Source organism: Rhinichthys klamathensis, unplaced genomic scaffold (genome assembly GCF_029890125.1).
Source record: "Rhinichthys klamathensis goyatoka isolate OS25496 unplaced genomic scaffold, OSU_Roscu_1.1 h1tg000476l_1, whole genome shotgun sequence".
Taxonomy (NCBI): domain Eukaryota; kingdom Metazoa; phylum Chordata; class Actinopteri; order Cypriniformes; family Leuciscidae; genus Rhinichthys; species Rhinichthys klamathensis.
In genome coordinates this window covers 53,734-125,822 of record NW_026606964.1, presented here as the reverse complement: position 1 = coordinate 125,822, position 72,089 = coordinate 53,734, and the positions used below count along the sequence as shown (strand labels likewise).

Here is a 72,089-nt window from a genome sequence, read left to right as displayed (position 1 = left end):
CCCCCACGCGTTTTACTGAGGACAGAGCCGTCAGAAAAACGGTTTTGAGCGAGAGGTATTTTAGGTCCACAGACTCGAGCGGTTCGAACGGGGGTGCTTTCATAGCTTCGAGAACTATAGAAAGATCCCAGATAGGAACCGAAGGGGGGCGTGGAGGGTTCATCCTCTTAGCTCCTCTGAGGAAGCGGATGACTAACTCGTCTTTGCCCAGGGACTGAGCGCGTCGGGGTTCAGAGAACGCCGCGACGGCTGCCACGTAAACCTTGAGAGTGGAGGGGGACCTGCCCTTGTCCAGCATCTCTTGAAGGAAAACAAGCAAAGACGGCACCTCGCATGACCGTGGGTCCAGATGTTTGTCGGTGCACCATTTTGAGAACATAGAGCCTTCTCGTGGAAGGTGCTCTAGCCTGTATGATAGTGTTTCTTACTCCTTCTGGCAAATCGACGAATAGTCGTTGATCACCCATGCATGTAGCGCCCAGCGCCGTGGATGGGGGTGCCAGATCGTGCCGCGAGTTTGAGAGAGGAGATCTGCTCTGACTGGGATGGGCCACGGGGCTGTCTGCGACAGCTGAGTGAGCTCCGGAACCCAATTCTGACTCTCCCAACGCGGGGCTATGAGGAGCACCGAGTGGCGTGTGTCCCTGATCCTCTGAATTACCTGTGGTAGCAGAGCGATCGGAGGGAATGCATAGAGCGGGCGGCGAGGCCATTCCTGGGCTAGCGCGTCCTCGCTCCTTGAGAAAAATATTGGGCAGTGAGCGTTCTCTTCTGACGCGAAGAGGTCCACCTCTGCTCTGCCGAATAGCCGCCACAGTATTTGGACCGTTTGTGTGTTCAGGGACCATTCTCCTGAGGAGATGAGGTTCCTGGACAGTATGTCTGGACCGTCGTTCAGATGGCCCGGCACATGCGTCGCTCTGAGCGAGAGCAGGCGGCTCTGAGACCAAACTAAAATGCGGTGTGTCAGTAGGAAGAGATTCCTGGACCTGACACCGCCCTGACGGTTGAGATAGGAGACCACAGCCATGTTGTCCGAACGGATCAGGACGTGGTGTCCCCGAATGAGCGGGAGGAAGCGCGAAAGCGCGTTCTCGACCGCAAGCATCTCCAGACAGTTTATGTGTAGGGGGCTTTCCTGTGTCGACCAATGGCCGAAGGCCGGTGAGCCCTCGCAGACTGCACCCCAACCCGTGTTGGATGCATCTGTCGAGATGACCTTTCGGCGGGAAAAGGTCCCCATCGTGACGCCCTGTCGAAACCATTCTGCTACTGTCCATGGCTGCAGCGCCGTGAGACATGTCTGCGTAACTCTGATCAGCTGGCGGCCCGTGTTCCACGCGCGGTGGGGTACACGGCTGTTTAACCAAAGCTGAAGCGGACGCATGTGCAGAAGGCCCAGCTGAAGCACAGCGGAGGCTGAGGCCATGTAACCCAGCATCCTCTGAAAAGTTTTCAGAGGTGAGCGGGTGCCCATCTGAAACGCGCGCTGTGTAGACAGGCGAGCCGTCATCGTGACCGAGTTCAAATCTATTCCTAGAAAGGAAATCGATTGACTGGGTTGAAGGGAGCTCTTTGTCCAGTTGACAGAGAGGCCCAGCGTTTTCAGATGGTCGAGGAGAACTGCGCGGTGCGACAGAAGCTCCGTCTGTGATTGGGCCAAAATCAGCCAGTCGTCCAGATAATTCAATATGCGCAGCCCCTGGCTCCGCAGGGGGGCGAGCGCCGTATCCATGCACTTCGTAAATGTGCGGGGCGCCAGGGATAAGCCGAACGGGAGAACGGCGTATTGATAAACATGACCCTCGAAGGCGAAACATAAGAATGGCCTGTGACGGGGATTTATCTGGATCTGAAAATAGGCGTCTTTCAGGTCTAGAGAGATGAGCCAGTCCCCCTGGCGCACCTGCGCGAGGAGTTTCCTGGTAGTGAGCATCTTGAACGGTCTCTTCATGAGCACTTTGTTCAAAGACCTGAGATCTAAAATCGGTCTGAGGCCGCCGTCTTTCTTGGGAACCAGAAAATAACGGCCGTAAAACCCCGACTCGGTCATAGATGGTGGGACTCTCTCTATGGCGCCCTTTTGCAACAGCGTCGCAATTTGTGAGCGGAGCGTGCCGGCGGCCAGCGGGCTGACAGTAGATTCGAGCCGCGCGCGCGCGCGCACGAGGCGGGCGGCGGCGAAACTGTAGCAGATAGCCGTTCTTTATAATGCTTAGTACCCACGGGGAAATGCCTGGAATGGCTTCCCACGCTTTGGAGCATGCGGCTAGTGGCCGAATGGCTATATCGCCCTGATTGCTGCACATAGCGGGCTGGACACAGTGTGTGGGCGCGCTTTGAATGTGTGTGGCAACGGGATTTGCACTCAGAGAGGAGTCTATGGGCCGTGAAACAGAGCGAGCAGAGAGGGGACACGCGCACAAGCTCGTGGGCGTGTTTATGTTCTCTGATATTAGAGCGGGCTGTGCCCGTTTCATGTGATGGGGCTCTGATAGAGACACGGGATATGTTATGCTTGTGTGTATGGGTGAGCACATGATTGTGGGCACATTTTCTACACAACTGGCAAATTTTCTCTTTTTGAGATTTCTCTGGGTAGCCGTAAAAACGGCTTTTTGTCGCTCGCAAGCGGGCTGGGACACCGGCTTGTTTGTGGCGGTCAACACTACAGCAGTCGGCGAAATAACGGGGACTGGCAGAGGGCGAAGCTTTGACGGCGGTCCGGCCGCAGCGGGAGAGCACCGTCGTTTTCTTGACTTTGCTAGGCAGACTTCTGATGATCAGGCTTCAGCGTGATCTTAGGTCGCGGGCCTCGTGGGGGCGGCGGTCTGCGGCGGCTGTCAGAGCGAGAGCGAGGGCGGCCGCCCTGTCTGCGCTGGGCTGTTTGAGTCTGCGGAGGGGGGCGCTGTGGTGGAGCTCTGGCAGGAGGCTCGCGAGAGCGGCCCACGGAAGAGCTAGCGCGGCGGGGCAGAAACAAATTCATCGCCTGAGTAGCTTTCTGGACCTCAGAAAAGCGATCGACGATTCCCGTGACAGCAGATCCAAAAAGGCCCGTCGGGGAGAGGGGCGCGTTAAGAAACGCGGCGCGCTCAGAATCTCCCATGTCGGCGAGCGTGAGCCATAAGTGTCTCTCGGCAACACAAAGGCTGGCCATGCATCTCCCCAGAGCTTGTGCGGCGGCTTTAGTGGCGCGAAGGGCGAGGTCCGTAGCACTTCTCAGATCCGTGACAGCAGGGGAGGGGTTTCTACCGCCTTCGGCCCACTCACGGAGAATATCGCTCTGTAATACTTGGAGGACAGACATAGAATGTAGCGTTGCGGCGGCCTGACCGGCGGCGGCGTAGGCGCGAGCATGAAAGCTCGAGGTCGCTCTGCAAGCTTTCGAAGGAAGCGTGGGGGAAGAGCGCCATCTAGCAGAGGGCGGGCAGAGGTGTGCGGCGACCAAGTCCTCGACGGGCGGCATGGCTGAGTAACCTTTTTCGGCGGCTCCGTCCACCGAGCGCAGCGAGGCGGATATATCGGAGCGGTTTCTAGCCGAGAGCGGGGCATTCCAGGACTTCGTCAGCTCTGTGTGAAGTTCAGGCAGGAATGGGGCGGCCCGGTTGCACGCGGGGGTCGAGCGCCGATGAAAAAAGCTGCCGTCCATCCGGTTCGGGGCCTGCTCGGGTGGAGGAGACCACTCGAGACCGAGGCGTTCGACGGCCTGTGAGAGGAGGCGCATTAGTTCCTCCTCTATCCCGGCGCGGATCCCCGCCGACTCTCTCGTGGATCCGAGAGATGACCATTCTTCACTGTCTGATGCGAGCAGTGAACAGGAGTCCTTCTCCTCCGCGGCGTCATCGGAAGCGACAGAGCGGCCACTCGGCGGCAACTGTATGTCCGGCAGGGGCGGGGAGGGAGAGCGGGAAGCGGCGGCGGCGGCCCGCATGGTTCCGCTGGGGGCTCCGGCGGCCTCTGGGAGCGGCGTTTCTTCTTACGCGGCGAAGAGGGAGGCGGCGCGGGAGCGGATTTTGCTGCCAGAAGTCGTGCCCGCAGGGACGACAACGGCAGGCTCTCACAGAAGTCGCATCCTCCATCCGCGAGGGCGAGTTCTGTGTGCTCGAGTCCCAGGCAGAGAGCGCAGATGACATGGCGGTCTCCGTCCTCGAGACGAGCGCGGCAAGAGCCGCAGGAAAAACGAGACATCTTTAAAAAGACGCTCGGCTCTTTTAGATATAAATAGAGAAAAGAGAAGGATACAGTCGTCGGATGGCGCTAGCTTGCAGGGCGGCTGAAGGTGGCGAAGACGGCCGGCTTCTTCAGGGTCCGGGAGCTCGCTAGAGTGATGCCTTCTCGACGGCGACGGCTTTTCTCAGGACAGCAGAAGCGTGCAGCTTGCTGAAGATGAAATAAATCAACATATAAGCCTGGGAGAGACTGTTATATACACCATAGCCACGCCCATTCTGGCGGGCCATGACGCAATGAGCGCGCGGGCGCCTCTCATTGGAAGCGGGTTCAGCCCCGCTCTCCCATAGGCTTAAGCAGTTCTCTCTGAGCGAACCAATGAGCTGCTAGCTAGCCTGCTCTAGGTCTGCCGCAGAGGAACTGCGTTGTCAATGGATACAAATTATGAAATAATTTTTTGGCTTCAATATCTCAGCAAAGATGAATCTTTCCCGCAGCGTAAGCTAGCTTACGCAATACGAGAGAACCTCTCGTAAGAGAACGTACCCTTTCATTTTCCTAAGCAGTACAATATATTAGAGCATGCTCTACAGTTTCTGCTGATCCACGTAAACTACAACTACCAGACTCGTGTTCTTTGTTTTATCTAGGGAATAATTTCGAGCTGTGCTCAGACATGAAGTCTTCAAATGCTCCTCTTTAGGGGAGGCTGCAGACCTGGAGCCGGCAGATATACGCCCCTGGCAGTTTTACGCCCCGGCAGTTTTACGACCCTGTTGTTCCTGATGCGTCCAGTAGAGGGATATATTGCGAAATAACATCATTAAATCGACGCTTAATAACCCGTCCGACTTGACAATTTTGTGTTTTTTTGTTAATTTAAATATAAACGTTATAGTGTAGATCTGCACGGATTAAATTATCTGTTTAACAAAAAAACAAGGGGGTAAACGGACATCAAAAGAGATTGAATTAGGGTACACAAATCAATGCAATATTACAATTTGTCAATATAAAAACTTGTAAGGTTCTTTACAACAGACTCAATGATATTATTTGTTTTATAAACCTTTGACTTTAAACGTTCTGACATTTTCTTAAAGGAAGAAAAAAATGAACTTTATATCAGAGGAGAATATTCTAGAATCAGGATTACTTTGAATGGTTCTGTCTTTAAGAAGATGAAACTTGCCCAGAAGACAAAGTAATAATACCGTATAAGCAAGTTTAACATCGTTAGAATTAAAATCTGACAAAAATAGATTCTGTCACTTGTATGTTAAATAGGCTAATCTGCTAAAGTTATTGTTTTGTAGCAATGATGCAACATTTATTATTTATAAACGATTAGCTCGATAGAGCTAGGGTAGGTAGATATCAATTCATTTATATATCAATGGATGGGTCTATATTTTGACAGGTTTCTGTTCTATCTGGCTTAAACTTAGCTAACCACGTGTAGGTTTAGCTTCCCCTATCTTCTGTACTCAATTTAAAATTAAAATAAATGTTCTTTTGTTGCCTGTCTTTAGCTTGGCCTCTTCTGGTAAGACTCTGTTTACTCATTGCATTAAAACATACTCCACATGGTTTATAGAGCAATATTACAGTAGATAATGGAAATTTGTGATTTTTTTTACAGTCTATGGTGTGAACACACAAAAGACACATTTATAATAGGTAGGCTATGTAAATCTCTCTCTCTCTCTCTCTCTCTCTCTCTCTAAGTAAAGAGTTAAACTGCACACTCACTCAAATGTGTTAAAACACATTAAAAACTTTCCCCATATGGTTTGAATGTAGATTCTGGTTTGAGTTGTTTCTTATAAATGAGATGATCTAATTATCTAATTTATATCTTAATATACATTTTTTCTTAAAATAGCTTACTGATCTGGACTGAAATGTAGGGTATGTGCACTTAATGTGGGTTTTATCATACTCTGTCTTTACCAAGTTCTCTTTAACTTGGATCTCATAAAGGTGTGTTTGCTTTAGCTACTTAAGGAAATACACACACACACACACACACACACACACACACACACACACACACAGGGACAAGGTCAAATTCACCATGGATGTCCTTTTTAACTTTTTTAATGTTTCATTTTTTAATGTTTCATCAGTGAGCAGGAGCAGTTAAAGAAAAAAACAGTTAAAGAAGAGTGGCAAACCATAGGGGAGTCATCATAATTCATAAATGGTGTTAATAAATATTTTTTTGTGAACAACAATATTGTCTATATCTTCTAAATGGCCCATGGAATTTTAGAAAAGGGATAAATTGTGTTTGTCTTCATAAAATGCTGTGTAGGACACTGTTTTGTAGCTGTATGATGACCAATAGAATTACAGCAGATATTTCATCGAGGATCCATATGATTACACGGTACTGCATGTCTAATGGGCTAAATATAGTTAATATCTAAATGTGACTTTATATAAATTCACAAAAACATATTTCACTCAGTCTCCTGTATATAAAAACCTACGGTGAATTGGCCTATAACTGCAATAGGTCATAGCATCACCTGTCATAACACATAGTTCATCCAACTATGTGTATTTTTAATTTTTCAATTCACAAAAACAAATAGTCTTCTGTAGGTTGAGTGAAGAGAGTGAAGCCCAACTGAATATCTACAGAAAATTTAATCCGTGGAGATCTACACTGTAACGTTTATATTTAAATTAACAAAAACACAAAATTGTCAAGTCTATGGACGGGTTATTAATGTGTAAGCGTCGATTTAATTATGTTATTTCGCAGTATATCCCTCTACTGGACGCATCAGAAACAACAGGGTCCTAAAACTGCCGGGGCGTAAAACTGCCAGGGGCGTATATCTGCCGGCTCCAGGTCTGCAGCCTCCCCATATAGCCTCTGGAACTGCGTTTATCAACCCGTGTAGTTCACAGAGATGACCACCAGAGGGCAGTGCTGGACACGCAATGACCATCGATGACCACCAGAGGGCAGTGCTGGACACGCAATGACCATCGATGACCACCAGAGGGCAGTGCTGGACACGCAATGACCATCGATGACCACCAGAGGGCAGTGCTGGACACGCAATCACAATCACTGCAAACTACATGCATCAGCTGAAACTCGGAGAAAGAGCTTTTTTTTAATGATATGAATAAATGTGAATATAATATATACATATATATATATATATATATATATTGTGTGTGTATATATATATATACTGTATTACATTGATCAATGCAATGTGATCTTACTGCTTTTATACAATATAGAAATCAGTCCAAATAATACACTTACAACCAGCAACTTTTTTGCACCGTTTCTAGAGTTACTCCTGAAGTATTGCAGAGTTCAGGAATTCGTTGTGAAAGCTGCATTGCCTCTTTTGGGCGTCTCGTTTTCTTGTGCTTATGTAATCTTAGCAACCAAAGTTTTCTGGGTCTGTTTTTTTTGTACATCTTTTTCCATCATTCCTCTTTGTAAGGAATCCACCCAAAACTTTCAACATAAAGCCTGGTTCCCCTCTTTAAAATATTTTTTTTCTTTTTTTTCTCTTTTTTTTTTAGTAACAGATCTGATTTAAAAAAAAAATGTAATCTCTCTCTCTCTCTCTCTCTGTCTCTCTCTCTCACTCACTCTCTCGCTCGCTCACTCACTCACTCACTCACTCTCTCTCTCTCTCTCTCTCTCACTTCTCTTCTGTGTTCCCATTTCTTTGGAATTTACAGTTTAATTAAAGCTATTTTTTAGATTCCAGCGATCTATATTTACATTTTTCTTCATAACTCCCAGATTACTACAAATATACTGTTGATATTTTTCCTCAAGAAACATTCACATGTGCTCAAATTGTACCAACAATACCATTATAATGAAAAAACAATACATGATCCTACTACTGAATTAAAAGTGGCCTTGGCAAGAGCCACGGTCAGGGGGAAAAGATGTGTAAACTATTGTGCTTATTTTTTATTATAATAATGACCATTTATGAAAGTTAACACCTTTCTGATGAGAGAAACATAATGAAAATTAAATTATTGTTCTTTACCCCTATTAAATTAAAGTTTTATCTCCAATGAAAATAACACGTAAAGATTTACATGGCATGCTGTCTTGTTACTTATAGATTAAAAAAAATATATACCAATCAAAATAAATAAAAAATAATACTAACATCACTTCTAAAATATAGAGAGATTGAGCAACAAAATAAAATGTAAAAAATACAGAAAATAACTTCTAATTCCTAATATAATTGTTTTTACTTTGGCTTACATTTCTTTAATAACTAAAGACAAAATTACTGAGGCAAACCCACTTTTTCTGTTTAGCCTATTTATTGTTTTAATTAGACATTAAGGACATAAGAGCATAACATAAAATATTTACAACTATAAGACATCTAAAAACATAACTCAACTAAAAGGACTGAGTTTACAATACAGGGGGGACATACAGCCATAATAGTCCGTGAGGCAAACCCCCAAATTTCAGAAATTTGTCTCATAAGAGGGCACCAATGCTACTCTTTTTTTATTCAACAGAGGGATGTCCCTGGACCACAAAAATGCATGATAGCAATTCTTAGTGGGTAGCTTAAGGTAAAAAAATTGCCAGTTTTATGTTTGACCCCCCAAACATTTGGCAAATTCCATTTAAGGTCGGTTATTTCTATAATTCATTATTTTTGGTACCAAAACATTCATACTTGGTGATATCTAGGTTGGAATTTTGTCGACATTTTAACTTGTTTAAAAAATATTGTTATTGTGATTATTTTTTTTGCAGAAAACATAGTGGTGTACAGCTTTAACTCGTTGTTTTAAACTTAAGACCAGTCTGTAAATGCCTCCGTTTAACAGGTAAGAATGAATTTTGCAATGAGGGCGTGGCTATCGAACAAACGCTCTCTGGCTATTCAGCGACTCGCAAGCTCGTTTAGAGCGGGGACCAAGAGTCCCCACAGAACCTTTCTGAGGATGCTAGGCCTCATGGCCTCTGCTTAATAAATACGTCCGCAGAGTATGCTACACATACTGCAGTACTGGCTAAAACCACAGGTTTCCCCCCAATCATGGCGCTAAAGCCATCTCTATATCAGGGTAAACCACGGCTGCACCAGAGCCCTGGTCGAAACCCAGTCTCTTGGAGTCAGGGGTGAGCTTGGACCAGCACGGAGAGACGGTTTCATATCAACTGCCTAGAATTGATGGTGGTTTTAAAACCTTTCTACCACATTTGTCAGGTCACCATGTCCTGGTCCACACGGACAACACAACAGTAGTGTCCTATATAAACTGCCAGGGGGGGAGGGGCTCAGGTTGAGACGACTGTACGAACTGGCCAGAAGTCTCCTCTTATGGGCAGAAAACAACCTGCGCTCGCTGAGAGCAACGCATGTTCCACGGAAACTGAACCAGGAAGCAGATATGTTGTCCCGGGGCAATGTGTCCCCAGGGGAATGGACCCTCCATCCCCAAACAGTTCAAATTATCTGGAGTGTTTTCAGGAGGGCAGAGGGCAAATTCTTTGCCTCCAAAGACAACTCTCACTGCCCAATATTTTTCTCGAAAAGCAGGAATGCGCTGGCCCACGAATGGCCCAGCCTTCCCCTGTATGCCTTTCCTCCAGTCTTGCTCCTCCCTCAGGTCATAAAGAGGATCAGGGAGGGCAGACACTCAGTCCTACTAGTGGCCCCTCTCTGGCGGACCCAACCTTGGTTCCCCGAGTTGATTCTGCTGCTCACAGCAGCCCCATGGCCAATACCCATGAGGAAAGACCTAGGCGAACAGGAAGATTTGGCACCCCCCGTCCCAAACTATGGGCCCTCAATGTGTGGCCCCTCGACGGGAGCTAGTGGAGCTCCCAGCAAGTGTCCTGAGCACAATCAATGAGGCTAGAGCTCCGTCCACAAAGACGCCTCTATGCTCTTAAGTAGTCTGTGTTCTCTGGCTGGTGCTCAGCAAGAAACCAGGACCCAAACCTATGTGAGGTGTCACTGATACTTTTCTCCAAACTCATTCAACCCTGTTTAAAGCACAAGTGATCACTCTCTCTGCTCTTCCCACATCGGAAGATGAGCAGCAATTACACCTACTCTGCCCGGTACAGACGCTCCGCTCAGTACAAACAGTCAGAGCAGCTCTTTATCTCTTAAACCAGCAGCCATATCACCCTGTAGCCCAAGACTGGTTGCCCACTGAAGCTAAGCAGGGCTGAGCCTGGTTAGTACCTGGATGGGAGATCTCCTGAGAAAACCAGGTTGCTGCTGGAAGAGGTGTTAGTGAGGCCAGCAGGGGGCGCTCACCCTGTGGTCTGTGTGGGTCCTAACGCCCCAGTATAGTGACGGGGACACTGTACTGTCAAAGAGCACCGTCCTTTGGATCAGACGTTAAACCGAGGTCCTGACTCTCTGTGGTCATTAAAAATCCCAGGATGTCTTTCGAAAGAGTAGGGGTGTAACCCCGGCATCCTGGCCAAATTTGCCCAGTGGCCTCTGTCCATCATGACCCCCTAATCATCCCCATATATATATACACTGATTGGCTTCATCACTCTGTCTCCTCTCCACCAGTAAGCTGGTGTGTGGTGGGCGTTCTGGCGCAATATGGCTGCCGTCGCATCATCCAAGTGGATGCTGCACATTGGTGTTGGTTGAGGAGATTCCCGCTTCCATGTGAAGCGCTTTGAGTGCCTAGAAAAGCGCTATATAAATGTAATGAATTATTATTATTATTATTATTTATGAGCTTCGGTGGTCGCACAGTGCTTGATCATAAAGCAAAGATTATGCCGATGGCTGGTGGATGCTATGGCTTTAGTATATGCCTCTATGGGCCTGCAATGCCCCATAGGCATCACAGCTCCCTCCACTAGAGGCATGCCTCCTCCTGGGCATGGTCCAGTGGAGTATCTATTGGCGATATATGTATAGTGGCCGGCTGGTCCTCGCAGTCCATCTACGCCAGGTTTTATAACTTGGAAGTCCCTGCACTGCAGGCACATATCCTTTCTGTGTGATGAAGTCAGCCTCAGTGAGCCAGGCCCATCATAATTAGGGCTTTTGCCCGTTCAACACGTCATGCCAAAAGGCCCTTGCTTCGGACCCTTATGCAAGCATCCTGACATCAGAAGATGTCGTTGCTCTTATCATAGCACAGCGTGATTGGGTTGGTTCCCCATAGCGTATAGCTACGCAACACATATGACCGTTCGAAGGGAGATATATTGAACCATATTTGCACAAAATATTATTTTGTGTTAATATAATTCCAAAATTGTGTTATATTTTCCGTATTTTGTTGTATATTTTCTGTCCTAAAGAGCATATATATTTTATTTTATTTTTAATTTCACAGTGATATCTCATCATAAAAGAGAAGATCTAAAGCAGTGGTTCTCAACCCTGTCCTGGCGTACCCCCAACACTACACGTTTTCCTTGTCTCCCTAATCAAACACACCTGATTCAACTCATCAGCTCATTATCACATGGGTTAATGAGCTGATGAGTTGAATCAGGTGTGTTTGATTAGGGAGACAAGGAAAACGTGTAGTGTTGGGGGTACGCCAGGACAGGGTTGAGAACCACTGATCTAAAGCAATAGATATGTCAATATAACAGTTTATCAATGTTGAGATTTAGTTTGCATAATTAGAATTTTTCAGCACAATTAAATGTAAAATTGGTATTTTTCATACCTTAAGGCTTAAGCTACCTACATGGCACTGCTATCATGCATTTTTGTGGTCAGGGGGCATGCCTGTTTTGAAAAATAACCATTAGAATTGGTGCCCTTTTTGATACCAATTTTCTCCCCGCCTCACGGACTATAAAGACCTTCAAACAAGGTTAAGCATTATTTATTTTACTTTTATGAATATGAAATGTACCCACCTTATCTATTTAGTGCTGGAGTCAGCGGGCCCGTGACGTCATACGGCAGCTGCGGTGACGTCAGGAGGGGGCGGGGCCTGTCGGAGCCTCTGCTGACCTCATACTTTTTCATCCAGCGTTCATCAGCTCTTCTTCCTCTCCGACGCAAACGCTCACACGGTCATAAACGCGAGTTCGTGGGATACTTCATTTCACAGCGGGCGGACGCGGGATGGATTGTTTTGTGTGATTTGTTTCGCCTGAAGGATTTAAGAGAAGCTCTGTAAGGGTTAAAGAGAAACAGAAGGATACACGTTGACAAAAGACCCCTATATGAGGCTTCGAAAGTGAAGAGAGAAAACTAGTAATAAAAGCCATAAGGTAAAGTTATGCTGACCGCCGAATGAAAGGACGCTGTTTTATTTGGTTTTGTTTATAGTAAATGGTGAAGTGTTTTTTAAATCAGATGTGAGTGTGAAATGTGAGAAAGTCTTGAGTAACGGTCCTTCTCTCGCAGATATGTTGGGTGGTTTATAAAAAGATCTTGTATCTTCTTGAGTTGAGTTAGACGCCTCGCTGGCACTTTACGTGTTTCTGTGTGTGATTTCTCGCACACAACAGGGGAAAGCGATCGACTCTACACTTCTCTGGTGTCTTGTTCATCTGTTTTCTCTATCACATCCAAACTTGTTGCTATAGGGAGAATCTTTTTTCTTAGCATTTTGTCCTCGTATCCTACGTTTGTTTATTCGGCTGAACATTTCGTTTACATTGATTCATTATTATTATCAGTAATCAAAATATCTGTTTATTTATTATGTTACACAGTTGTATTTCAAAATGGAAAAATGGAACGATGACGTATAGAACGTTCGAACGTGTATGATGTCATCATTTGACTTTCAAATGTAGCGATTATTTCAGGCTGCAGGTTTGTGTGGAACTTGATTTGGACTTTAGAATTGTTATATATATATATATATATATATATATACACATATATATATATATATATATATATATATATATACACATATATATATATATATATATATATATATATATATATATATATATATACACATTTATATATATATATATATATATACACATTTATATATATGTATATATATATATATATATATATATATATATATTTCAAGCCGTATACTTGAAATCCTTTACTAATAAGCAATGGAATAAGAAATAAACAATGAAATGTATTAGCCTAACTTTACATTTACATTGCAATAACTTACACTAGGTGACATTGTTACAGTGTAATTATGCATTTATGAACTGAGTAATATGAATTAACAACATGTACTTACTATAGACTCGAGTTAAGGTTGGGACTATTTTGGCTGAGGGTTAGTTGCATGTTATTCATAATTTATTACTATGGTTAGTAGCACATGTAACATGTGTAACAAGGACACTGTAAAATAAAGTGTTACCCACTTTATTTTATCAGTGTCCTTGTTACATGTTACTTGCCATAGTAATAACAGTAAATTACCGGTATGTATAATTACATCCAACTATACCTCAACCAAACCCTAACCCTATAGTAAGTACATATAGTTAATTAATATTACTCAGTTCATAAATGCATAATTACACTGTAACAATGACAGCTTAAAATAAAGTGTAGCTTAACCTAAAGTGCTTTCATAATGAATGTGCTCATCTGTTTTCCTAGGTAAATGCAACTAACCGCTATCCAGTATTTAAACACAGCCATGGTATTGGTCTGGACTAACTATACAGTACAGAATGGCATATTCACAATATTCCTCCTTTTACTGTAGGACTAGTAATAGGATTCAGAACATATTGGACACAAATGGAAAACATGAGTGAGAGCAACATAAAAAAAAACATCTGTCATGGTTTCTGTTTACAATCAATTTCTCAAATACGACCAAAGCAAGTCTGCTTCCTAAAGCTGACATGTTCCTTTGAAATGTCAATACTGCAGGACACACACTGCATTGATGAACGGGACACACACTGCATTGATGAACCGCCGTGACACCCTTGTACCCACTCTAATCTGAAGAGGACGTCCGGCTCCTCTGTCCTCTAGATCAACCTTGCGTCTGACAGCAGAGGAGCTTTTCTAATCTAGTAAATGTACATTGGGTTCCAGTATATCAGGTGTGTGGTCTGTTGCATGTGTTCGCTGACGGCACATGACCTCTGACCTTCACAACAGCTGCTGGACAGAAGAAAACCTTGTTGTTGGACCTTTAATAGTGAATCCTTTTGACAGATAAGTGCTGTGTCACAGTGGATGTGTTTCTGCTTTGTTGTTATATATGAAGGTATCAGTAATGATTATAACTTTAAGTTAGAGGTTAGTTTTTCTTGTGAAGTTTTTTTGTGCGAGTGCAAAGGAAAGTGTTGAAAGAGTTCCCATTTATCTCTGGTCCAACATATTGAATTGCATACATATGCTTATGTTTTTTTACTAAAACTAATTTACTTCACGTGTTTAAGCTTTTAGATCAAAAGCTCTTTAAAGATCATGCAAAACATAAAGTTAGTCAAGTGTGTCCAAACTTTTCATTGGTACTCTACATGTGCATTATGTACAGAATCATATTAGTGTGATTATTTTTCATGCACTCTTGTCAATAGAATCTTGTTTGGCAGTCGTTCAGAACTGGTTTTGATCCTGCATCCAGTGAGAGGACAGTCACTTTGACAATTCAATTCTCTGTACTTCTATGCATGCATATGTTCAGAGAAATGCAAAAATATATCATCCAGACTAAAATGCAAAATCTTTCATCATTTACTGTACCAAACCCATATGATTTTCCTTTCTTTCTTGTTTTTTTGGAAGTGTTTTCATGTTGCTCTGCTCCATCCAGTAGAAGTGAATGGTGTTCTGTCAAACTCCCTAAAACGACAAAAAAGTACCATAAAAGTAGTCCATATGACCCGTGCACTGTACTACAAGGTTTTATACAAAAGCTGTGAGTGAGAAACACACTGAAATGTAAGTATAAGCCACTGTAAATCTCCCCTTCCGTCGTAGATATTATTGAATAAATGTTCATATTAAAATTGGACATTCTACAGCCAGTAATAAGACAGTAATCAATGACATTTGGCATCAGGACATCAAACCTGGTGTTACAATTAGAATATAGAAAAACTTGAATGAGATTTGAGAACAATAGTGGAGGACAGGATCAGTGATACGTTTCTTAAGGTTCACACAATGTCACTTGTGGTCGTTTTTGGACATTTCTGACACTGATGATCACCAGCCTTTAATGTATGAAAGGAAGCGGCTTCGACATTTTGGAGATATTTTTAGCATCTCTACCCACATTTTTTTTTTATGGTTTCATCTTGTGGGCCATATATGCTGTCTTTTTTCCACATACGTTTCATGTTGTTCTGAGTGTCTGTTTATTTATTATAAGGTTGTTGTGAAGGTTTCAGACTTAAAGGGATAGTTCATTCAAAAATAGTTTTGCAAAAATGACTAACAGTCATCATTTACTCTCCCTCATGTCGATCCAAACCCGTTCATCTTCAAAACACAAAATTAGATATTTTAAAGTCCCCCTGTGGTGAAAATCAAGCTTTTAATTGTTTATATGTCTATGTGGTGTTTTTTATTTTGCTTTAATAAGTCTCATAAGTCAACACCATTGCTGAGTATTTTCTTTGAACCAAAGACAGTCTCAAGATTGCTGTAAAAATGATTAACAGATTTAATTTAGGCTTTTATTCACATATAAACATTGATCAATGCACACATGATATATGGTCAACAGAAACTCAAGCATGAGAACCAATCAGTTCATTACCATGTGTCACGTGTGTGGTTTGAACCAATGAGGTTTGTTTCTACGCATCAAGCAAGTATGGTTGAGCTTCTCGCTGATCAATGTTTACGTGAATAAAGGCATAAATGAAGTGTTTTCATCAAATAAAGCGATCGAGTCTCTTCAGAACATTTTTACTAAATCATTTGAACTAGATTCAAATGGATTAATTTTACGATCTCTTTATGACCTTTTTGAAGCAGCAACTTTTGACTTTAGTGTTACGAATATGAACGAACGTCTTACGGGTTTGGAACGGCGTGATGTCAAAATTGAGTAAAATGAAACTTTTCATCTCAAAATCTCTCAAAACATTTGTATTTTAGAGAAGTATACTTAAATATTCCAATTCAGGATTGATTTTTGTTTATGTAATCCTTCCCCCCCAAAGAATTTAAGACTCTAAACCCTTTTATGTTTCCTGTTGCGATTAAGAAGCTCAGAGTGTGTGTAAACCGCTGCTGCACTGGTGATATCTCTTGTTTGAGGCTGGTCTGGAAAACAGACGCCTGTCTAATCTGATCTTCTTTTGTCCCCTCCCTGTTTTCTTCGAGCACTTCTCATTGCTCTTACTGCCAATAAGAAAGAACCTTCGTTTTTTTTGCCGGTGTACAATATAAGCAGTATTCACGTGAGCCAACGGAGGTCACACAGTAAATTAGCTTGAAATTGACCTGGAATGGCATGTGGTCAATGCAGTATTGTGCAGCTGGTCTCTCGTATGTTTTAAACGTTTTCCTTGCCAATCTGTGGTAGAGGAACCTTAATAAAAATGCTGAAACCAAACAGTTGTTATGCATGCTTAAAAAAAACTGAGTGGAAAGAAAGCTGATCTGTTATACCATAAAAATTCACTTAATATCTACTGCTTGCCATAAGTCTAATGCATTAAATGCAGATGCAAATGATTACAGTACTTACGTGTACTTACAGTGTACTTACCTAGAAAGTACTGGCTAATATAAGGTAAGTACATGGGTTAGGGGTAGGTTCAGGGTTAGTACCTAGTTATTACCCAGTAATTATAATTACTATAATAAGTACATAGTAAGTACATGGGTAACAGGACTGTAAAAGGAAGCGTTACCAAGCTATGTTATTCACCTTGTACTTCTTACTTGAGCATTAATTAATGTAAGTTCTTTGAAATAAATAGATGGCCTGATGTTAGTTTGGGAAAGTTTTGAATCAATGCTGCACAGTGAACAGCTGGTGTTTTACAGCTGTACGTAGAAATGCAGAACTGAACCATCTGTCAAAAAAAAAAAAAATAGATTAATAAAAGATTCATATCATTTGTACGTCTGTAAAGTTATTTATACAAACAGTAAATTACCGTATTTACATTTTAGGCCACATCCACACGAAACCAGAGCTTTCCCTATCCAATCTTTTTTTTTCCTCGTTCTAAATTTTTTTTTGTAAACACGGCATCGTCTCAAGAAATATATATGCGTACACACGAAACCACTGAAACCGATGTGGTATACATGCCAGACCAGTATGTGGCGCTGTAATTCTGCCACAGAGATACACTAAACAAGGAGACGAAGACTTGGAGCTTGCGCGCTCTACACGAACCCCACACGACAGCAAGGCGAAGACGAAGATTGCTCACCGTAGGAGCAGAAGATTGTGCTTTAGTAAAGCTAATAGACTCAGTAGCTTCTGCAGCGCGAACACAAGCATATAGTCCGCCATTGTTGTTGCTGTTACGTGTGACGTAGCGGTGTGTGACTAATGCTGACACGTGGTGTGATGACATCATCGTTTCACAAAATGTACGGATTGGCCGTACACACGAAAACGCAAGGGTGTCGGTTTCAGATTTATCCACTCCGGGACCCGGTTTCAAAAAGTAGCGGTTTCAGTGTTTCAAAACGCCGGATCCGTCTGGACGAGGCGCCAATACGATACAAAATTTATAAAAACGCGTCTCCGTGTGGACAGGGCCTAAGATGATGTCAAAACGTCATATTGTATGTTAGTGTCTCCAGTTTTTGGAATATGTTGAACATTGCTCTAAATAAATAAATACAGTTATTGCTGTTGTCCCAGGGAATCAATTCCCTATAGTTCTAGTTTGTAATCACGTCTTGTATCCTGTTTAGTCGTGTTACAAGAAAGATATCAATGTGTATATAATTCATGTCCCAGTGCTGATCTCCCTGTCTGGATTGCTTTGTGATAGTGGCCAGCTGACTGCTCCCTTACTTGTTCAGTTTGGTTACTGCCCAAAATGGGACCAATCAAGAGACCAATTCAAACCTTAGATAAAATCATTCATTTCCTCAAAACTATTATAACCCTCCTTTTCTACAGAGACTTCGACGGCTAAAGGTACTTTACAACAAGGGTCTGCAGGTTAACATTAATTATTGCAATGGATAAAAAGAACTAACCTCAAAAACAGTTTTACACAATTTTTTGACCTATTTTACCTTATTAATAAACATTTCAAGTTGGATAAATGAACTGTCAATTTTTGAACCAACATAAACTTTTAACCTTATTGGTGCAGTGAACACAATGGCCAATCAGAGACATATATGTTGAGGGTGTGACCGCAATGGCCAATCAGAGACATATATGTTGAGCATGTGACCGCAATGGCAAATCAGAGACACATATGTTGAGCGTGTGAACGCAATGGCCAATCAGAGACACACATATGTTGAGTGCGTGAACACAATGGCCAATCAGAGACACATATGTTGAGCATGTGAACCCAATGGCCAATCAGACACATGTGTTGAGCGTGTGAACACAATGGCCAATCAGAGACACATATGTTGAGCGTGTGAACGCAATGGCCAATCAGAGACACATATGTTGAGTATGTGAACACAATGGCCAATCAGACACATGTGTTGAGCGTGTGAACACAATGGCCAATCAGAGACACATATGTTGAGCTTGTGAACACAATGGCCAATCAGAGACATATATGTTGAGCATGTGAACGCAATGGCCAATCAGAGACACATATGTTGAGCATGTGAACGCAATGGCCAATCAGAGACACATATGTTGAGCATGTGAACACAATGGCCAATCAGAGACATATATGTTGAGCATGTGAACGCAATGGCCAATCAGAGACACATATGTTGAGCATGTGAACGCAATGGCCAATCAGAGACATATATGTTGAGCATGTGAACACAATGGCCAATCAGAGACACATATGTTGAGCATGTGAACACAATGGCCAATCAGAGACATATATGTTGAGCATGTGAACACAATGGCCAATCAGAGACACATATGTTGAGCGTGTGAACACAATGGCCAATCAGAGACACATATGTTGAGTATGTGAACACAATGGCCAATCAGAGACATATATGTTGAGCATGTGAACGCAATGGCCAATCAGAGACACATATGTTGAGCATGTGAACGCAATGGCCAATCAGAGACACATATGTTGAGCATGTGAACACAATGGCCAATCAGAGACATATATGTTGAGCATGTGAACGCAATGGCCAATCAGAGACATATATGTTGAGCATGTGAACGCAATGGCCAATCAGAGACACATATGTTGAGCATGTGAACGCAATGGCCAATCAGAGACATATATGTTGAGCATGTGAACACAATGGCCAATCAGAGACACATATGTTGAGCATGTGAACACAATGGCCAATCAGAGACATATATGTTGAGCATGTGAACACAATGGCCAATCAGAGACACATATGTTGAGCATGTGAACGCAATGGCCAATCAGAGACACATATGTTGAGTATGTGAACACAATGGCCAATCAGAGACATATATGTTGAGCATGTGAACGCAATGGCCAATCAGAGACACATATGTTGAGCATGTGAACGCAATGGCCAATCAGAGACACATATGTTGAGCATGTGAACACAATGGCCATCAGAGACACATATGTTGAGCATGTGAACACAATGGCCAATCAGAGACACCTTTGTTGAGGGTGTGAACGCAATGGCCAATCAGAGACACATATGTTTAACGTGTGAACGCAATGGCCAATCAGAGACACATATGTTTAACGTGTGAACGCAATGGCCAATCAGAGACACATATGTTTAACGTGTGAACGCAATGGCCAATCAGAGACACATATGTTTAACGTGTGAACGCAATGGCCAATCAGAGACACATATGTTTAACGTGTGAACGCATTGGCCAATCAGAGACACATATGTTTAACGTGTGAACACAATGGCAAATTAGAGACACATATGTTGAGTATGTGAACACAATGGCCAATCATAGACACATATGTTTAACATGTGAACGCAAATTGGCCAATCAGAGACACATATGTTGAGCGAGACTGTGAGACTGTGAGAGTCTTGATCAACTGCGCTCTTGTCCTCTGAGTCACTTCATTACAGTGAATGAATCAGTCAGGTCCAATAATAAAAGTGATAGATGAGCTTGTGACTGTGTCATTTTCCTACATCTTAAATCATACGGATGACTTCAGCGATGCGTCATCACAGTTACACCAGGTGGGAGATAAATCAGATCAGTTCAAGCCTGAAGGGGATTCACTACGAAAGAGATACAGTGCATAAAAGTGGAACAAATATTCAGTGAATTTGCTCCTGAGTGTTAAAATCAGATCTGGCCAAACTTGGTCAATTTTTAAATCTACTTTGAAAACGCATTTTTTTCTCAATAGCTTTGAATATATCTTGATGTGTGTATTTTATGTTCATGTTTTTATTTGTATTGTTTGTCTTTTTGGCCTTGTTAAGCACTTTGGTCAACGCCAGTTTTTTTTAAATGTGCTCTACAAAATTGTATTGTATTGTATAAAAATACATAATAGGCAGCTAGATGTGCAGTGAAAATAATTCTCCAACTCTTGGAGTATTTGACATGGTAATGGATATGACAATATTGATATGTTTGGTGTTGGTGGAACAGATCTGCTGCTGCTGTTGGTTATTGCTGTTGCACAGGACAGGACCAGCTACTGCCAATAAATACACGACACGCTGCTGTCAGCATGTTAGACTCTGTATGTAAGGCTGCTGTATAATATAGCTAGTGATGGGGACGAGACCGCCTATGCCGAGTCCGAGTCAAGACCGAGTCCATTGGTTTTTTAAATACAGTCGATTCCGAGTCGAGACCGAGTCCATTGGTTTTCAAATACAGTCGAGTCCGAGTCAAGACCGAGTCTTTGAAGGGTTGAGACCGAGTCCATTGGTTTCTAAATACAGTCGAGTCCGAGTCAAGACCGAGTCTTTGAAGGGTTGAGTCCGAGTCGAGACCAAGTCCATTGGTTTCCAAATACAGTCGAGTCCGAGTCAAGACCGAGTCTTTGAAGGGTCGAGTCCGAGTCAAGACCGAGTCCATTGGTTTCTAAATACAGTCGAGTCAATACAGTCCAAACTTGGTCAATTTTTAAATCTACTTTGAAAACGCATTTTTTTCTCAATAGCTTTGAATATATCTTGATGTGTGTATTTTATGTTCATGTTTTTATTTGTATTGTTTGTCTTTTTGGCCTTGTTAAGCACTTTGGTCAACGCCAGTTTTTTTTAAATGTGCTCTACAAAATTGTATTGTATTGTATAAAAATACATAATAGGCAGCTAGATGTGCAGTGAAAATAATTCTCCAACTCTTGGAGTATTTGACATGGTAATGGATATGACAATATTGATATGTTTGGTGTTGGTGGAACAGATCTGCTGCTGCTGTTGGTTATTGCTGTTGCACAGGACAGGACCAGCTACTGCCAATAAATACACGACACGCTGCTGTCAGCATGTTAGACTCTGTATGTAAGGCTGCTGTATAACATAGCTAGTGATGGGGACGAGACCGCCTATGCCGAGTCCGAGTCAAGACCGAGTCCATTGGTTTTTTAAATACAGTCGATTCCGAGTCGAGACCGAGTCCATTGGTTTTCAAATACAGTCGAGTCCGAGTCAAGACCGAGTCTTTGAAGGGTTGAGACCGAGTCCATTGGTTTCTAAATACAGTCGAGTCCGAGTCAAGACCGAGTCTTTGAAGGGTCGAGTCCGAGTCGAGACCAAGTCCATTGGTTTCCAAATACAGTCGAGTCCGAGTCAAGACCGAGTCTTTGAAGGGTCGAGTCCGAGTCAAGACCGAGTCCATTGGTTTCTAAATACAGTCGAGTCGGAGTCAAGACCGAGTCTTTGAAGGGTCGAGTCCGAATCAAGACCGAGTCCATTGGTTTCTAAATACAGTCGAGTCCGAGTCAAGACCGAGTCTTTGAAGGGTTGAGTCCGAGTCAAGACCGAGTCCATTGGTTTCTAAATACAGTCGAGTCCGAGTCAAGACCGAGTCTTTGAAGGGTCGAGTCCGAGTCGAGACCGAGTCCATTGGTTTCTAAATACAGTCGAGTCCGAGTCAAGACCGAGTCTTTGAAGGGTTGAGTCCGAGTCAAGACCGAGTCCATTGGTTTCTAAATACAGTCGAGTCCGAGTCAAGACCGAGTCTTTGAAGGGTCGAGTCCGAGTCGAGACCGAGTCCATTGGTTTCCAAATACAGTCGAGTCCGAGTCAAGACCGAGTCTTTGAAGGGTTGAGACCGAGTCCATTGGTTTCTAAATACAGTCGAGTCCGAGTCAAGACCGAGTCTTTGAAGGGTCGAGTCCGAGTCGAGACCAAGTCCATTGGTTTCCAAATACAGTCGAGTCCGAGTCAAGACCGAGTCTTTGAAGGGTCGAGTCCGAGTCAAGACCGAGTCCATTGGTTTCTAAATACAGTCGAGTCGGAGTCAAGACCGAGTCTTTGAAGGGTCGAGTCCGAATCAAGACCGAGTCCATTGGTTTCTAAATACAGTCGAGTCCGAGTCAAGACCGAGTCTTTGAAGGGTTGAGTCCGAGTCAAGACCGAGTCCATTGGTTTCTAAATACAGTCGAGTCCGAGTCAAGACCGAGTCTTTGAAGGGTCGAGTCCGAGTCGAGACCGAGTCCATTGGTTTCCAAATACAGTCGAGTCCGAGTCAAGACCGAGTCTTTGAAGGGTCGAGTCCGAGTCGAGACCGAGTCCATTGGTTTCCAAATACAGTCGAGTCAGAGTCAAGACCGAGTCTTTGAAGGGTCGAGTCCGAGTCGAGACCGAGTCCATTGGTTTCCAAATATAGTCGAGTCCGAGTCAAGACCAAGTCTTTGAAGGGTCGAGTCCGAGTCGAGACCCAGTCCATTGGTTTCCAAATACAGTCGAGTCAGAGTCAAGACCGAGTCTTTGAGGAAGCAAGTCCGAGTCGAGAATTTGTCTCGACGTCAGTTTTGATATTCATGATTTAATATCACCCCAGTTAATAATCAACAGTTAGGCCTACAGACTAAGCTAGATTGGGAATTGTTTAGAGGAGCAGTCTTAACTAGTGATGGGGACGAGACCGCCTATGCCGAGTCCGAGTCAAGACCGAGTCTTTGAAGGGTCGAGTCCGAGTCGAGACCGAGTCTTTGAAGGAACAAGTCCGAGAAAGCAGAAATCGGTCTCGAGTTCGAGACCGGACTCGAGTACTACATCACTAAATATAGCGTACATGAATTGCCCACAGCAGATCTGTAAGGAGCTCGGGAAGGAGAGGGTTTCTGAAAGCACTCTGCAACTAAAGCCTAGTTCACACTACATGATTTTAAGCCCGATTTGCAAATCGTTGAGCTCACCGACAGGTCAGGGTGTTATCGCGGGGGATTAGCGGGCGATGAACGCTCGCCAATCTGTTAGTATGAAAGAGCCAACAACGCATCAAAGACGCTCGCAGACGCGACGCCGAGCCCAGAAAAATATCTAGCATGCTAGATATCCAGAGCTGTCGCACGACTCAAGCTCACATGATGTCATGAGCTACAGCCAATCAGAGCAAGGCATGTTCGCGTGTTGTGTTCTTCTTCGTCTTCTTCGCTGGGTATTGGCGCGCGTGCTGTTTCGCGTCATTTCCGGTTCGTTTTATCGCGTGATTTTTCGTGACAAAACGTGGTTTGTAGACAAGATAGAATCGTTGGGTGACAGAGTTGTTGTCAACGCGTGTAGTGCGTTACCTCCTGTTGCGGATCAATCACGTTGTGTCGTGTGGTGTGAACTAGCTCAACAACTTGAACACTCCTGATTTCACAGAGAGCAAGTCATGTAGTGTGAACTGCACATTTCAGCCCAATGTTTTAAAATCATGTAGTGTGAACTTGGCTTTATACAGCAAATGCTGACCCGTATCTGACGGTTGAGCTGCGAGCTCATTGGCTACCAGTGTTGGGGAAAGTTACTTTGAAAAGTAATGCGTTACAATATTGCGTTACTCCCTTAAAAAGTAACTTATTGTGTTACTTAGTTACTTTTTAGAAAAGTAATGTGTTACGTTACTTTTGCGTTACTTTTTTTCCACCTGGGCTGGGCTTGAGATTTACTCCTGTACAGTAGAGTACAGTAGAGTACAGTAGAGGGCGCCGCTCAAACAAACCTTTCAGCTGCTGCTGTTCTGGGTAACAGAAGAAGAGGATGCAGGAGAAACAAATTTAACACTTACTTTACCAATAAAAACATATAAAAAAATCTATAGTCATTTTTGCTTATGGTTTAACTGAAAAATCGGAGGTCAGAAGCAAGTACTTTGGTCAATAAAGATTAAATGCATACAAATGTATGTTTTATTTAACATATTTAGGTATTGGAGGTTTGCATAGTGTTCTGATTCTGCATTTCACTGATTTTATTCATTTTGAGGAATATTGAATCTTTTTTGTGCAAGTGAGATGAGTAAATCCACGCTTACATTTAATCTAGAACTATAATAACCATCATGTTTACACACAACGCCTCTGCACTTCGATTTGTCTCAACATTAGGACAGAAGAGCTGTCAGTCAATAAAGGGGAAAACAAAGTAACTTGCGTAACTTATTAGAAAAAGTAACTCAGATATTTTGTTGTAAATTGTAAAAGTAATGCGTTACTTTACTAGTTACTTGAACAAGTAATCTGATTACGTAACTCAAGTTACTTGTAATGAGTTACCCCCAACACTGTTGGCTACTGATACAGCAGGAACCAATCAGCTGCGCCCTATAGAGAAAGATGTGATTGCAAGCAGATTGAGTTAAGAAACTGTCAGCATGCGTCATCTAGAGTTTCATGGCAGAACTTTGTATTTACAATATACTATAATGTAGATACTGATATAGATGTTTTAATAATTAAATGATTATGTAATGATTGAATGATGACAGGTTTTTATTTTGTTTTAACACTAGAGTGATGTATTCCTTCAAAACGAGCACCAGAAATAACACAGAACTGGAAAATGTAAATGCATTATGCATGACATGGATCATATTTAATTAATCTCTGTGATAAAATACAATAAAATATATTATTTCTATGAATGTAACTAAGTTCAAATGATAAATAATGAGTTCCTGTTGCTGTGTGATTCTAAGTTTAAAGTTTTGCTCGTCTTTTCTTCTCTATTGTGTCGTATATATCCGAGTGAAACGGCTTCTGGAACAAGAACAGATGTAGAGAAGAGAAGAGAAGCTGCAAGAGGGAGTTATTCTGATTCAAGATTACCAGGATCATGAATTTAACACAATAATAATGTGCAGCGATAAATCGTTTAGAATAAAAATAAAAACTAGAATTGTCTATTTTGATTTCATGTTGACTTAAAATTATAGATCCTGGAATTATTGGACATGTGTTATTTCATTGTACTTTCTTGGAAGTCCCATTAACAGGCTCATATATGTTGAATAGTCAAGTCACCTTTATTTATAAAGTGCTTTTTACAATACACATTGTTTCAAGGCAGATTTACAGGAAAATAATGCAATAACGTTTGTTTTGGCTGTACAGTAGAAGAAAATAGCGTCATAGTCCAGTTTAAGTTATGATGTAAAAATCATCAGTTATTAATTTAGTTCATTTATTTATACAGCAGCTGTGGAGAAAACAGTGATGTTATTGTCCAGCTTAAGTAAGTTCAGTGATGGTTTATTTTTGTTGTAATAAAAGTTATTAATGTAGTTTATTTATAAATATAGCCGCTCTAGAGAAAACAATGATGTGATCGTCCAGTTCAGTTCAGTGTCAATGCAGGCAGATCAATAATAATATTGTTGAATATTAAATGCAACCACCATTTCGTCATCTATATGGTAGGTACATATATCGGCCTTGCATTGGATGAAGGGGTGGACTCTGGTTTCTGGCTGTTCTCCAGACTGAATGCAGATTTACTGTGAGATTCCTGTAAAGCGAGGGAGTGAAAGCCAACTCGGCGGTTAAAAGGGACTAGTCAGGCAGAAGCAGTGACATTACGACAGTCCTGAACCCTGTAATGTCAGCCACAGGTCTCAGAAGCGTATATCAGGCTCAGTCTATGCATTATGTGTGTGTGAGGGCTGACTCGCACCCAGCCCTTAGTTTGATTCATTTGGGTTGCATTTGATTGATACCAGTGGAGATGCTGGGAACAGGGAATACAAGCCTTCCTTCTGGTCAGGGAAAACACATCTCAGGGATTCCTGGGATGTTTTCAGGAGGATGGAAGAGTTTGTGGTTGAGTACAGAGGGTGGAGAAGATTAAATGAAGGGGTTGGGCTTTGGGTGGAACCAAACTAGATGAGTTGCCAGATTCACGTTCATCTGTTTAGAATAAAACTCAACATGAACACGCTACACATGTCACATGTTGTGAAGTTTGGAAGCTTGCTTCCGCCACAGAATAAAAAATTAAAAAGGTAATTGCAACTTTTTATCTCACAATTCTGACTTTATTTCTCAGAATTGCGAGATTTAAAGTCAGAATTGTGAGATATAAAGTCAGAATTGTGAGATATAAAGTCAGAATTGCGAGATATAACGTCAGAATTGCGAGATATAAAGTCAGAATTGCGAGATATAAAGTCAGAATTGCGAGATATAAAGTCAGAATTGTGAGATATAAAGTCAGAATTGCGAGATATAAAGTCAGAATTGCGAGATATAAAGTCAGAATTGCGAGATATAAAGATATAAAGTCAGAATTGTGAGATATAAAGTCAGAATTGTGAGATATAAAGTCAGAATTGTGTGATATAAAGTCAGAATTGCGAGATATAAAGTCAGAATTGCGAGATATAAAGTCAGAATTGCGAGATATAAAGTCAGAATTGTGTGATATAAAGTCAGAATTGCGAGATATAAAGTCAGAATTGCGAGATATAAAGTCAGAATTGTGAGATATAAAGTCAGAATTGTGTGATATAAAGTCAGAATTGTGAGATATAAAGTCAGAATTGCGAGATATAAAGTCAGAATTGCGAGATATAAAGTCAGAATTGTGTGATATAAAGTCAGAATTGTGAGGTATAAAGTCAGAATTGCGAGATATAAAGTCAGAATTGCGAGATATAAAGTCAGAATTGCGAGATATAAAGTCAGAATTGTGTGATATAAAGTCAGAATTGTGTGATATAAAGTCAGAATTGCGAGATATAAAGTCAGAATTGTGAGATATAAAGTCAGGATTGTGAGATATAAAGTCAGAATTGTGAGATATAAAGTCAGAATTGCGAGATATAAAGTCAGAATTGTGAGATATAAAGTCAGAATTGCGAGATATAAAGTCAGAATTGCGAGATATAAAGTCAGAATTGCGAGATATAAAGTCAGAATTGCGAGATATAAAGTCAGGATTGTGAGATATAAAGTCAGAATTGCGAGATATAAAGTCAGGATTGTGAGATATAAAGTCAGAATTGCGAGATATAAAGTCAGAATTGTGTGATATAAAGTCAGAATTGTGTGATATAAAGTCAGAATTGCGAGATATAAAGTCAGAATTGCGAGATATAAAGTCAGAATTGTGAGATATAAAGTCAGAATTGCGAGATATAAAGTCAGAATTGCGAGATATAAAGTCAGAATTGCGAGATATAAAGTCAGAATTGCGAGATATAAAGTCAGAATTGTGTGATATAAAGTCAGAATTGTGAGGTATAAAGTCAGAATTGCGAGATATAAAGTCAGAATTGCGAGATATAAAGTCAGAATTGCGAGATATAAAGTCAGAATTGTGTGATATAAAGTCAGAATTGTGTGATATAAAGTCAGAATTGCGAGATATAAAGTCAGAATTGTGAGATATAAAGTCAGAATTGTGTGATATAAAGTCAGAATTGTGAGATATAAAGTCAGAATTGCGAGATATAAAGTCAGAATTGCGAGATATAAAGTCAGAATTGCGAGATATAAAGTCAGAATTGCGAGATATAAAGTCAGAATTGCGAGATATAAAGTCAGAATTGCGAGATATAAAGTCAGAATTGCGAGATATAAAGTCAGAATTGCGAGATATAAAGTCAGAATTGCGAGATATAAAGTCAGAATTGCGAGATATAAAGTCAGAATTGCGAGATATAAAGTCAGAATTGTGAGATATAAAGTCAGGATTGCGAGATTTAAAGTCAGAACAAGCTTCCATACACAAAACATGCAAGAAGAAATGTAATTTTGCAGAAATGTCGTCAAGTGCACGTTTTTTCCAGTGAGCCTCGGTTGCACATATGATGAATTTTAACATCAAGCCAATTGCTTGATCTATAGCGATATTACAGGCAGTTTGTGCTACTATTCAGTTATTCTTAGGGGTGCTTACTAAGTCAAGATGATAGAGTGAGAAAAATCGTATTGATATGCATTGAAGGAGGAACCTAAGCCTTATCTAGAGCCTCAGCAGACTTGTGCCAGAAACACACGAGTAACAGCGACATACTAAATAACTCCGAGCGCTTTTAGCAATGGCATCATGGAGTGACTTTTATATGAGGTTATTGTTGAAAATGTAAAAATCTATTGGTTTTCTGTAGCAATGACCGATCTCCCTTCGTTTCTTTCGCTGGTCTCTCTCTCTCTCTCTCTCTCTCTCTCTCTCTCTCTCTCTCTCTCTCTCTCTCTCTCTCTCTCTCTCTCTCTCTCTCTCTCTCTCTCTCTCTCTCTCTCTCTCTCTCTCTCTCTCTCTCTCTCTCTCTCTCTCTCTGCTGCTCTGTGATTACATGCATCTTGCTCTATTTGTGTCGCTGTTGAATTGTGGTTGTCTAAGTAATGTCCAGTACAGCTGAAAGTGGTATTGATCCGGTATGACTGTGAAGGATGGGCTTGAACTCAAGCATTAGCCTGGTCAATATTCCTCTAAAGGTCCATTTTATAGAAACTCTTTGATATTTAGCCATATTCACACTTTGATTTTGTCATTTGAAAGTCGAGCAAAAGTACATTTTTGCAAATGCATTGTCATGATTTAAAGACGTACACTTATTTGGATGTGTTGAATAACATATACATGATTATAATTTTAACTGTAAATTCTTATTCGATGTTACATTTAAAGTAAATAAATTTACTAAATTGCAAATGTGTAATTACAAATATATTACAAGTTTCGGTAACACTTTATTTGACAGATTCCTTGTTGCATATGTTACATGCACTTAGTAATAACAGTAAATTATGCATAATTAGAAGCAAGTAAGCCTTAACCAAATCCTAACCCTAACCGTACATTAATTAATCATAATCAGTACTCAAGAACATCTTAAAATGAAATGTAACTCAAGTTTATGGAAATTACACATATTTTAGTTTTAGTCAGTACATTCGGCACTACACTTAACCATATTTCAACTGTATAAGTATTTGCATATATGTATTTAAGTGGATCAAAAAAGCACTCAAAAGTTCATTTATAATACATTAAGCTATAAAACATTTTCATTTAATTTCAATTACCATGCAATTAAGGGTCTGGAAATATTACATTCAGTTTGCACTTATAATCTTTAAGCATATAATTTATGTAATAAGTGCTCTTTTTAATTAAACTATATGTACTTATTTTTCACAAGGAAAAAAATATAATCTGTTGCTTTTCAGAACCAGAGATTATGAGTTTTATTCCCTGAACATAAGTAAAAAAAAAAAACTAAAAAAACTTCTGCTATAAAGAGCATTTTGAGAGCTTGAGAAATCCAAAAATAGACTTTAAACGAGCAACAGAAGGAGTGGAGAGAGACTTTCCTCAGATTGTTAAAGCTGGACTTCATTACTCGCTCCCCCTTTTAAAGGGATATTATATCATGGTTGTGTTTGGCCTGCGTTTCAGGACGGGGGGATGTTTTCTGATCTCTCTTTTCCAGTCCAGAAAGGAAAAGAGAGCAGAGGAGAAAGAGGGTGGTCTTTAAACGCGGCGGCCGAAGGGTTTGAAGTTTCCGTCTGGATTCGGTGTCCTGGAGAGAAGGGACGCCCTTTCCTGTTTTTCTCTTTGCTCCTTTTTTTCGTCTCTTTTTCGTTTTTCTTTTTTGCATTTGCATTTATCTTTGTGTTATGTTAATGTGTCGAAGAAAACAGTAACACTTTACAATAAGGTTCATTAGTAAACATTAGTTTACTACCTTAGCTAACAAGAACTAAGAATGAACAATACTTCTAGCATTTATTAATCTTAGTTAATATTCATTTACTAACATTTACTAATACGTTATTAAAATCAAAGGTTGTATTAGTTAACATTAGTTAATGCACTGTGAACTAACATGCATTACATAATGATAACTAATTAACCTTATTGTAAAGTGTTACAGAGAAAATTACAGTAGGATCAGAAAGTCAGTGATGATGATGAAGACTTTCATCATCATTTGCTGAGTGTTGTTGAGACACTATCTGTGTGTCTCAGAGTTGTACCAGGCTTTTAGGAATGTGTAGATAGAGATATCATTCCCATGATGCTCTCTGTTCAGTATTCCTGAGTCCAGCTGTGAAACCTCACGAACAGTGTTTTCAGTTTGACACCTTAATGGTGTTTTACAACATGGTTTACGTTCACACACTTAATTAGGACCTAAAAGTGGTTTTTATTTTTTTTTGCTGGATGATTTAAAAATGAATGTTGACTTAACGCATTTGTTTTCATTGAATTTAAAGGGATAGTTCACCCAAAAATGAAAATCCGCCCATGATTTACTCACCCTAAGTGAATATGACACTCTTCTTTCAGACGAATACAATCAGAGTTATATTAAACAATGTCCTGGCTCTTCCAAGCTTTATAACAGCAGTGAATGGAGGATGAGATTTTGAAGCCCAAAAAAGTGCATCCATCCATGAATGAATGAATGAATGAGGCATTTATATAGCGCTTTCATCCATAATAAAAGTAAATCCATACAGCTCTGTTAATAAAGGCTTTCTGAAGCGATGGGTTTGTTAAGAAAAATATCCATACGTGTATATATAACTTTATCTACTAAAACATCTTGCTTCCGACAGACGGCCGTACGCATCGACTTGCAGTGAAAGAGTTCAGGCCCTTGCACACTGAGTCCGACATTTTCATATGTGTTTTTTCGTATCCGTCATTTGGTGGCTCTGAATTGTCAAAGCACCATTTAAATGCTTGTTACGGATGTGGAAAACACAGAAAATCGAAAATCGACGTAAGGTTTTATTTATTTTTTAATGTGCGAAAATTTCGGACTCAGTGTGCCTTAACCCTTGACCGGACGCATGGCGTATCGAGTAGCCTACTCTAGTTAGTAAACTAAACTGAACATTGACTAGCAAAATGTTGTAGCTTTATCTTAAGGGAAAATTCTACTTTTATATTATGGATAATTGACCTGGTAAAATTAAGATGTAATCTCCCCCCGGAACAAACACGCGCATTTTTTTATTTTTTTTAAATATTGATTTACATTAAGTAACAATTTTGCTTAAGTCTAAATAAAATATTTGGATTAAGTATATGGTGTTTATAATAAATACTTTTTACTTTGTATGAATGTTTTTGTCTTTGGGAAAATTATTATTTTGATTGAAATTAAATAAAAATTTCATCCATAAATATAATTTGAGAAAAACTAATACATTTAAAGTTGTACTAAAAAAAAACAATTTTTTTTTATTGTAGTTGTCACTCACAATTGGAATCGCTGTTTATTGAAGCTGGTTTGAGAAGAATGTTTTTTGAGCTATGAAATCTTTTTCTTCTGTCATTGTAATGGGAAGATTCAGTGTTTGCTAAACTCTCAGTGACACCCGGGCTAATCTGGTCACTCTGCCCGACATGCTGTCTGCACTGTGTGTATAAAAGGCACGCTGAGAGGAACAGTTTTTAGCTCTCACACACACACACACACACACACACACACACACACACACACACAATTTGTGTGACACAAACACTCACTCACACTCACACACACACTCACTCACTTTCTCACACACACACACACGCACAAACACACACACTTCTGTCCTCTTAACCTACACATCACACAAAACTTTCTGCATTTGTAAATAAAAAATAAAAACACATTTTATTATGTTTATGAATCAATTTTCCTTGTGAGGACCAGCAAAAAGTCCTTACATAGTACTAGGGATTCTCAAGTTTTACTATCCTTGTCCTCACAAGTATAGCTAAACATGCCCACTCTCACACACACAAACACACACATACACCCACACACACACTGACTGAATTACTCAAGACTGTTTACTATGGAAGAGAATGATGTTCAGTGTAAGAGTATTCAGAGGTGTTAGCAAGTTCTTCTGATTGGATCTGGCGTCCGCAGGTCATCAGTGTCTCAGTCTCTCAGTGTTTCAGTCTCTCAGTGTCTCAGTCTCTCAGTGTCTCAGTGTCTCAGTGTCTCAGTGTTTCAGTGTTTCAGTCTCTCAGTGTTTCAGTGTCTCAGTGTCTCAGTGTCTCAGTCTCTCAGTGTCTCAGAGTCTCAGAGTCTCAGTGTTTCAGTCTCTCAGTCTCTCAGTGTCTCAGTCTCTCAGTGTCTCAGAGTCTCAGTGTTTCAGTCTCTCAGTCTCTCAGTGTCTCAGTGTCTCAGAGTCTCAGTGTCTCAGTCTCTCAGTGTCTCAGTGTCTCAGTGTCTCAGAGTCTCAGTGTCTCAGAGTCTCAGTGTCTCAGTCTCTCAGTGTCTCAGTGTCTCAGTGTTTCAGTCTCTCAGTGTCTCAGTGTCTCAGTGTCTCAGAGTCTCAGTGTCTCAGTGTCTCAGTGTCTCAGTGTCTCAGTGTCTCAGTGTCTCAGTGTCTCAGTGTCTCAGTGTCTCAGTGTCTCAGTGTCTCAGTCTCTCAGTGTCTCAGTGTCTCAGTGTCTCAGTGTCTCAGTGTCTCAGTGTCTCAGTCTCTCAGTGTCTCAGTCTCTCAGTGTCTCAGTGTCTCAGTGTCTCAGTGTCTCAGTGTCTCAGTGTCTCAGTGTCTCAGTCTCTCAGTGTCTCAGTCTCTCAGTGTCTCAGTGTCTCAGTGTCTCAGTGTCTCAGAGTCTCAGTGTCTCAGTGTCTCAGAGTCTCAGTGTCTCAGTGTCTCAGTGTCTCAGTCTCTCAGTGTCTCAGTGTCTCAGTGTCTCAGTGTCTCAGTGTCTCAGTGTCTCAGTGTCTCAGTCTCTCAGTGTCTCAGTCTCTCAGTGTCTCAGTGTCTCAGTGTCTCAGTGTCTCAGAGTCTCAGTGTCTCAGTGTCTCAGAGTCTCAGTGTCTCAGTGTCTCAGTCTCTCAGTGTCTCAGTGTCTCAGTGTCTCAGTGTCTCAGTGTTTCAGTGTTTCAGTCTCTCAGTGTCTCAGTCTCTCAGTGTCTCAGTGTCTCAGTGTTTCAGTCTCTCAGTGTCTCAGTGTCTCAGTGTCTCAGAGTCTCAGTGTCTCAGAGTCTCAGTGTCTCAGTGTCTCAGTCTCTCAGTCTCTCAGTCTCTCAGTGTCTCAGTGTTTCAGTCTCTCAGTCTCTCAGTCTCTCAGTGTCTCAGTGTCTCAGTGTTTCAGTCTCTCAGTGTCTCAGTGACACTGTGTCCGACATTTGTGTCCGACATTTTCCGACAAATTGTGTCCGACAAATGTGTCCGACATTTTCATATGTGTTTTTTCGTATCCGTCATTTGGTGGCTCTGAATTGTCAAAGCACCATTTAAATGCTTGTTACGGATGTGGAAAACACAGAAAATCGAAAATCGACGTAAGGTTTTATTTATTTTTTAATGTGCGAAAATTTCGGACTCAGTGTGCCTTAACCCTTGACCGGACGCATGGCGTATCGAGTACTCTAGTTAGTAAACTAAACTGAACATTGACTAGCAAAATGTTGTAGCTTTATCTTAAGGGAAAATTCTACTTTTATATTATGGATAATTGACCTGGTAAAATTAAGATGTAATCTCCCCCCGGAACAAACACGCGCATTTTTTTATTTTTTTTAAATATTGATTTACATTAAGTAACAATTTTGCTTAAGTCTAAATAAAATATTTGGATTAAGTATATGGTGTTTATAATAAATACTTTTTACTTTGTATGAATGTTTTTGTCTTTGGGAAAATTATTATTTTGATTGAAATTAAATAAAAATTTCATCCATAAATATAATTTGAGAAAAACTAATACATTTAAAGTTGTACTAAAAAAAACAATTTTTTTTTATTGTAGTTGTCACTCACAATTGGAATCGCTGTTTATTGAAGCTGGTTTGAGAAGAATGTTTTTTGAGCTATGAAATCTTTTTCTTCTGTCATTGTAATGGGAAGATTCAGTGTTTGCTAAACTCTCAGTGACACCCGGGCTAATCTGGTCACTCTGCCCGACATGCTGTCTGCACTGTGTGTATAAAAGGCACGCTGAGAGGAACAGAGAGGAACAGTTTTTAGCTCTCACACACACACACACACACACACACACACACACACACAATTTGTGTGACACAAACACTCACTCACACTCACACACACACTCACTCACTTTCTCACACACACACACACGCACAAAAACACACACTTCTGTCCTCTTAACCTACACATCACACAAAACTTTCTGCATTTGTAAATAAAAAATAAAAACACATTTTATTATGTTTATGAATCAATTTTCCTTGTGAGGACCAGCAAAAAGTCCTTACATAGTACTAGGGATTCTCAAGTTTTACTATCCTTGTCCTCACAAGTATAGCTAAACATGCCCACTCTCACACACACAAACACACACATACACCCACACACACACTGACTGAATTACTCAAGACTGTTTACTATATAAGAGAATGATGTTCAGTGTAAGAGTATTCAGAGGTGTTAGCAAGTTCTTCTGATTGGATCTGGCGTCCGCAGGTCATCAGTGTTTCAGTCTCTCAGTCTCTCAGTGTCTCAGTGTCTCAGTGTCTCAGTGTCTCAGAGTCTCAGTGTCTCAGTGTCTCAGAGTCTCAGTGTTTCAGTCTCTCAGTGTCTCAGTGTCTCAGTGTCTCAGTGTCTCAGTCTCTCAGTGTCTCAGTGTCTCAGTGTCTCAGTGTCTCAGTGTCTCAGTGTCTCAGAGTCTCAGTGTCTCAGAGTCTCAGTGTTTCAGTCTCTCAGTGTCTCAGTGTCTCAGTGTCTCAGAGTCTCAGTGTCTCAGAGTCTCAGTCTCTCAGTGTCTCAGTGTCTCAGTCTCTCAGTGTCTCAGAGTCTCAGTGTTTCAGTCTCTCAGTGTCTCAGTGTTTCAGTCTCTCAGTGTCTCAGTGTCTCAGTGTCTCAGTGTCTCAGAGTCTCAGTGTCTCAGAGTCTCAGTCTCTCAGTGTTTCAGTGTCTCAGAGTCTCAGTGTCTCAGTGTCTCAGTCTCTCAGTGTCTCGGTGTTTCAGTCTCTCAGTGTTTCAGTGTTTCAGTGTCTCAGTGTTTCAGTGTTTCAGTCTCTCAGTGTCTCAGTGTTTCAGTGTCTCAGTGTTTCAGTGTCTCAGTCTCTCAGTCTCTCAGTGTCTCGGTGTTTCAGTCTCTCAGTGTCTCAGTGTTTCAGTGTCTCAGTGTTTCAGTCTCTCAGTGTCTCAGTGTTTCAGTGTCTCAGTGTCTCAGTGTCTCAGTGTCTCAGTGTTTCAGTCTCTCAGTGTCTCAGTGTCTCAGTCTCTCAGTGTCTCAGTGTCTCAGTGTTTCAGTGTCTCAGTCTCTCAGTCTCTCAGTGTCTCAGTGTTTCAGTGTCTCAGTGTCTCAGTGTCTCAGTGTCTCAGTGTTTCAGTGTCTCAGTGTTTCAGTCTCTCAGTGTCTCAGTGTTTCAGTGTCTCAGTGTCTCAGTGTCTCAGTGTCTCAGTGTTTCAGTCTCTCAGTGTCTCAGTGTCTCAGTCTCTCAGTGTCTCAGTGTCTCAGTGTTTCAGTGTCTCAGTCTCTCAGTCTCTCAGTGTCTCAGTGTTTCAGTGTCTCAGTGTCTCAGTGTCTCAGTGTCTCAGTGTTTCAGTCTCTCAGTGTCTCAGTCTCTCAGTGTCTCAGTGTTTCAGTGTCTCAGTGTTTCAGTCTCTCAGTGTCTCAGTGTTTCAGTGTCTCAGTGTCTCAGTGTCTCAGTGTTTCAGTCTCTCAGTGTCTCAGTGTCTCAGTCTCTCGGTGTCTCGGTGTCTCAGTGTCTCAGTGTTTCAGTCTCTCAGTCTCTCAGTGTCTCAGTGTCTCAGTCTCTCAGTGTTTCCGTCTCTCAGTGTCTCAGTGTCTCAGTGTTTCAGTCTCTCAGTGTCTCAGTGTTTCAGTGTCTCAGTGTTTCAGTCTCTCAGTGTCTCAGTGTCTCAGTGTCTCAGTGTCTCAGTGTCTCATTGTCTCGGTGTCTCAGTGTCTCAGTGTTTCAGTGTCTCAGTGTTTCAGTGTCTCAGTGTCTCAGTGTCTCAGTCTCTCAGTCTCTCAGTGTCTCAGTGTTTCAGTGTCTCAGTGTTTCAGTGTCTCAGTCTCTCAGTCTCTCAGTGTCTCAGAGTCTCAGTGTCTCAGTGTTTCAGTCTCTCAGTGTTTCAGTCTCTCAGTGTCTCAGTGTCTCAGTGTCTCGGTGTCTCAGTGTCTCAGTGTCTCATTGTCTCGGTGTCTCAGTGTCTCAGTGTTTCAGTGTCTCAGTGTTTCAGTGTCTCAGTGTCTCAGTGTTTCAGTCTCTCAGTGTCTCAGTGTTTCAGTCTCTCAGTGTCTCAGTGTCTCAGTGTCTCGGTGTCTCAGTGTCTCAGTGTTTCAGTGTCTCAGTGTTTCAGTGTCTCAGTGTTTCAGTGTCTCAGTGTTTCAGTGTCTCAGTGTTTCAGTCTCTCAGTGTCTCAGTGTTTCAGTCTCTCAGTGTCTCAGTGTCTCAGTGTTTCAGTCTCTCAGTGTCTCAGTGTCTCAGTCTCTCAGTGTCTCAGTGTCTCAGTGTCTCAGTGTCTCAGTGTTTCAGTGTCTCAGTCTCTCAGTGTCTCAGTGTTTCAGTCTCTCAGTGTCTCAGTGTCTCAGTGTTTCAGTCTCTCAGTGTCTCAGTGTCTCAGTCTCTCAGTGTCTCAGTGTTTCAGTGTCTCATTGTCTCAGTCTCTCAGTGTCTCAGTGTCTCAGTGTTTCAGTGTCTCAGTGTCTCAGTGTTTCAGTCTCTCAGTGTCTCAGTGTTTCAGTGTCTCATTGTCTCGGTGTCTCAGTGTCTCAGTCTCTCAGTGTCTCAGTGTTTCAGTGTCTCAGTCTCTCAGTGTCTCAGTGTCTCAGTGTCTCAGTGTTTCGGTCTCTCTGTCTCTCGGTGTCTCAGTGTCTCAGTGTCTCAGTGTCTCAGTGTCTCAGTGTTTCGGTCTCTCTGTCTCTCGGTGTCTCAGTGTCTCAGTGTCTCTGTCTCTCGGTGTCTCAGTGTCTCAGTGTCTCAGTGTGTCTCAGTGTCTCAGTGTCTCAGTGTCTCAGTGTGTCTCAGTGTCTCAGTGTCTCAGTGTCTCAGTGTTTCAGTGTCTCAGTGTTTCGGTCTCTCTGTCTCTCAGTGTCTCAGTGTCTCAGTGTCTCAGTGTTTCAGTGTTTCAGTGTCTCAGTCTCTCAGTGTCTCAGTGTCTCAGTGTCTCAGTGTCTCAGTGTCTCAGTGTGTCTCAGTGTCTCAGTGTCTCAGTGTCTCAGTGTCTCAGTGTTTCAGTGTCTCAGTGTTTCGGTCTCTCTGTCTCTCAGTGTCTCAGTGTCTCAGTCTCTCAGTCTCTCTGTCTCTCAGTGTCTCAGTGTCTCAGTGTCTCAGTGTCTCAGTGTCTCAGTGTCTCAGTCTCTCAGTGTCTCAGTGTCTCAGTCTCTCAGTGTCTCAGTGTCTCAGTGTCTCAGTCTCTCAGTGTCTCAGTGTCTCAGTGTGTCTCAGTGTCTCAGTGTCTCAGTGTCTCAGTGTTTCGGTCTCTCTGTCTCTCGGTGTCTCAGTGTCTCAGTGTGTCTCAGTGTCTCAGTGTTTCAGTGTCTCAGTCTCTCAGTGTCTCAGTGTCTCAGTGTCTCAGTCTCTCAGTGTCTCAGTGTCTCAGTCTCTCAGTGTCTCAGTGTCTCAGTCTCTCAGTCTCTCAGTGTCTCAGTGTCTCAGTCTCTCAGTCTCTCAGTGTCTCAGTGCCTCAGTGTCTCAGTCTCTCAGTGTCTCAGTCTCTCAGTGTCTCAGTGTTTCAGTCTCTCGGTGTCTCGGTGTCTCAGTCTCTCAGTGTCTCAGTCTCTCAGTGTCTCGGTGTCTCAGTCTCTCAGTGTCTCAGTGTCTCAGTGTTTCAGTCTCTCAGTCTCTCAGTCTCTCAGTGTCTCAGTGTCTCAGTGTCTCAGTCTCTCAGTCTCTCAGTGTCTCAGTGTCTCAGTGTCTCGGTGTCTCGGTGTCTCGGTGTTTCGGTGTCTCGGTGTCTCGGTGTCTCAGTGTCTCAGTGTCTCAGTCTCTCAGTGTCTCAGTGTCTCAGTGTTTCAGTGTCTCAGTGTCTCAGTGTCTCAGTGTCTCAGTGTTTCAGTCTCTCAGTGTCTCGGTGTCTCGGTGTCTCGGTGTCTCAGTGTCTCAGTCTCTCAGTGTCTCGGTGTCTCAGTCTCTCAGTGTCTCAGTGTCTCAGTGTCTCAGTCTCTCAGTGTCTCAGTGTCTCAGTGTTTCAGTGTCTCAGTCTCTCAGTGTTTCAGTGTTTCAGTGTTTCAGTGTCTCAGTGTCTCAGTGTCTCAGTGTCTCAGTGTTTCAGTGTCTCAGTGTCTCAGTGTTTCAGTGTCTCAGTGTCTCAGTGTCTCAGTGTCTCAGTGTTTCAGTCTCTCAGTGTCTCAGTGTCTCAGTGTCTCATTGTCTCGGTGTCTCAGTGTCTCAGTGTCTCAGTGGTTCAGTCTCTCAGTGTCTCAGTGTCTCAGTGTCTCAGTGTTTCAGTCTCTCAGTGTCTCAGTGTCTCAGTGTCTCAGTGTTTCAGTGTTTCAGTGTCTCAGTGTCTCAGTGTCTCAGTGTCTCAGTGTCTCAGTGTTTCAGTGTCTCAGTGTCTCAGTGTCTCAGTGTCTCAGTGTTTCAGTCTCTCAGTGTCTCAGTGTCTCAGTGTCTCATTGTCTCGGTGTCTCAGTGTCTCAGTGTCTCAGTGTCTCAGTGGTTCAGTCTCTCAGTGTCTCAGTGTCTCAGTGTCTCAGTGTTTCAGTCTCTCAGTGTCTCAGTGTCTCAGTGTTTCAGTGTTTCAGTGTCTCAGTGTCTCAGTGTCTCAGTGTCTCAGTGTTTCAGTGTTTCAGTCTCTCAGTGTCTCAGTGTCTCAGTGTCTCATTGTCTCGGTGTCTCGGTGTCTCAGTGTCTCAGTGTCTCAGTGTTTCAGTGTTTCAGTCTCTCATTGTCTCAGTGTCTCAGTGTCTCATTGTCTCGGTGTCTCAGTGTCTCAGTGTTTCAGTCTCTCAGTGTCTCAGTGTCTCAGTGTCTCAGTGTCTCGGTGTCTCAGTGTCTCAGTGTTTCAGTGTCTCAGTGTGTTTCGCAAGTGTTTGGCCTCCCATACCTCTGAGCCTCATCATCTCTGCCCATTTTAATGGCAACCACGTGCATCACATTCAGCAGGGAAGTAAAAGGCTTTTCCAGCTTTATCTTGGACTCTGTTGCTGTTTCCAGTAGCCGTACCAGCACTGGTTATGTGTGTGATTTCTTTAGGACTATCATTGACGTCTGTGTAATTTAGAGGAAGCTCACTTGCATCAGACGTTTCTTACATCGAACCAGTATCATGTTAAGAGTATGTCAACACTTTTGGATAATGATATACTATTTGTAGATTGTGGTGGCAGATCTTTAAATCATTACACTACAGTTTTGTTATGCTGTGTATGTTAAACTAAGTCATTTGGCCATTTATTAAATATATCATGAAGCTTACTAAGGGCGTTTATATGCTGCACTGTATAAAATTATATGATCAATAAGTTATGACAACGTGTTTTTACATTGCTTTAACTCAGCAAAATAAGTTAAGCAATTTTAACTTTTTTTATACGTTATACAAGATTCAACTCATTTTTTTAAAAGGCAGTTTAATGTAATTTAAGTTGATATGACTTAAACATCCAAGTTGATTGTGCTTAAAAATTTAAGGAAGCAACTTTATTTTACATAGGATAGCCTACTTCTAAAACCTGACCAAATGATTGAACTGGAGGACAAAGTGTTTTGATTGTGATTATCTGTGAAACAAGAACTCAAAGGAGATTTTGCACGACTGTGGTGTAAACTAGAAAATACTGGCAATAGCTAAATATAAGGAGATGAGACTTTCCTTTGTGAAAAAGAAGTGTGCTTTATTGTCTTCTGTTTGTACTTCAAATCTTTAAAAAGATACTGTATAATCATAATAATGAAATAAAAGGCCACTTAATTGTACTTAAAGAGATACTTTCATGACTGCTTCTTAACGCACTTAAGTACACTTTTAAACAGTGCACTTTGTGATTAAAAGTTTTACTTCAAAGTATATTTTAAATCATTATATTTGATCTTTTCAGTTTCAGTAGAAATTACATTATAATTTAGCTTTCCATAAATGTTTGTCAGTACAGTCGGCAGTACACTTAAATCCTATTTCAAAGATATAGAAGTAATTATGAAATGACGTAAAGATGTATACTTAAGTCCCACTCAAGTGCATGGATCAAAAACACTCTAAAGTTGCATTAAATATATATTTAAACTATAATACATTTTTATTTAATTGCAATTAAGTGTTCATGCTTAAGCATAATCTTTCTGCAATAACTACTAATTTTAAAAGTATGCAAAAGTACTTGTTTTTCACAATGTTGGTATGTCCCGCTCCAGGAAGTTTTTAATTAATAATTATGTTTTGTTAGGAGATATATGTCAGGAAACAGGAAAGAAAACAGTATTTGTCAAACCCTCTTACTTCAAATTAAGGAAACGTATTTTAGCACTACTGTAATCATGTTATCCGCTTATACTTTTGAATAGATTTCACTGATTACTGAAGACATCAGCGCATGCAACGCGCTTTTTTCAGCCCCTCACTGACACGTGGAGCCAAACAGAGGATCATTTATTAACCAGACGCAACACACAGTCTCATGGGACACACTGATCAATAGTGCTTTACCTGCAGGACACACAGCTTTCAGCAGAAGTGCTCTGATCTAATGACAGATCAATGTGAGCCAGTGTTACAGGAAATAACCTGAACACATGACCGGTGTCCACATGCACCCGGATTTTTATAATCATAATGTATATAAATATAATATATATATATATAATCCCATTGTGTTGTACCATGAACTTTGGATACAATTATGCATGGTTAAATGCAGAATAAATAATATTAAAAGTTTTGTTACTCTACAGCTATTACACATTATATTAGATTTGCTTACACTTTATTTTAAAATGTCATTGTTACAGTAATTATATATTTAAGTACTGAGTAATATTAACTACATGTACTTACTATAGGGTTAGGGTAGGATTAGGGTTTGGTTGAGGGTTAGTCGCATGTAATAATGCATAATTTACTGTTATGGTAACATATGTAACAAGGACATTTATTTAAAATAAAGTGTTACCTTGGATGTTTCCTAGGATATTTCTGTACAGTGCACTCCTGTTGAGGATATTGTAGTTACCGAGTCGGCACTATTTCTGTCCGGGGAAAGAGCCACTAGGAAACGGTTCGACTGGTGAATTATGGTCCTGAGAGGCGGTATTTAAATTAGCCCTGCAGCGGTTCCTCTTTCAGGAGCTGAGAATAGATGAAGGTTTATGACCTCCCCTGAACTTAAGGTCATCACTCTGAAAATATGAGCAACAAAACATCTTTTTCAGCATTTCAAGGCCAGATCAAGTAGAGATGCACTCTTAAAAATCGGTTCTTTATTGGCATTTATCGTTCCATAAAGAACCTTTAACACTGAGTCTTTCAATTCCACAAAAGGTTCTTTACAATAACAAGCTTCTTTACACTCTTCAAAATAAAGTTTCCAAAAAGAGGGTTTTCACAGCGATGCCATAGAAGAACCATTTTTGGTTCCCCAAAGAACCTTATCAGGTCTTAAAATAACCTTAAAGAACCTTTGTCCATTTAAAAGTCTCCATAGATGTTAAAGTTTCTTCATGAAACCACTGATGCTAATAAACACCTTTTATTTTGAATAGTGTATAGTGGGAAAAGGTTCTTTATTTAAATCTTCACACTTTTTTAGAACTGATCACTGACGGGTTCTTTGTGGAACCAAAATGGTTATTTTATGCCATTGCTGTGAAAACCCCCTTCATTTTGAAGAGTTATGCATGTTTAATGTTCTTCATGGAACCATAGATGACAATAATTATTAATTTACTCATTTCTTAAAGAGTTTATCTATCCCTTATCCAAAGAGAACCGGGATACGAAGATGTTTACCCCAGTAGCATTCTTTGCATTCTTGTTAAGAAGAACCTTTATTTTTAAGTGTATAGTTAAATACAGTTATTAAAATTTCACACTTTGAAAATGGTTCTTTTAAGAGCTGGGGCCGGGTTCACAAAGCTATTTTAGACCGGCCTATAGTGTTAGACAAGTCTAAAATTTGCTCAGAGACTAGTCTAATGCAAGTTAGACTGTTTCACAAAAATAAAGACTGACTTAATTTAGACCAAAAAAATTAGACACCTTAGGCTAACTTAGGTCTAAGACTCTGTTACCGTGGCAACCAGCAGTAACAATCAGTTACACTACAAACAGCCGAAAGAAAAGGGAAAATGGCTCATAATTTGTGGTTTGCTGACGGCGTTATGGAGAGAGCTGTGAGAAGAAGGGAAAGGGTTTTTAGGGACAGTAACCAGTAACCTAATGTTACTTGCTTTAAGTTTCTCTTGGGGTCCTCCTCCCGTTTTTGGATATTTCCTCTTAAATATTTCTTTTTTGGTATCTTGTAACCATGTTTTTGTATCTTTTCTGTACGTCTTTAGCGCTCCGCTCAAAGGTCGGATTAACGCTGTTAACTGTCTGTGGCGAGCAGGACGAGGTCGAGGCGGGATGTTTTTTTATTTTGAAAAGTGTCTTATTTTACCCAGAATGCATTGCAGTGTAGTCCTACTTAAGATAGTCAGAGTCTTAAGTGCTTTGTGCAACGGTCTGATTTAGATGTCTATCTGAAGTCTGATTATCTACTATATCTAAGCCGTAGTCAAAGTCTATCTTTGTGAAACCGGCCCATGATCACTGAATAGTTCATTGGGGAAGCAAAAATGGTTCTTCAATGATAAAAAAAAACCTTTTATTTTTAATAGTTAAAATTGCACTTGTTTACTCTTTCCAGTGCCCCTTGATATATAACATGGCATTGATTATCATAGTCATATACAGTATGCTATTTCTGTAGTTGTCAAAGTTATTTTAAAGATCCTGGTCACTAAAACGGTCATTGCTACCATAAGGATCTATTTTCTAACCCTTAAAATATGATTTTATTGTCATAGCCCAATGATGATGGTTTCATTCAGTCATATTAAATAATATATTTATATACTATAATTGATATAGGCCTAATATATTAGCTTAGATTTTACCACATTCATTGTTTCCCAGAATAAACTGCTTGTTTTGAAAGTGAATCCACTGCTTATGGTTTTTGTCTTTTTCTTCTAGATGGACCTGAAGCTACTTTTCATATCAACATTATTAGGGATGATTTGTTGCGGCCGTGCACAGCAAGGTAATGTGAACTTTCAGACCACCGAAGCTTGAAATGCTGTACTGTAACTCTGTCCGACTCATCAGAACTAATAAGCGCTGGGTTTGTTTGGAGGTTGCACAGTTAAATACTGCTGTCATTACTCAGAGGTCGCCTCGCCCAGCGTTATCCTCATGGAAAACAGTAGTCGTCTCTGGCTCCGGTTACTGTACGCCAGAGCCATGTGAATGAATCGACTCTCGCTCTGTCTCTTGTGTTCTGCAGAGGGCAACGAGTGCATCAAAGCCAACGCGTTATCCTGCGGCGAGTGCATACAAGTGGGGGCTAAATGTGGATGGTGCACTGATACCGTGAGTAGCGTTAAAGGGCCACGCGCCTTCTTCACTTTAACTCTTTATTGCTGAAACAAACACATTTATTGCCCTGATGTACTCTTTGTGCAGCATCACACTCATAATCACAGCTGCACTGATATTCAGACCAACAGCTGGATTATGATATTGCCTTTATACTTCAGTTTTCTGGGCCAGACAGATACGAGTCTGACTCAAACTTAGTCATTTGATATTAATAGTTATGGCAGATTTGCCAGGAACAGTAATGGCGGATGAGTGTTGCCATTCCATTCATGTTTGGCAATCTCGTTCCTCATGGAAAGATCGTGGTGATGCTTGAGTTTGTGCTTATATCAGTCCTTATAAGGAGTTTCAGGCATCAATGATAATAACAAAAGATTATGGAATCATTAAATCCACAAACAGGCACTGCAGGGGACAGTGATGATATCTTATTAATTACTAAAAAGTGTATTTTGTAACACAACATTTGTTTCTTTTGTTTAGATTAATTAACTTCAAAATGATTTTCTTTTCTAAAATGTTCTATTTATTATATGATTTTTTATATTTTTAGTAGTACTGTATGCTTCATTAAATGTTTTGTATGAGAAACGTTCACTAGCATTAAAAAGTTTGTTGTTTTTTTAAAGAAATATTCATTCATTACATTGATTAAAAAATGTCAGTAATTTACATAATAAATGCTGTTCTTTTGAACTTTCTATTCATCAAAGAATAAATCAAATGTATGATGGTTTCCACACAAATATGAAGCTGTTTCCAACACTGATAATAATCATAAATGTTTCTTGAGCATCAGCTCCTCATATTAGAGTGATTTCTGGAGGATCATGTGACACTGAAGACTGGAGTAATGATGCTGGAAATTCAGCTTTGATCACAGGAATAAATTACACTTTACTATATATTCACATAGAACAAATTATAATAATATTTCACTGTTTAACTGTATTTTTGATCAAATAAATGCAGCCTTGTTGAGCAGAAGAGACTTCTTTCAAACACATTAAACAATCCTACCAACCCTAAACTTTTGAACAAATATAAATAATCTGACATGCTTAACACAATCCCAAATAACAGCCTGAATATTTTCTCCTCACGCAACAGGAGTTTCTGAAACAGGGAGAGCCGACGTCGGCGCGCTGCGATGAACTGGAGTCGCTCAAGAAAAGAGGCTGTTCGAACACCAAGATCGAAAACCCTCACGGCAGCCAGAAGATCCTGAAGAACAAAGCAGTGACCCACCGCAAGAAAGGAGCGGAGAAGCTTCGACCCGAGGATATCACACAGATCCAGCCTCAGAAACTCAGCCTCAAACTCAGATCTGGTGCCTGATCTCTTACAACCGTTGGGTTTATTGATCTGCGCAAGTAACTGTGGGAATACATACGAACACATTTTGTTTTGTGAACGAATTGTTATTTCTGTAGGGGAACCTCAAAATATCAAGCTGAAGTTCAAGAGGGCTGAAGACTATCCCATAGACCTGTACTACCTGATGGACTTGTCCTACTCCATGAAGGACGACCTGGAGAACGTCAAGAATCTCGGGACTAGTTTGATGAAGGAAATGTCCAAGATCACCTCAGATTTCAGGATAGGTGAGAGTCTTATAAAACCATGCTGTGAAACTAAACTCTTGTAGTTTAGCTTTAAAGCCTTGGTTCTATACCAGTTTTAACCCTGTAAAGCTTGACGTAATAACGGTCATACATTGAAAAATAAAGTAAAATGTGATTTTCTGGTACTGGGGTGTGTTTCCCGTACAGCGCTGTAACTCGCCGCTTCACTGTCACAGTACGATACATCGGTGAAGACATCATCTAGCTATCCCACGACTGTTTTCCGAAACCATATTGTCGCAAAGTGGTCGGTTCAACCACGTTGGTTAATGATGTCACGCAGTTATTGGAGTAATAACTTCTTTTAATGAAACTGTTTGAGATCGAATTAACGCTAGATGTTTTGATACCAATTACAGACATGACATCTGAGGACTATTTCAAATTTTTCTGTTATTTTGCTTTATTTCCAGATTCAATCAGACTCCTACGCACTAGAGCTCGTTCACACATGCGCACTCTTCAAAAACGATGCTTTAAATCTCTTGACAAATTAAAAGATGTAAATGACATTTGTATGTATTCTAAATAAAAGACACGGATTGCACTGAATGTCAGCTTGCTGCTTATTTGCTCAAGATCAGGATTTATTGAGTCCACATGTCATGAAAACTAGAAACTGCTTCTAACCGCAGCTCGAGATCTGTCGCTCACACACACAACTCTGCGATGGTGTTTGCGAATGTTTGTTGGAACGATGGTTTCGGGAAACACGACTCGTTGAACTGCTGATAACGACAGAACTTACGACCATAGTTGGCTAACGACAGGGCTCGACATAAGCAATGGCCCGATGGCCCGGGGCCAGTAAAAGAGTTTGTCGGGCTAGTTGATTGGCCAGTCACTGGCCCGCGCGGGCCAGTGAATGGCCATCAGCAAAACAAACAGCAAACGTCATGATACACAGTGGCGCGAAGAGTGTCAATGTTACTTCAGGTTATTTATAACGTGTTAAAATGTCGAAGAACTACGAGGCTGATACGAGAAAGAGGACATTCCTAGTAGGGCTGGGCAGTAGGCCATATATCGAGTTTGTACAATATATCGATTTTTTTAAACGATATGGAATGAGGCAATACCGTTTATCGATACAGTAGTTTGATACGAGCACATCTGAAAAATATAGCGGAGGAAGCAGTGTGATCCTGCAGTGAAAGAACATAGTACAATTGTCCTAAACATGACACAAGCTAGTATTAAGCGCTTCAAAATAACTAGTAAGATATAGTTAACAAGTTTAAAGCAGCCCTGTCAGATGCTCTGACAGATACTGTTGCTGACTGACAGATAAATACTTGCGCTGTTTAATGCGTTTGAGATGTGGTGCTTTCCTCAGTGCTTAACTTACATTTCACGGGTATATTCTCCATCTGTAAATGTTAGAAAGTCAAACAAATATGTCCATTTCACTGTCAGGAGAGGACGAGCTTCTGCAAGTGAATCTCCGCTAAAATTCAAGCTTCCGTTAATGAGCGCCGCCGCGAGCACGCGCGCCTCTAACAGACGAGCACAATAAAGAGTAGCGCAAAAAATTCTGACTAAAATATACATGTTGCTAAAATATTTGTTGTTGGAGACAATAAATGTGCCATATGTGGAATTTTAAACCTACAAGTATATTTTTTATGAAAGTGACCATTATAATGGGGTAATCAAATGCAGGCTAAAATAATTAGTGTTTGCTTTTGTTTTTAGTTTAGCCTTTAGTCATTTTAAAAACAAAGTTTTTAGATTGTAATGTTACAATTTTAGAATGTAATGTGATTTGAACCACCTTTTTGCACATAATATAGCCTATTGCATAGCCTACATTACATTCCCTACACTGTAAACCCTAATGCTCAAAATGATTAATTGGTTTGAGTAGGACAAACTTAAATTAAACAAATTAGTTCAGTCAAATTAACTTTTATGAGTATTTAGCACTTTCTTTTTCTTTCAAGTTCACTGAACTCATATATTTTAAGTAAACTGAACTGTTTCATTGTTTTGAGTTTTATGAAATTATTTATTTTAATTTAGACGAACTTAAGTTTAACTCAAACAGCTGGGATGTCTATTTCCCAGCATGCTTTGCCGATGGCACTCGAAAGGGAGAGTAAATGCTAAAATTAAGTGTAATATAATGTTTTTTGTATGTAAGATTAATGTTATGTGTGAGATTTAGTAGTGATTCATGTTTTGTTATGCTAATTTAGAAGAATTTCTGTTAATGTTGGCTTTAGGATAGTTACCATCATGGTGACAAGTGGTGCATGCAGCTTGATTTGAGAGCAAATAATCCATTTATATTGCTGTGCTCATACAGCAAGTGGTTCTGTATAACATAGCTAATATGTTAGCATTTACTATTTTAGCAGATTAGCTTTTTAAAGCTAACTAAGTTCATACTAATAAAAGTATTTTGAATTCTGCCAACTTATTTGGGTTTACAGTGTACTTCATAGATTTAAGTTATATTAACTGAATGGAATTAGTACTATTAACTTTATTTACCCAAGTTATCTTAACAATAAGTTATTGAGTTACTTGAACACAAATCAAATATTTTTTTAAGCTTAAATTGTTTGAGTTAATAAACTTAAATGATTTAAGGCAATCGGTTTCCTCAAACGGTTTGAGTTGAACTAACTCATCAGGTTTTACAGTGTATATTTGTTTCCATATCCTTCAATTTCAACATTGTTTTGTTCTTCCTCTTTTTTTTCATTGACAGCTTTTTTTAGGTCATAAATGTTAAACGAATGACAAAAATAATCAGGCAAACTAATATACTTTTGTTTAATTTCACCATTTTGAAGTGAAAATAGGCCTATGTAACGTTACTCATCACTCATGTAATGTAATAATTAGTTTACTGTCATTGTGAGGGGACAAGAAAAATTAATTCTAATGTATACAATAAATACAGTTTAATGGAAAAGTGCTTTTCCTTATATTTCTTTCAGGGCCAGTAAAAATAAAGAAGGGGCCAGCAAAACTCTGATCTACTGGCCCTGGGGGCCAGTGGAGATTTTTTTTTATGTTGAGCCCTGCTAACGATGCTTTCGGGAAACACACCCCAGGATGAGAGCTTATTACTTACGAAACCGATCTTTTACCGATTTTTGCTGATTATTTTATTTCAGTTTACGAAAATGTTTTTTGACCAATAGTTTTTTGACCAAAAGTCTTGGTTTCAGTTTTACGAAAATCACCTTGTTCCGGACAGGTTTCGGCTCTTTCGTGGAGAAGACGGTGATGCCGTACATCAGCACGACTCCAGCCAAGCTCCTGAACCCCTGCACTGGGGACCAGAACTGCACCAGTCCCTTCAGCTACAAGAACGTGCTGAAACTCACCAGCAACGGCCAGCAGTTCAACAGTCTGGTGGGGAAACAGCAGATATCTGGAAACCTCGACTCTCCCGAGGGAGGGTTTGATGCCATCATGCAGGTTGCCGTCTGTGGAGTGAGTATTAAACAGCTGGAGGACGGTTTGCTCTGTTTGGATGCACGATATATCGGCCACCATATCGGTGTCGTATCGATTCATTTTTAATGTTATCGCTATCGGCCTGATAAGAAAATTTGGCCGATATATTAAAGCCAATAAATAAGGCATTATTTCCTTTAGAAATCGACCGATATTGATTTTTTTATAATCGATACCGATCATTTGCATGTTTATGTGCCTGATAACCGATATACAGAACCGATATTTATTGTTTTATTCCTGTTTTTGACAATTATAACAACACCACTGTACTTATTTAACACTTACTCCTTGCAGACACAAAAACAAAACACACTTCACACACACAGAGAGAAAATCAAATTCAGCGCTTTTATTTCCGACATGCACTCATTCTTGTTTCATATAATTCTACGTCTTTATTGGGACAGGACTTGATGGATTACGTGACTCCGTGAGTTCATCTCTATTTTTTACTATATATATCAAGCATTTATGTAACATATCTCATTTGTGCTTTAAGTGAAACAAGCAAGTCTGACATAGGCTACATGAAATTATAATGAGAACATCATTATAATAGTGTGCTTGGGACATGGCTGTTAAAGGGATAGTTCACCAAAAAATTTAAATTCGCCCATGATTTACTCACCCTCAAGTCATCCTAGGTGTGTATATGACACTCTTCTTTCAAACGAATACAATCAGTTATATTAAAAAATGTCCTGGCTCCTCCAAGCTTTATAATGGGAGTGAATGGGTGTTTCTGTTTTGAAGTCCATAAAAGTGCATCTATCCATCATAAAAGTGCATCTATCCATCATAAAAGTGCATCTATCCATCATAAAAGTGCATCTATCCATCATAAAAGTGCATCTGTCCATCATAAAAGTGCATCTGTCCATCATAAAAGTGCATCTATCCATCATAAAAGTACATCTATCCGTGATCAAAGTGCATCTATCCGTGATCAAAGTGCATCTGTCCATCATAAAAGTGCATCTGTCCATCATAAAAGTGCATCCATCCATGATCAAAGTGCATCTGTCCATCATAAAAGTGCATCTGTCCATCATAAAAGTGCATCTATCCATCATAAAAGTGCATCCATCCATCATAAAAGTGCATTCATCCATCATAAAAGTGCATCTATCCATCATAAAAGTGCATCTGTCCATCATAAAAGTGCATCTGTCCATCATAAAAGTGCATCTATCCATCATAAAAGTGCATCTATCCATCATAAAAGTGCATCTGTCCATCATAAAAGTGCATCTATCCATCATAAAAGTGCATCTATCCATCATAAAAGTGCATCTATCCATCATAAAAGTGCATCTATCCATCATAAAAGTGCATCTATCCATCATAAAAGTGCATCCATCCATCATAAAAGTGCATCCATCCATCATAAAAGTGCATCTATCCATCATAAAAGTGCATCTATCCATCATAAAAGTGCATCTATCCATCATAAAAGTGCATCTATCCATCATAAAAGTGCATCCATCCATCATAAAAGTGCATCCATCCATCATAAAAGTGCATCTATCCATCATAAAAGTGCATCTATCCATCATAAAAGTGCATCTGTCCATCATAAAAGTGCATCTATCCATCATAAAAGTGCATCTATCCATCATAAAAGTGCATCTATCCATCATAAAAGTGCATCTATCCATCATAAAAGTGCATCTATCCATCATAAAAGTGCATCTATCCATCATAAAAGTGCATCCATCCATCATAAAAGTGCATCCATCCATCATAAAAGTGCATCTATCCATCATAAAAGTGCATCTATCCATCATAAAAGTGCATCTATCCATCATAAAAGTGCATCTATCCATCATAAAAGTGCATCCATCCATCATAAAAGTGCATCCATCCATCATAAAAGTGCATTCATCCATCATAAAAGTGCATCTATCCATCATAAAAGTGCATCTATCCATCATAAAAGTGCATCTATCCATCATAAAAGTGCATCTATCCATCATAAAAGTGCATCTATCCATCATAAAAGTGCATCTATCCATCATAAAAGTGCATTCATCCATCATAAAAGTGCATCTATCCATCATAAAAGTGCATCTATCCATCATAAAAGTGCATCTATCCATCATAAAAGTGCATCTATCCATCATAAAAGTGCATCTATCCATCATAAAAGTGCATCTGTCCATCATAAAAGTGCATCTGTTTGATAGATGCACTTTTATGATGGACAGATACACTTTTATGGACCTCAAAACAGAAACAGTCATTCACTCCCATTATAAAGCTTGGAAGAGCCAGGATATTTTTTAATATAACTCTGATTGTATTCGTCTGAAAGAAGAGTGTCATATACACCTAGGATGACTTCAGGGTGAGTAAATCATGGGCTAATTAAAATTTTTGGGTGAATTATCCCTTTAATGGTGACTTTTGTTTTTGTAATCAGGATCTCAAAAATTCTATACAAATTTGGATTTATATTTATCGGCCAATATATCAGTTATCGGCTTTCAAATATAAAGAATTATCGGTATCGGACAAAATTTTCATATCGGTGCATCTCTATATTAAAGTTTATTATGTACTAAATAACTGCTAGTTTGTCAAACTAGTTCTTAATAAGACAGACTGTATGTAACTGGCAGTATTATACTGAATGCCCTTATTTGATTATTTTCTGTTTTAAATGCCACAGTAATATTGCATCTTTAATTAATTTGTGTTCTTAATCTGTTTTTGTACTTTCTGCTCACTCTTTGTATCCCTTGGCCTCATTTTTCTCCTTCTCCCTGTTCTCTCTCTCTCTCTCTCTCTCTCTCTCTCTCTCTCTCTCTCTCTCTCTCTCTCTCTCTCTCTCTCTCTCTCTCTCTCTCTTTATATCTCTCTCTCTCTCTCTCTCTCTATCTCTCTCTCTCTCTCTCTTTATCTCTCTCTCTCTTTATCTCTCTCTCTCTCTCTCTTTATCTCTCTCTCTCTCTCTCTCTCTCTCTCTCTCTCTCTGTCTATCTCTCTATCTATCTCTCTCTCTCTCTCTCTTTATCTCTCTCTCTCTCTCTCTCTCTCTCTCTCTCTCTCTCTCTCTGTCTATCTCTCTATCTATCTCTCTCTCTCTCTCTCAGAACCACATTGGCTGGAGAAATGTCACCCGTTTGTTGGTGTTCTCTACTGACGCAGGTTTTCATTTTGCCGGAGATGGCAAACTCGGTGGAATCGTGCTTCCCAATGATGGGAAATGCCACTTAAAAGACGGCATGTACACGATGAGCCATTATTATGTATGTATATCACACTTTCCAGCAAGGCCGTAACCGTGTCTTGAACATTTGGGTGGACAAAAAAAAATTAATTCTAGATTTGGGGGGTTGCATAGATGCTGTCACAAATGTAATGGTCCTTTTGTTTAAAGGAATTTAAGAAATAAAGGATTCAAATAGGAAAAAAGAAAAAGAAAGAACTTGAATCTATTGTGATATGAACTATTGCAAATAATATTTTTATTTTAAAATGTGCACATTGACACTTAATCGTATTCCTAAATGGCCCTGTTTCTCGCATTCAATCACTACTTATATGACAAGAATCATGTAAATGGCTATTTTTAATTTAAAATTTGACAAATTTGTCCCTCTCAATGTCTACGGCCCTGTTTTCTGGGGATTTTCAGACCAGATGTATTGGATGTTCGGCTCATATCTTTCCTGTCCTTTCCTGACTAGGATTACCCCTCCATCGCCCACCTAGTTCAAAAACTGAGTGAAAATAACATCCAGACCATCTTCGCAGTTACAGAAGAGTTTCAGCCGGTTTACAAAGTAAGTCCATAGATGATTATCTTAATGATGTGCATGAGCGGGAACACTCTCTATTTTTGTCTCAAGCCTGTAGTTTCTTCCCCTGTTCATTTTTTTTTTTTTTTTACTTGCTCAAAGAGAAGGTCTGCAGTCTCTTTCCACACTTGTGTGTGGTGCTACAGTAGCTGGATTTAACCAAAGCCTCAGTGCTAAGTGTTAAATTTAAGCACATAACATGCAAGTGTTGCATGAGTGAGTCCTCAAACCCTGTGGCCGGTTGAGAGGAGGCATGCTATTGCTTTTCTACGTGATCAGACTTACAATATTCCCCTTCTGGATGATAAAACTGATTTAAAAATGCCATAGACTTGCATTGAAAGAGCCATATCTAGAGACAAGACTGTGTGTTACAAATGGATGAATTGTATAATGAAATGCCATCTCAAATATGTCACTCCCGAGAGCCTGAAACTCTCCTGAATCCAACTTCTCTGTATTTGGAAAGCCACAACCCCAAGATAGTTTCCCGGCTTGGAATGATCCAGACGGCAAAGTCATAATTTAGAGTTCCTGTCTGCTGGTTAAAAGCCCTGCTGTAAAACAAACACCCTGCGTCCCTGTGCTTAAGATTCATGAATGTTTTTCTCTGTTTTTTCCCCTTTCCACAGGAACTCAAAAACCTGATTCCAAAGTCTGCAGTGGGAACGCTTTCAGCAAACTCCAGCAATGTTATCAATCTTATTATTGATGCATACAATGTGAGTAGATAAAGTTTCTTTATACAGTAGTGGCCAAAAATCATGTCCGGAGGGGATATTTGTTTTTAATGACCCTTACAGGTTTGATTAAACCATTCAAATATAAAGGAAATGTTCTTGAGGCAAGAACAAAACACTAAACGTAGTTAATTGGACAAAATCCAAACTAAAGCTACAGGTTTCTGTGTGCACAGAAAAACAATAAGCTCTCCGGAAAAAGCAAAAGCAATCGTTTATCATTTCTTTGTATGATAGCCTGGCCAAAAATTATGTTGGGCAATTATGTTGGGAAGTACTGGGAAGATGAAATCAATGGATCAATTCCATGGAAAGAATATTTTAGATCAATTTATAACACTACTGTAGATTCATATTCAAGAATATTCCAACTAAAAAATGTTTGCAAGATAATTGCAACAAAAAAAAAACGTTATATTTATATCACATTGAAAATAATCCATATTGCAGATTTTGTGAGGAAGAAGAGGAAGACCTATGGCATTTATTTGACTTTCGCCCAGTAGTATATAAATTCTGGTCAAGTGTCCAAGTTTGGTTAAAGACGGCTAGAATGGAATTTACCATAACACCTCAAACTATTGTACTTGGTCATTTTACAGGTAGTTTGCTTGTGATAAATACCATTTTATTAATAGGGAAAATGTTTATTTTTAAAACAAAAGTATCATCATGCTTGTGTTTAGGTTACTTTAAGAATGTTATAACACTCTAAAAAATGCTGGGTTGTTTCAACCCAAATTTGGGTCAAATATGGACAAACCCAAATGTTGGGTTAAAAATGCAATTAAAAAAATTACAGTTGAAAGAGAAAGTTGAAGTTGAGTTAAAATTTGAAATTACATTTTTAACCCAACATTTAGGTTTGTCCATATTTTACCCAATTTGGGTTAAAACAACCCAGCATTGTTTAGAGTGAAGGTCGTATCTTCTTTTAGAAAAATGATAATAGCAGAAAGCAACAATAAATTAGATGAATATAACAAAAAATGGAATAATATTCTGTTTATTATAATTATATGAAACCTTTTCTCATGTATGTTGTGGGGTATGAATGTGAGGATGAATGTATAAGCATGTAGTGTCTCTGTAGATTTGGGTCTGTAAATTGTATTTCTTATTAAATAAAGATTAAAAAAATAAAAAATATATGTTGGACAATTTGGTTTTATTGCGCTATTATCACAAATAAGACAGTTGACTCCAGGCACAACTATGCAATATGCTTACAAAGTCTTTAACACATCTTTAATAATATTTGAATGAAGGGTGAAGATTTTCTCACTTTTGGCCTCTACTGTTACAGTCGCTAGGACACATTTCTCAATACTTAGGTCACTTTTTCTTCCCTCTTCACACAGTGAGCACAACAGAAGTATATGTGGGCTAAACTGTGGATCATTTATCATTGCTTTGGCACAAAATGCATTCAATGACTACATCTTTCAAATTACATTAATTCTTTTCTCACTTCTACACAACAACCGCCAAAACTACAGGCCAATTTGCACATGCTGTTTTCAAAACTGTTAAACTTAAGTTCAGAACAATAAAACTGAATAAGACAGCATTTTGCCACATTTCTACAGTAATATTGTAATGAAATATATTTCGAATCTAATGGTGTAAAAACAATTGGACAAACCACAGCTGATTCCTATTGTGTCTGAATCAGTGGATCATGGTGTGTATTGTTGTATTTGTAATTCCAAATTGTTGTACTTTGGAATTACTCCAAAAACATAAAATATATGTCATATTGAAGCATACTGCGTCATGTCTAACTCATTCTAGTCACATATATTGCAGTGAATGCTAAACCTTAGAGAGGTAGAAGAGAGAAAGCATTTACAGAGGAGAACACTGTATAAAGTTTCCTGTTGTTAGTGTTTTTTAGGTCATTGTTTTGTGGGTGACAGAGTGTGTTTGTTGGCTGTCAACCTTTGCTAGTGTTCTGGAATAATGTGTTGATTTGAGAACGACGTGATTTTGTAGTTTTAGTGCATTTTGAATGTGAAATTAAAGGGTTAGTTCACCCAAAAATGAAAATGATGTCATTAATGACTCTCCCTCATGTCACTCCAAGCCCGTCAGACCTCCGTTCATCTTCAGAACACAGTTTAAGATATTTTAGATTTAGTCCGAGAGCTTTCTGTCCCTCCATTGTAAATGTATGTACGGTATACTGTCCTTGTCCAGAAAGGAAATAAAGACATCATCAAAGTAGTCCATGTGACATCAGTGGGTTAGTTAGAGTGTGTTGAAGCATCGGAAATACATTCTGGTCCAAAAATAACAAAAACTAGGACTTTATTCAGCATTGTATTGTCTTCCGGTTCTGTTGTGGATCCGCGTTCAGTGCCGCCGCTGACGTGTGTGTGTGTGTGTGTGTGTGTGTGTGTATTCTGGTTCTGTTGTGGATCCGCGTTCAGTGCCGCCGCTGACGTAAGACGCTGCTGACGTGTGTCTGGTGTGTGTGTGTGTGTGTGTGTGTGTGTGTGTGTGTGTGTGTGTGTGTGTGTGTATTCCGGTTCTGTTGTGGATCCGCGTTCAGTGACGCTGCTGACGTGTGTCATTAATGACATAATTTTCATTTTTGGGTGAACTAACCCTTTAACTGCTGTGCCGAGCTGAAAGTTGGTTAGGAGAACTGTGTGAAGAGTTTTGAAAAAGTGACCTAAGTATTGAGAAATGTGTCCTAGCGACTGTAAAACACTGTAATATCTCCAGTATCTAAAGGACCTGGACTGATTTATGTTTTCTCAGTCTCTTTCCTCAGAGGTGATCCTGGAGAACAGCAAGCTTCCCGAGGGAGTGACGATCAGCTATCAGTCACACTGTAAGAATGGACTCGTGAATGAGGGAGAGAATGGGCGGAAGTGCTCTAACATCTCCATCGGGGACGAGGTGAGTTCACGAGCATGATGTAATGGGCATCAGAAACCTGTAGCCTGTTGTTCCTTAATCTTTTCCTGTTTCCAATGAATCCTCAGGTGTCGTTCAACATTAATATCACAGCTCAAGGCTGTCCCAAACAAGGCAAACCGGAAACCATTAAGATCAAGCCTTTGGGCTTTACTGAGGAGGTCGAGATCGAACTCAACTTTATTTGCGAGTGTGATTGTCACAAGAACGGCATCAAGAATAGTGAAATGTGCCATAACGGCAATGGGACGTTTGAGTGCGGAGCCTGCAGGTGAGACGTCCTCACGTCACTATCCTGGATTTGCTTAGGCTTATAAAAATGCATGAGTTTGGTTAATTGCTAAATTACATGTGATTTTTTTTCCTGGAAGGTGAAACAAACTGCATATGCTGTGCTTATATTATATGTGTGTGGGTGGGTGTGTGTGTGTGTGTGTGTGTGTGTGTGTTTGTTCCCCTTATCTGTGTGTGAGTGTTTGTCTATGTTTGTGAGAGAGAGATTAATAGCTTGATTATAATCACTCATTCATTACATATAAATTGAAGCAGCAGCGGATTCCAGTCCACCCCCTTCAGTAACATTAGGCAGTTTAATGATGGTGATCACGTTATTTTACATATGTATCTGTTTACATATGCTATCGCTAGTTTCTGCTTCTTCTTCGCCCGTGTTTTGATCAGGAAATCAGCGCCCCCTACCATATAACATTAGCCTGGGAAAACCCAGACAACTTCCGGCAAATTTAGATTTGCTCTGAAAGTTAGTCTGGCAAAGAGCTCATTCAAGCCCATTTCCAATCCGCCGAAATCGAGGCACCAATCAGAAGCGTTGGGGCGGGCTTTACACGATGACGACAGCGCTGGGGTTTTGAAGCAGATTTTGTAGCCTACATTACAAAGATGGATGCCGCCGTCGAACATCACTATCGCGTCTGTTTTAAGCCATTTGAACGTTTCCTTTTTGTTAAAAACCGAGCAAAGAACAACACTCGGAGATGTGTCTCCGCCGCTCTGCATACGTCATCTCCTTCATCGCTCTGATTGGGTTTAGGTCTATCCGCGACGTCCGTTGGCGACGCCCCTCTGGAAATGATTTGTCTTTGCCAGACCATAACTCGGTTACAACTGAGAATGCTCTAGTTTTAACCAGGCTAATATAACAGTGAAAACACAGAAAGCTGTAAATTTCCATCAATGGCGAGGAAAATCTCATTCACATTATCATAAGGGTCCAGATAATGTTTTTTATTTAGTATCGTTGTATTTCTCATTATTTACATAATACCATGATTTATTGCATTACTGTAACAATATAATACAGTGATTTATTTAAATCAGCATACATTAAATACAATTCAAAGTCAAAGAAAATAATGTCACAATGCAAAACAAATATAAATGTTTGCTTTATTGAGAATACAGTTGATTTTAGGGTTAAACTTTGATGTAAAACATCTTTTTGTACCTGTTTGGACATTAACTGCGTGAGTCAGAATCTCTACATTAGTTATGTTGTTGTTCTCAGCATCTTCTCAGTTCTCCTCGTGTGCGTTCAGGTGTAATAAGGGCCGTGTGGGGAGGCAGTGTGAATGCCGGAAAGACGAGGTGTCCACCGAGGACCTGGACAAGAACTGCCGTAGGGACAACAGCACGGACATCTGCAGCAATAACGGCGAGTGTGTGTGCGGGACCTGCGAGTGCAAGAAGAGGGAAAATCCCGAAGAACGTTACAACGGAGAATTCTGCGAGTGTGACAACTTCAACTGCGACCGCTCCAATAATAAACTCTGTGGAGGTACTGAAACGGGAAGCTTTTTCTTTTTTTGGACCACCGATGCATCACTCAGAAGACTATTAATAGAGGAAAAGGACATGTAAACGGGTGGAAAGCAGGCACACTGCAAAAAATGCTTTTCTTAATTAGTATTTTTGTCTTGTTTCCAGTCCAAATATCTAAAACTTCTTAAATCAAGATGCATTGTCTTATTTTCTAGGGAAATAAATCAAAATTAAGAGAGTTGTTGCTTAAAAAAAGCTCAAATATCTGCCAATGGGGTAAGAAAAATAATCGTTAACGCTTTAGATTACAGCCCGGAAAGTACTGTGTAATTAAGAGGAATTTACAGAGTAACTTTCGGTAATAATAGTGTACCTATAAAGTACTTACATGTAAGTATAAGGGAACAATATGTAAAGTTTGGGGAATAAAGGGGTAACAACCAAGAGAATTAAAAAAATATTTATACTGTAAGTATTATAGAACTAAGGGGAACTTATTCTACTATTATGATAAAACAATCTTACATTTCGGAGCAATTTAGCAAGAACATACACTGCGTAGCTTTTTGTAATAATTGTGTACCAATACATACTGTATAGGCTTTTTTACAATTACAGGGTACATATCTGTGCATTTATACTCTTTTTTTTTTTTTTTTTTTTTGGTAGCAAAGGTGCAGATGTTTAAGTTTGGGCTAACATGTTTCAAGGCAAAAGCTAAGACTATTGCAATTTTTTTAAATACTGGGAAATATATCTGGTTTCATGTGGTTACAGGGTAAGTGGGGCTTGTATAATAAATAAAGGTTTCCGAGTCAGTGATATAAGATTGTGTGTATGCAATTTGATTGTACTTACCCTGTAACTACATGGAACAAGAGGGTAACAAACACCACTACATGAAACAAGAGTATCTTTCCCCAATATTTTAGCAAAAGTTGCAATAGTTTTTGTTTTCAGTGCACTTTTTAAAAAAAGATTACTTTATAAATGCATAAATATGTACCCTGTAATTTTTAAAAAGCCTATACAGTATGTACTGGCTCACCATTATTTCAAAAAGGTACGCAGTGTATGTTCTCGCTAAATTGCTCCCAAATGTAAGATTGTTGTATCATAATAGTAGAATAAGTTCCCCTTAGTTCTATACTTACAGTATAAATATTTTTTTAATTCTCCTGGTTTTACCCCTTTATTCCCCAAACTTAAAATATTGTTCCCTTATACTTATTGTAAGTATGTTATAGGTACGCTAGAATTACAGAAGGTTATGCTGTAAAATTGCTTTAATTACCCAGTACTTTCCGGGCTGTAATCTAAAGCGTTACCAAATAATCTTGTTTCTGTTTAACATTATTTTTCTTACACTATTGGCAGATAATTTTGCTTGCATTAAGCAACAACTCTCTTAATTGTGATTTATTTCCCTAGAAAACAAGACCTAACATCTCATGGCATTTTACTCATCTAGTAAATGCATCTTGATTTAAGAATATTTAGATATTTGGACTCGAAACAAGACAATAATACAAGTAAGAAATTTCAAAGCAACTTTACAGAAAATGCACGAGTCCACATTACAATTTATAGTGATCTGTTATCAGAAGTAACTGTCTTAGTTATGTATTTCAGAAAAGCACATACATATACAAAATCACAGTTAGCAAAAAAGGTTTTAATTTAAACAATGTTATAATTTAAAGGAGCTCATTAAAGTAATGAATTTGTTAACAAATGATTATGACGTTTATAAAGCTGTAGCATCAGTGCATGTAGATCCGGAGATAAAGGCGGTTGCTGTGATGTTTCTCCTGTAGGACACGGGAGCTGTGAGTGTCGGGTGTGCATCTGTGACACGAACTACACCGGGAGTGCGTGCGACTGCTCTCTGGACACCTCCACCTGCCTAGCCTCCAACAAGCAGGTCTGCAACGGCAGAGGGATGTGCGAGTGCGGGACCTGCAGGTGCACCGACCCCAAGTTCCAGGGGCCCACCTGCGAGATCTGCCCCACCTGCCCCGGGGTCTGCACCGAGCACAAGTCAGTCACACACACCACCAATGTGCGACATATCGGGCTACATGTACAAACATGCACAACACCAAAAAATATCAGGTTTCTATACAGAATACATGCTTAATACATGGTGTAAACAGCACAGCTTAACAAAATATATTTTTCACATTCAAAATGTATTTGACTGAATGCAAAATATATGTTGGATGATATAAATATTTTTGCATTAAAGACTGACACAGTAGGTCACATGGTATGTCCGAATTACATTCATACCACACACATTAATACTTTTTTAACAGTCGCGATGTAGTTTAAATGTAGCGATTGTTTGTTAACGCTCTGAAGTCAGTCGCTAGTTCCGCCTTCTCGATGACATCACGCACATCGTTAAAGACGGCTAGTGATGATTGGTCAGCAACGTGTAGTCTGACCTGTGTCTTGTCCATGACACAACAAGAATTTAGGAATCAAAATCACATAATCTGACTCAGCGACTATCGCAACACACAAAAGTATCGTGTAGTCTGAACCCGGCATAAGCAAACGGTAAAGAATGATTGTTGGTTGAACTTTAAAAAAGTGAGTATTCTGGTTGCCTTAATATTTTGACTTTATTAAAACTAAAGATTTTAGTTAATGTAAATCAACCGAAACTCAAAATATTATGTTATATGAACAACATTAGTTGATTTGACAAAAGAAAAAAGTTTTTTTTTTCTGTGTGTATATTAGTCATATATATTTGGCCATTTTTAAAATGTTTTTAAATATATTTTCAGATATGTACAGATATATAATTTAAACTTTTTTAATGTTTTTTAAAGAAGTCTCTTCTGCTCACCAAGCCTGCGTTTATTTGATCAAAAGTACAGTAAAAACAATAATATTGTGAAATTTAATTTATTCCTTCCTTTAATTCCAAATTTATTCCTTTGGTGGCAAAGCTGAAATTTCGGTACTAACTCTCCAAAACACAACGGGCAACTTTAGTGGACTTTTTGCCAGAGTTAGTACATTGTCAATATCGGCCCTGTTTCTTTGTGAGATTGTGAGCAAAGCAATGCTACATTTAAACTCTCAGTCATAAATATCTTTGGTGTGGGTAAAAGGTTTCCATCTGAACACGTTCACGGCTCTTTTCCTGTGGCAGGGAGTGTGTGCAGTGCCGGGCGTTCGGCACCGGAGAGAAGAAGGACACGTGTGAGCGAGACTGCGGCTACTTTAACCTGATCGTGGTGAAGGACCGGGATAAGCTCCCTCAGCCGGTGCAGGCCTTCCCTCTCATGCACTGTAAAGAGAGAGACGCCAACGACTGCTGGTTCTACTACACCTACGCCGTCAACAACACCGAGAAGGAGGTGCACGTGGTGGAGGCTTTAGGTGAGCTTTCACACCGCAAACATCTGCGCTTTAAGTGCCAAAAAACCCAGTCTTAATTTGTATGTGCTTTGTTTTGTTTTTGTTTTTATTTAAACATTTACTTACAGAATACAAAAGAGCCAGGAGTTCAGGGACGGCCAAATATTACATCACATTTTAACAGAGAGAGAGAGAGAGAGAGAGAGAGAGAGAGAGAGAGAGAGAGAGAGAGAGAGAGAGAGAGAGAGAGAGAGAGAGAGAGAGAGAGAGAGAGAGAGAGAGAGACAATTATCATATTTCATTCCAATAAGTCATCCAAAAATCTCCAAAAATATTAAAAATAAATTAAAACACAATCCAATCAATACAGATTACAGCCCTTTCATTACATCTTTAAAACCAACATTTCATCCTCCCCAACCTCACACAAAAAACTTCCTACCGACCACATTGCAGAAAAATCCATAATATTATTAACTAATTTGAAATAAGCAAACTCAATTTTAATACGAGCAGCCACCATCCCTTTCAGAACTCTTTCTGCATCAATTGAACCAGTTCCCAAGATCCTATTTTTCCTTGACCTCCAAATTGCCATCTTAGCTGTTTCCAAAAGGTAATTTAGCAAAACTACTTTTCTTCGATCACTGACTTTGTACTTTGGACCACTAATAAAAACTTGATATGAAAATTCCTCACCCATGCTTTCAAAACAAACTTCTAAAAAAAAAAAAAAAAAGAGAGAAAGAAAGAAAGAAAGAAAGAAAGAAAGAAAGAAAGAAAGAAAGAAAGAAAGAAAGAAAGAAAGAAAGAAAGAAAGAAAGAAAGAAAGAAAGAAAGAAAGAAAGAAAGAAAGAAAGAAGTAGAAAATGTGTATAAATAAGAAATAAATAAATGTGGAAAAATTGATTAAACAGATCACATAAATATAACAATACTCCCCACAAAATATGAAATAATAATATTAAATAAAGATTATAAAAAAAACATCAAACGGTGAGCATACATTCAAGGTTTTAGTAACCTTTTTGTTACAGGAGGTAGAAAAGGATTTAATATAGACCTTAACATCTTGAAAGTGAGAAAAATTGGGGGTCACTTTCATAGTTTTAATTTGTGGATAAAGTATTTTGCAAGCAAATTAATTAAATTGGAAAAAAAAATAAACATTTTTATATTGCTTCTCAAAAATGAAAAACTCAAACAAAAAATCCTTGAAATAAAGCTAAAATTCTTTATATATATATATATATATATAGGCCTATATATATATACACTGAACAAAATTATAAACGCAACACTTGTTTTTGCCCCCATTTTTCATGAGCTGAACTCAAAGATCTAAGACTTTTTCTATGTACACAAAAGGCCTATTTCTCTCAAATATTGTTCACAAATCTGTCTAAATCTGTGTTAGTGAGCACTTCTCCTTTGCCGAGATATCCATCCACCTCACAGGTGTGGCGTATCAAGATGCGGATTAGACAGCAGGATTATTGCACAGGTGTGCCTTAGGCTGGCCACAATAAAAGGCCACTCTAAAATGTGCAGTTTTACTGTACAGTAAAAATACCCTGTACAGTAATTTTATTGTGGCCAGCCTAAGGCACACCTGTGCAATAATCATGATGTCTAATCAGCATCTTGATGTGCCACACCTGTGAGGTGGATGGATATCTCGGCAAAGGAGAAGTGCTCACTAACACAGATTTAGACAGATTTGTGAACAATATTTGAGAGAAATAGGCCTTTTGTGTACATAGAAAAAGTCAGTTCAGCTCATGAAAAATGGGGGCAAAAACAAAAGTGTTGCATTTATAATTTTGTTCAGTGTAATTTACAATGAACTGGCAAATATCTTGCCAAAGTTTTCTTGTATGATCACAATGCCAGAAAAGATGCAAAAGAGTCTCTGGTTGTGAATCACAGAAAGTACATTTCACAGCTATACTTAAATTTCGACGCAATGAAAGTTTTAACAGGATAATACAGACGAATAAGCTTAAAATAAATCTCTTTTACCAATAGATACTTGTTAGGAATAGTCCAAACCTTCTTCCACAAAATATTTTTGTTAAAATATTTAAGTTGTTCCATCTTGAAATGACATGAGGAGTGGAAACACAATCATTAAGAAAACGAATACCTGTATTATTTTTGAATGTGTGTATGTGTTTTGTGTGTCAGAGTGTCCGGCGGGTCCTGACATCATCCCGATCGTGGCGGGTGTGGTGGCAGGGATCGTTCTGATTGGTCTAGCTCTGCTTCTGATCTGGAAACTGCTCATGATCATTCACGACCGCCGCGAGTTCGCCAAGTTTGAGAAAGAGAAGATGAACGCCAAGTGGGACACGGTATGTAAAAAAAAAAAGAAGAGTTTTAACTTTATTAAAACTGGACCGAGTGCTTCAAGTTCCTTCAAGTTTTTAATCCGCGAAATCCCCAGATTGTTTCATCAGGAGTGTGGTTGTCCTGTTTAAGAGCAGGGTTTTTAGGAAAGCTGTCCTGACTTTAAGGCAGCCGTGGAACTGCAAGGAAAGGCTTTTGGATTCTCAAGGCCTCATTGTTCTGGGTGTGTCGTGGCCAGTTGAGGTCCGTGTGGAAGACTCACTGCTGCCCTCTGCTGGCTCACCGGACATGATCACCCTGCTGAAACAGAAGTGTGCTTCAGTGAATAGAGTTTAAAAAATATATATATTTAGAAAAATCTGTACTTGCAGATAATATAATATTGAATAATGAAACAAAAGACGATTTAAAGGGATAGTTCACCCAAACATGTAAACTCTGTCAGTAATTACTCTCCCTCATGTTGTTCAACGCCGTAAGACTTTCGTTCATCTTCTGAACACAAATTAAGATATTTTTGATTAAATCTGAGAGCTGGATCACTCCTCCATAGGCTTCTTAGGGATCGAAACTGGCCGGCCCAGAAAAGTTAGTAAAGACATCGTTAAAATAGTCCGAGTGACTACAGCGGCTCAACCTTAAGTTTATCAAGCGACGAGAATACTTTTTGTGGGCAAAAAAAAATAAACAATACTTTATTCAACTATTAATTTCCTTCTCTGTGGGCCTCGAGTGAGTTCATGTAGTGTAACAGCGCAGCGCTTCTGGACGTCACACACACACACACACATGACCAGCGTTGGCCAATAGTGAGCCTACGTTTGACGTACAACCCAGAAGCGCTGCGCTGTTACACTAAGTGAACTCACTCGAGGCCCACACAGAAGAACATGAAGAGTTGAATAAAGTCGTTATTTTTGTTTGTTTTTTGCGCACAGAAAGTATTCTCGTCGCTTGATAAACTTCAGGTTGAGCCGCTGTCGTCACTCGGACTATTTTAACGATGTCTTTACTAACTTTTCTGTTCCGGCAAGTTTCAATCCCTTAGAAGCCTATGGTGGAGTGATCCAGCTCTCAGATTTAATCAAAAATATCTTAATTTGTGTTCCGAAGATGAACGAAAGTCTTACGGGGTTGAACAACATGAGGGAGAGTCATTACTGACAGAGTTTACATTTTTGGGGTGAACTATCCCTTTAAGTGAACTTAAATAGAGTACACAATAACACTTTATTTTACAGTGTCCTAGGTTTTATGCTGTTACCTCATTGCATCTTTATTTATACTTCATTCTGTTGCTGACGTCATCATTCAGTATGCATGCTTTCCTCCTTTTCCTTTCATGCTCATGAAATCTGTCCATCTCCCTATGATCGCCATCTTTTGTCCATCATTTCAGCTCTTCTGTTGCTTCATCTGTCCTTGATCTGTTATCTGTCCCTTTCCACTCTCAGACAGAGAATCCAATTTACAAGAGTCCTATTAATAAATTCAGGAACCCAAACTATGGACGTAAAGCTGTGGCTCTATAAGTTTGTATATCTCAATCCTCTTTCTGCATGTGTGTGTGTGTGTGACAGTTTCTTTACCAGATCACCATTTTTCCATAATTTCCAACCATTTTTGTATTATTTATGTGTAGTTCAGTCATGAAACTCTAGAGGGCGCAGGCTGATCGGTCCCAAGCAATCACATCATTAGCTCATGGCTCAAGCTGATTGGCTCTGCTGATCCTGCAGCCAATGAGATCGCTTGCTCAACACTTGAATGGTCTGGTTGAGTGTTGACTGTTTAATCTTGATACAAAAGTGATACAATAAGCATTGGGTAAAAATCACTAATCGACTACAGCATGAGCATTGTACGGTGTTGTGCAATATTTAATCAGAGTTTGACTTTTTCTTGATATCAATGTGTTCAGAAATGCTGTAAATAAATGTTATATAGCTGCATGTGTTGTTTTATCTGCACTTTCTTAGGGTGTAAATACATTTTGAGGTTGCACGGTACTGTATTTTTGTTTCTTATTTTTAAAGATATTATTTGTATTGCTTTCACAGGGAGAGAACCCCATCTACAAGAGCGCTGTCACAACTGTGATCAACCCCAAATATGAAGGAAAATAATGACATTGGTTTCACATGCAAGAGTGTTTTGGAAGGGATGAGTGTGCAGAATTCCTCAGTTTTCCTTTAAATGGTTTGTTTTTTCTCATTGTAATGTCATTCTTTTAGACCAGTATTGTAGCTCTGTTTAAGGAAGTAGTATTTTATAAAGAACTGGCTGCCTCTCGTCCCTTGCAAACGTGTACAGGTTGTATAGTCTTTTTATTTACACCAGTATTTCTTCTTTTTAGCCCTGCGTACATTCACACATCCTCTCTTTTCGAACAGAACAGGTCTTTGTGCCTTTGCATAAAGTGTTTAAGGGTTTCACTTTAAATTGTAGTGTAAAGGAACCCTTTTCCCAAAAGATTGCAAAATAACATGCTATTTTAAAATATCATATGATTTTTTTGTTTATATTCTATCTGCATTCAAACTGCTTCATCGCTGATGCTGTCAGTCATATGTTTGGCATAAGAAAACTATGTGACCAGTGTATAAGTGATTTTATTTTGGGGGTTGATAAAAGTTTGGTTTAATATGCTGATAATCTATGCATATTCATTTACTTTCAGACACATCATGCATTTCATGCCTTTGTTTTAAGAAAGTGAAAACAGTTATTTCCCATGTATTCTTGCTCATTATGGCACGTGTTTTGTGGTCAGCTGCAAATGTGTATGTCATGTGTTATGAAGGATTATATGTTGAACTATTATGTGGCTCTTGACGAGTATCAGTGTATTCAGGTGAAATCCTGTAGTTTGTAGTCAATCGGTGTAGAAAGCCAAATGTCCTTAAAGGGATACTCCACCAGTTTTTCTTATTTAACTATATATTCTCATATATATTATGAGATATCTTATCTCATTTCCGTCAATACAACCAACGTGACTTTTACTACCTGTGCTGTGCTATTAGCAAACTGCAGATCATTTGCAATGGCGGACTTTGTAGATGATTATGACTTTTTTGTAGAAGACCCAGAGCCATATCTGTTTGAACCCGAGTACACAGAGGAGGAATTAGCTCTTATGGACCGTGAGAGGGAAAGATATGATCCAGAACAGACCGGAGCTTTCCCGAAAGCAGCTAACCAAGCTCTCCGCTGTATGTGGTGTGTTGGAATTCGGTGAAAAATGACAGCACTATGTACATTCTCCTTATTTTCACAACCCTTTACGATGCACGTTTTAACCATGATTGTATACAAACTAGCTTCCAACAACCTGTTACTTCGTCAACTCCGCTCAAACTACTACTACCGGCGCATGTCACGTTGGTTGTATTGACGGAAATGAGAGGGAGGGGGAGAGGAAGCGGGAGCCGGGACTTTTCACGAGTGAAGATATTATTGCGCCAAGTCGAAGTGCTCAAAAGCACTTGTTATGGTATTCCGCCATACAATATAGTCATCAATTTTAAACGCTTAGAAAAGCGCAACGGTTTATTTTGTGTCACCAGCCCAGGTCAAGTTACACTACTCGAGTAACTGTGTTTACATAGGGAAAACGTGGAAGTGTTTGCTCGCTTCTCTGCTTGGCCCATATTTAATGCATGGGCTAAGCTAAGTGCTAACATAGTTTTGCGGCAATACAGAGCGATATAGTGCACGCACTGAGACGAGAGAGGTATGTATCAACTCGTCTTAGTTAAGGGAATAACATAGTTTAATAAGAAAAACTGGTGGAGTATCCCTTTAAACGCTCATTACAAATGAGCATAATTATTGGTACCTACAAATGAAATTTTAAATGTTTTCAGATAGTATATTTAAAATAAAAAATGGAAGTTGTAATTCACACATTTGAAATCAGAGATAAAGCTCTTTGCTACAAAAAAAAAAACATTTTGGAGAGTTATGTGGAGAAAATTAAGAATTAGAGTGTATAGTTTTTTTTTTTTTCTAAAGTTCATATATGCTCAAAGGTACAACAACCCTGTATTTTTACTTATTTTATTTGGACATAATAAGCAGACTCAGTCATTTTAAACTATTGTAATGCTTGACAATATAATAAATATCAAGCTGAAGGATGATAACCTGCCGCAACACCCAATGTAGCTTGTTTTTTAAGTGCCTTTTTTCTGGTTTTCTCAATATTGCAATTTTGAATTTATTTATTAAAACAAAATCTAAATGATTGTGATCTTGTCTTTCTTTCAAAGTGGTAAACGCATTTTTAGCATTATTTAGGGTCACTGATATGCGCTTATAACAATACTATCAATAATCATATTCTTGATGTCTAAATAAACCCTTATATTTATGAAAAAATATAGACCTTAAAACATCACTTCACTGCTATTATGTTTATTATTATTATTATTATTATGTTAGTTTATTCTCAAATACAGTATAACTTCAGAATATAGCCTAAAGGTGATGATACACAGGGCAACTTTTTGATCAATGTTGTTGGGCAATGTGGCCGTCAAAGGGCAACCAGATGAGACACAGGGCCCACGAACGACCTAAATTATCCAGATAGAAATGTATTACCCATTTTTAATGGGAAAAAGCCCAAGCGACAATCGCTCGGCAAGATTGCCCAGCAACATTGCTCAAATAGTTGCCCTGTGTATCATCACCTTAATACTACCATAGCCAGGGCCGGATTAACCATTAGGGCAACTGGGCACTTGCCCAGGGGCCCACGACATCTAGGGGCCCTGGGCACCAGGGGCGGAGTGGCAATCGGGAGAGTCGGGAGTTGGGCCGGTAGTGTTTCGAGGCCGCGAGGGCCGGTCTGATAAAATGTATTCATTGCAAGTTCGCCATGCGCACTTGTGGCCAAAGCGAGGGGAAGAAAAAAAATATTTTAGATAACGGAGCGTATATTTGCACTAAGTGCCTGTCTTTTTAGCAAAAAGACGCTCGTCACGGAATAGCTACAGTGGCGTGGGTCGTAACGCGGGAAGTGCTAGAAAGACATTGTGCCCAGGGGCCTCTGAACTCTTAATCCGGCCCTGACCATAGCCTACTATCCTGTTTTTGCAGTATGCAAACTGAGCTTAGGATGTAAATTGTAAAATTGCATAGAATAGCAAGATGATCTACAAAATGCAACAAAACTACTCTGTAAATAAAACTACTCTCCACATGATCTCAACTTTGTCTCCCGTGTGATGATGGTGAGGATTGTCATGCGTCGGGTCAAAGGTCACTTTTCCACCGGAACTAGACTCGCGTACGCCCGTTACCGGAAGCCAATGATTATAGCTCAAAAAGTTATAAATATGGATATTTTTCTTACAATAACGCAACGTTTCGATTCAGAAGTCCTTTATTAACCCCCTGTGTCCATGTGGATTACTTTAATAATAGATAGATGAGCTGTTTTGGGCTTCACAGAAATTTTACTATTCACTCCCATTAGCTTGAAAGAGGAAGATATTTTTTTATATATGTAACTTCGATTGTGTTCGGCTGAAAGAAGAAAGTCATATACACCTGGCTCGAGGGTGAGTAAATTATGGTATGATTTTCATTTTTGGCTCATTGGCTGAACTAACTCTTTAAGTGCAGATGTTAACCAACAGAGGGCAGCAGCAGATTAAAAATACAGTTTCTTACAAAAGCGATTGTCAACTAAATATCTAAATAAAGTGCGTATATTGTTAAGTGAACAAAATACATTTTGCTAACAGACACATATGTGTATTTATTTGTTGATAATCAAGTGCATTCGTAGAGAGAAAGAAAAATAAAGAGTCCTTTCTCCTAGAAACAACACGAGACAGTAGACAGTTTTACCACATCGACTCGGATAGCTCTGGGCTTATTGTACCACAGATTCATTCATTTACACGAGTCTAGACTATGGCCACTGACAGCTAACGTCCACAACACACTGACAAGGGTACGTTTGTTCTACTAATTTACAGATGATGGTTTATCATTTACAGATTACCCTGGAAACAACACGCCATCGCATTTATGCTTTACAATAGAGACAGCCTCTTACGAATCATCCTAATCTTTAATGAACACGCACTTGCATACGGAATATGTGTTGTACTACGTTATGTCCACATTCAGCAAGTTACATACTTGTTTGTTCTTTCTTACCCATCCAAGCAAATGAAAATGAAGTTATTGCAGTTCAGCTCACGCCTCAAATGACTCAGAGTGCAACAACAACCACATATTTACCATCCATCTCGCTGAGTAATTCATTTCATCTGAGCTATTTCATGCTCCATTGTTTGTATAGTCATGATTCATGCACTAACAATTGAAATAAGTTATGATTATGGTTATCATGAGGGTAATGCACATGTGACTCAGCTGTTGATGGACTAAGGAATCATTTTTGTTGAAGAGGGAAAAATCCAAGAGTGTGAATCTCCTAAAGGTGTATCAAATATAGGTCATATCTCAAAAGAAGTGATATAAGACGCCTTCACCTTCCTGGCTAGAAGTGGTTATCTTCCCATATCTTACTATCCACACCGGATTTGTTTGCATAGTGTGTTACAGGTCAGTCTGTACACTTTGTCACTGTGCTGTTCATTCCCAATTGTTCAAAGATAGCCTACAACAAATTACAGAAAACATTTCATTTTAAATAAGTAGCCCTTTATTGAGTGTTTTTAGCAGCTTTCAGAAAATGAAACCTTTACAAATCTCTTTTAATCCTTGACTAATGCTATCAAATAAAAGACTTAAAGACTTTTAGATCTTGAGACATTGTTCTGTCATTAATGCCCTTTAAAGTGCAAATGCCCGTATTTTCCCTAGTTTTATTGAACCAAGATGGTCTCTTGAACTCAGATATCGATTTTCTGAAGGAGTCTGGGACAATTTTATATTACAATGACAGTTCACCTTTATTTCTTCTGTGGAAGAACCTATGGAAGCTTGTTTTTGCCACAGAATAAAACAATTTAAAATATAATTGCGACATTTTATATCACAATTGTGACTTCATATGATGCAATTCTGACTATTACACACAATTACTACTTTATATCACACAATTCCGACTTTAACACACAATTGCGACTTTATATCACGCAATTCTGAGATTCTGAGATAAAAAGTCAGAATTGTAAGATGTAAACTTGCAATTGTGAGAGGAAAAAAAAAGTCAGAATTGTGAGACAAAAAGTCGCAATTACCTTTTTTATTTTTTATTCTGTGGCGGAAACAAGTTCATAGCAACCAATATATAATTTAAAGTTGTAATGTTTTGAATTTAACCATGTACAATGTACAGACTCTAGACATAGACAACCAGCTAAAGAGCTTTTGTAGAAATCAAAACATAAATCAACCCAAACAAATATCATTCATGAAAACACCAGCTTACCGTTGTACAGTGACATTAATGTCTTTCAATCTCTTTCATGTGATAAATATTATGATAGGCTATATATCATGTAGTTCTTTAATTGGCAAGAACATGGTACAGCTCTGTAAGAAGCAACAGGACTCGCCAGATGTGTCTCAAAACCTCAAAAAGGAACTGCCTTTGAATGTCAAAATTGTCAGTCTAATCTAATCTTCACAACACATAACTGTTACTGATGTTGTTGCCTATGAAGGCCATTTCAAATCAGTTTCAAGCTTGCGCTTAAGATGTTATTTATGTAGACCAGACGAGCCCAATCCTGTTCCTTTTGCAGAGTTCAGATCCAACCCTGATCCAACAATAAGTGCTTCTAATTAGCTGGTTCAGTCAAGTTTGATCTGAACTCTGCAGGAAAGTAGATCTCCAGGTACAGGATTGGGCACCTGATGTAGACCGTTAATGTCAAAACTACTTTTGGAGGGCCTCCATCCTGCAAGTTTTTTTCCAACCTGCTCCAACACGCTTGGCCAGAAGTTCCTAGTAATC

At 39.7% G+C, this 72,089-nt stretch overlaps 1 protein-coding gene across 2 annotated transcripts; it reads left to right on the top strand.

Annotated features, from left to right (window-relative positions):
* The first annotated feature begins 12,209 nt into the window (after positions 1 to 12,209).
* On the top strand, positions 12,210 to 66,980 carry itgb1a (integrin, beta 1a). Of its 2 annotated transcripts, XM_056237033.1 has the most exons (17): positions 12,210 to 12,424; positions 43,661 to 43,727; positions 43,971 to 44,056; positions 45,176 to 45,395; positions 45,499 to 45,669; positions 48,902 to 49,140; positions 52,263 to 52,418; positions 52,860 to 52,955; positions 53,603 to 53,692; positions 56,477 to 56,617; positions 56,704 to 56,906; positions 58,192 to 58,430; positions 60,232 to 60,454; positions 61,584 to 61,813; positions 63,980 to 64,146; positions 65,596 to 65,673; positions 66,202 to 66,980. In XM_056237033.1, the coding sequence occupies exons 2-16, from the start codon at positions 43,661 to 43,663 to the stop codon at positions 65,671 to 65,673; spliced, it is 2,406 nt and encodes an 801-aa protein (XP_056093008.1). In that variant the 5' UTR covers positions 12,210 to 12,424; the 3' UTR covers positions 66,202 to 66,980. The 2 variants fall into 2 exon arrangements, with proteins under 2 accessions (XP_056093008.1, XP_056093009.1); XM_056237034.1 differs by lacking the exon at positions 65,596 to 65,673.
* Positions 66,981 to 72,089: the final 5,109 nt, after the last annotated feature.

Excerpts from the sequence above, each read along its gene's own strand:
- itgb1a (XM_056237033.1), top strand. The coding sequence starts at position 43,661 with ATGGACCTGAAGCTACTTTTCATATCAACATTATTAGGGATGATTTGT. Across the intron at positions 44,057-45,175 it reads GTGGATGGTGCACTGATACC|GAGTTTCTGAAACAGGGAGA; the intron begins GTGAGTAGCGTT and ends CTCACGCAACAG. Across the intron at positions 56,907-58,191 it reads TTTGAGTGCGGAGCCTGCAG|GTGTAATAAGGGCCGTGTGG; the intron begins GTGAGACGTCCT and ends GTGTGCGTTCAG.